Source organism: Salmo trutta, chromosome 4 (genome assembly GCF_901001165.1).
Source record: "Salmo trutta chromosome 4, fSalTru1.1, whole genome shotgun sequence".
Taxonomy (NCBI): Eukaryota; Metazoa; Chordata; class Actinopteri; order Salmoniformes; family Salmonidae; genus Salmo; species Salmo trutta.
The window spans coordinates 23,564,911-23,636,999 of NC_042960.1; the positions used below are offsets into that span (position 1 = coordinate 23,564,911).

At 41.0% G+C, this 72,089-nt stretch overlaps 3 protein-coding genes across 7 annotated transcripts; 2 read left to right on the forward strand and 1 right to left on the reverse strand.

Moving 5' to 3' along the window:
* Window positions 1-390: 390 nt before the first annotated feature.
* LOC115192096 (26S proteasome non-ATPase regulatory subunit 11) lies at window positions 391-19,478 on the forward strand. Of its 5 annotated transcripts, none has more exons than XM_029750221.1 (12): window positions 392-511; window positions 8,401-8,502; window positions 14,202-14,464; window positions 14,775-14,832; window positions 15,087-15,281; window positions 15,712-15,856; window positions 16,044-16,167; window positions 16,423-16,548; window positions 17,446-17,481; window positions 17,623-17,674; window positions 17,999-18,141; window positions 18,383-19,478. In XM_029750221.1, the coding sequence occupies exons 1-11, from the start codon at window positions 421-423 to the stop codon at window positions 18,139-18,141; spliced, it is 1,335 nt and encodes a 444-aa protein (XP_029606081.1). In that variant the 5' UTR covers window positions 392-420; the 3' UTR covers window positions 18,383-19,478. The 5 variants fall into 5 exon arrangements, 4 of the variants coding, with proteins under 4 accessions (XP_029606081.1, XP_029606082.1, XP_029606084.1 ...); XM_029750222.1 differs by having other exon boundaries at window positions 393-511; window positions 14,202-14,398; XM_029750224.1 differs by lacking the exon at window positions 392-511 and adding an exon at window positions 8,898-9,018.
* Window positions 19,479-25,474: 5,996 nt separating this feature from the next.
* Window positions 25,475-33,768, forward strand: LOC115192097 (homeobox protein Dlx3b-like). Its single transcript, XM_029750226.1, has 3 exons — window positions 25,475-26,075; window positions 30,439-30,623; window positions 32,388-33,768. The coding sequence occupies exons 1-3, from the start codon at window positions 25,733-25,735 to the stop codon at window positions 32,706-32,708; spliced, it is 849 nt and encodes a 282-aa protein (XP_029606086.1). The 5' UTR covers window positions 25,475-25,732; the 3' UTR covers window positions 32,709-33,768.
* Window positions 33,769-50,003: 16,235 nt separating this feature from the next.
* LOC115192098 (homeobox protein Dlx4a-like) lies at window positions 50,004-70,493 on the reverse strand. Its single transcript, XM_029750227.1, has 3 exons — window positions 69,897-70,493; window positions 65,614-65,810; window positions 50,004-52,183 (listed from the first exon to the last, which is right to left on the reverse strand). The coding sequence occupies exons 1-3, from the start codon at window positions 70,231-70,233 to the stop codon at window positions 51,932-51,934; spliced, it is 786 nt and encodes a 261-aa protein (XP_029606087.1). The 5' UTR covers window positions 70,234-70,493; the 3' UTR covers window positions 50,004-51,931.
* Between the last annotated feature and the right edge of the window lie 1,596 nt (window positions 70,494-72,089).

The following is a 72,089-nucleotide window of genomic DNA, read 5'->3' on the forward strand; positions in this document are numbered from 1 at the left end:
CTTACAACTCAAATGCACAGTAAAATACAATAACAAATATAACATTTAAACCTCCTAACCACTCAACCAAAATTCTCAATAAAAGAAACCTCACTAAGGGTACACTGGGAAACAGGGGTGGTTCCTATCCTTTACACATACATGGAGTTGTCCATAGCCCAGATCAAGGATAACCTGTGTTGAAAGGTTAGGAGGTTACATTTGTATTTTATTTTAGGGAGATAACTAGCCTCGTGAAACCAGTCTGCTACCCTAGGAGACAACATTAGTGGACACTAGGCAAGGTTCCTTCTCTGTCTGTGAAACATAGGGTTCATACTCCAGTCCAATAGGTGTCGGCAACCGCCATTTAACTTCAAGCAAAAAGAAGAGGAACGTTGATTGACAGACCGGAAACAAGCCGTCTTGAGAGGAGGCAAGATGGCAGCCCCGGCAGTGGCTGAGTTTCAAAGAGCCCAGTCTCTTCTCAGCTCAGACCGGAACGCATCTATCGATATTTTACATTCGATAGGTAAGTATATAGCTACAACATAACCTGTAGTATCCGAGTGTCTTGGACGTGTAGATTATCGCTAAAAGAGGCCCTGTTCATGGGTTAGAGAAGTTAGCTAGCTAAACTTAGTAGCTAGCTACCGTACTTTAGCTCAATGGCCGTACCGGGCTTCCCCCATTGGTCACAGTGAGTCAGCAGCAGTGACACCGGTAGCTAGCATGCTTTGCAATTAGCTAGGTAACGTTAGCTAACTACTATTTTGCTTGCGCATAGAATTAATAGCTAGCTAAATGGTAGAAGATTCCGACACAGACAGAAGTGATTCCAACCGTATACCCATCGACGCAACATTGCGGGACTTTCGGGAACGACAGACCAGACCGGGATTTGGGGTGTGAGAATATGGACGCCTGCTACACAGACCCAGTGGACTAGTGGTCACCATCTTTTCTGAGTCATAATTCAAGCCGAGATTTACCGCTCAGATTTTTTTAACATTACTTCTTAAAAATACGTGAGTGAGTCTATGCAAAATTAACCTATTAAAACAGTACTGTAGTAATACGTTGAATATGTACCTACCCAATTAGGAATCATTATTTCTACCATGGTTTTTGCTTTTAACTATGTGCAGTAGGCTATAGGACCTATACATTATCACCGCATATTGGCTTTACTTGAATTGCCCTGCCAATACACTGTTCTTCTCAGAACAGTTAAAAAAAATACATTTAAAAAAAAATAATCGAGGTAGGCTATATGATCACACTGGCAATGGATATTACTCCTGAAGCACAGCTGAGTGAGCATACATTTAACCTGTTGGGGATAGGGGGCAGTATTTGCACGGTCGGATAAAAAACGTACCCAATTTAATCTGGTTATTACTACTGCCCAGAAACTAGAATATGCATATAATTATTGGCTTTGGATAGAAAACACCCTAAAGTTTCTAAAACTGTTTGAATGGTGTCTGTGAGTATAACATAACTCATATGGCAGGCAAAAACCTGAGAAGATTCCTTACAGGAAGTGCCGTCTCTGACCATTTCTTGGGCTTCTACACTCTCTTTATTGAAAACTGAGGATCTCTGCTGTAATGTGACACTTCCTACGGCTCCCATAGGCTCTCAGAAGGCGGCAAACCGGTGAATGATGTCTTTGCAGGCCCTGGCTGAAAAACAGTAGCGCATTTGGATAATGGTCGATCAGAGAACAATGAGACTGGGGCGCGTGCACGAGGCGACACCATGTTTTAATTTTTTCGTCTTTGAACGGAAACAGGGTTTCCCGGTCGGAATATTATCGCTTTTTTACGAGAAAAATCGCATAAAAATTGATTTTAATCACCGGTTGACATGCTTTGAAGTACAGTAATGGAATATTTAGAATTTTTTTGTCACGAAACGCGTTGGGCGCGTCACCCTTCGTCACCCTTCGGATAGTGTCTTGAATGCACGAACAAAACAGAGGATATTTGAACATAACTATGGATTATTTTGAACCAAGCCAACATTTGTTATTGAAGTAGAAGTCCTGGGAGTGCATTCTGACGAAGAACAGCAAAGGTAATCAAATTTTTCTAATAGTAAATCGGAGTTTGGTGAGGGCCAAACTTGGTGGGGTTCAAAATAGCTAGCCATGATGGCTGGCCTATCTACTCAGAATATTGCAAAATGTGCTTTTGCCGAAAAGCTATTTTAAAATCGGACATAGCGATTGCATAAAGGAGTTCTGTATCTATAATTCTTAAAATAATTGTTATGTTTTTTGTGAACGTTTATCGTGAGTAATTTAGTAAATTCACCGGAAGTGTTCGGTGGGAATGCTAGTTCTGAACGTCACATGCTAATGTAAAAAGCTGGTTTTTGATATAAATATGAACTTGATTGAACAAAACATGCATGTATTGTATAACATAATGTCCTAGGGGTGTCATCTGATGAAGATCATCAAAGGATAGTGCTGCATTTAGCTGTGGTTTGGGTTTATGTGACATTATATGCTAGCTTGAAAAATGGGTGTGTGATTATTTGGGTCTATGTACTCTCCTAACATAATCTAATGCTCAGGACCTCAGACTGGGGCGAAGGTTCACATTCCAACAGCACAATGACTCTAACCACAAAGCCAAGACAACGCTGGAGTGGCTTCTGGACAAGTCTCAATGTCCTTGAGTGGCCCAGCCCGAGCCTGGACTTTGAACCTGATTGAACATCTCTGTAGAGACCTAAAAATAGCTGTGCAGTGATGCTCCCCATCCAACCTGACAGAACTTGAGAGGATCTGCAAATCATTTTTTTATTTACAGTTGAAGTCTGAAGTTTACATACACTTAGGTTGGAGTCATTAAAACTTGTTTTTCAACTACTCCACACATTTCTTGTTAACAAACTAGTTTTGGCAAGTCGGTTAGGACATCTACTTTGTGCATAACACAAGTAATTTTTACAATTGTTTATAGACAGATTATTTCACTTATAATTCACTGTATCACAATTCCAGTGGGTCAGAAGTTTACATGCAGTAAATTGACGGTGCCTTTAAACAGCGTGGAAAATTCCAGAAAATGTCATGGCTTTAGAAGCTTCTGATAGGCTAATTGACATAATTTGAGTCAATTGGAGGTGTACCTGTGGATGTATTTCAAGGCCTACCTTCAAACTCAATGCCTCTTTGCTTGACATCATGGGAAGACTCGAAGCTGTAATCACAGCCAAAGGTGCTTCAACTGAGTAAAGGGTTCTGAATACTTATGGAATTGTGATATTTCAGTTTTAGTTTTTTTCAAACATTTATCAAAACCTGTTTTTGCTTTGTCATTATGGAGTGTCGATTTGAGGGGGGAATAAACAATTGAATCCATTTGAGAATAAGCCTGTAACGTAGCAAAATATGGATAAAGTCATGGCCTCTCCAATCTCTTAGTTATCAAAATTCTCAACTTAATTGAACGCACCAGCGGAGAACTTTGGCCATATCCTTGTCAGTGCCACTTGTGTTTGTTTTTGGACAGTAATTTCCTCCAAGTTAGAATGTCATATTACACATTTTTCCAGTTAAGTGTTGTAGAATTGCATGAAATGTGTTTTATAAAGGGCCAACGTTTTCCTGTGTGAAGAAATGTGGGCTCAGATATATTCTATAGTCTAGGCCTACTCTAAGCCACTACACGCTCCATTAAACAGTATGTTCCATAATGCAATTAGTGGAAAATTACCATTGTGTGCGGTTTCATTTGACAGAGATGCAGATATTCGTTAGAAATTTAGAAAGAGGGGAGATCTAAATAGGCCTATGCAACAACTAGCATTGGTGACCAATATGACTAGGAGTGTGTCTTTGCCAGTGGTGGAAAAAGTATGCAATTGTCATACTTGAGTAAAAGTATAGATGTTTTTATTTAACTAGGCAAGTTAGTTAAGAACAAGTTCTTATTTACAATGACGGCCTACCCCAGCCAAACCCTTAATAGAAGTTACTCAAGTAAAAGTCAACCAGTAAATACTACTTGAGTAAAAGTCAAAGTATTTGGTTCTAAATATACTTAAGTACCAAAAGTAAAAGTATGAATCATTTTAAATTCCTTTAAATTAAGCAAAGCAAATGGCACCATTTTCTTGTTTTTAAAATGTACAGATAGCCAGGAGTACACTCCAACACTCAGACATAATTTACAAATGATGCATTTGTTTTTAGTGAGTCTGCCAGATCAGAGGTAATAGGGATGACCATGTGTTCTCTTGATAAGTGTGTAATTTGGACCATTTTCATGTCCTGCTAAGCACTCAACATGTAACTAGTACTTTTGGGTGTCAGTGAAAATGTACATTTTCTTTAGGAGTGTAGTGAAGTAAAAGTAGTCAAATATAAATAGTTAAGATACTTTAAAGTACTACTTAAGTAGTTTTTTGGGGTATTTTATACCACTGGCCTTTGCTACTGGACAATGAAAGTAAATTGATTTGAAAACCAATTGAACATGAGAGAAAAAGGCTACTGGTTTCAATTAGAGGTCGGCCGATTATAATTTTTCAACGCCGGTACCGATTTATTGGAGGACCAAAAAAGCCGCTAACGATTTTAATCGGCCGTTAAAAAAAAATGCTTTTAATATTTTTATTTATTTGTAATAATGACAATTACAACAATACTGAATGAACACTTATTTTAACTTAATATAATACAAATAAAATCAGTTTAGCCTCAAATAAATAATGAAACATGTTTAAATAATGCAAAAACAAAGTGTTGGAGAAGAAAGTAAAAGTGCAATATGTGCCATGTAAGAAAGCTAATGTTTAAGTGCCTTGCTCAGAACATGGGAACATATGAAGGCTGGTGGTTCCTTTTAACATGAGTCTTCAATATTCCCAGGTAAGAAGTTTTAGGTTGTAGTTATTATAGGAATTATAGGACTATTTCTCTCTATACGATTTGTATTTCATATACCTTTTGACTATTGGCTGTTCTTATAGGTACTTTAGTATTGCCAGTGTAACAGTATAGCTTCTGTCCCTCTCCTCGCTCCTACCTGGGCTCGAACCAGGAACACATCGACAACAGCCACCCTCGAAGCAGCGTTACCCATGTAGAGCAAGGGGAACAACTACTCCAAGTCTCAGAGCGAGTGACGTTTGAAACGCTATTAGCGCGCACCCGCTAACTAGCTAGCCATTTCACATTGGTTACACCAGCCTAATCTTGGGAGTTGGCAGGCTTGAAGTCATAAACAGCGCAATGCATTACGAAGAGCTGCTGGCAAAACGCACGAAAGTGCTGTTTGAATGAATGCTTACGAGCCTGCTGGTGCCTACCACCGCTCAGACTGCTCTATCAAATCATAGACTTAATTATAATAAACCAAACAGAAATACGAGCCTTAGGTCATTAATATGGTCGAATCCGGAAACTATCATCTCTCAAACAAAACGTTTTTTCTTTCAGTGAAATACGGAACCGGTCCGTATTTTAGCTAACGGGTGGCATCCCTAAGTCTAAATATTCCTGTTACATTGCACAACCTTCAATTGTATGTCATAATTACGTAACATTCTGGCAAATTAGTTCGCAACGAGCCAGGCAATGAGCGCAAGAGCAGTGACACAATTTCATGTTAGCAGGCAATATTAACTAAATATGCAGGTTTAAAGATATGTACTTGTGTATTGATTTTAAAGAAAGGCATTGATGTTTATGGTTAGGTACATTGGTGCAACGACAGTGCTTTTTTCGCAAATGCGCTTGTTAAATCATCACCCGTTTGTCGAAGTAGGCTGTGATTCGATGAGAAATTAACAGGCACCGCATCGATTATATGCAACGCAGGACACGTTAGATAAACTAGTAATATCATCAACCATGTGTAGTTAACTAGTGATTATGTTAAGATTGTGATGTGATGTTTTTTATAAGATAAGTTTAATGCTAGCTTGCAACTTACCTTGGCTTCTTGCTGCCCTCATGTAACAGGTAGTCAGCCTGCCATGCAGGCTCCTCGTGGAGTGCAATGTAAGGCATGTGGTTAGAGCGTTGGACTAGTAACCAGAAGGTTGCAAAAACGAATCCCCGAATCCCCCCCTGAACAAGGCAGTTAACCCCTGTTCCTAGGCCGTCATTGAAAATAAGAATGTGTTCTTAATCTGACTTGCCTAGCTAAATAAAGGTGTAAAAATATATGGCAAAAATACCGATTTACCGATTGTTATGAAAACTTGAAATCAGCCCGAATTAATCGGCCATTCCGATTAATCGGTCGACCTCTAGTTTCAATGGCATATGGAAGTCTTCATAAAATTATTGCCTGCACATTTGGTTGGATTTTGGCTAGGCAAGGTAAGACATGCCTCATATGTAATGAAACGTTCTGGTTTCAAACAATTAAGCATGATTTTGAAATGCGTACTGCCTCCAGCTTATTGCAAAGTGGTGTGTGACGCACTGAAGCCTGCCTAGTTGCCATGCACTTGAATGGTGACAGGGAAGCGTACTTCAATTATCAGTTGAGAGAGAAAATGTGCTATTTGTAATCATGGCCATTTAAAAAAAATTTTTTTACACAAATTGCCTTTACAATTGTTGCAAAATAATTGGGCTTATCAAAGCTGTTTGAGCTGTATCAGAAGCTTTTGCGCTACATCGACCGGTATTTAAATCAAAGAATAGGCTAAAATGCACTTTTTTGTGGCTACTGTTAGCTAGCATGAGGACAAAAACTTCAGTTTACTTAACTAGCAGTCGTTCCTACTTCTCATGTAGTAGGTGGGATAATGGGACAATTCGGAGTACAGAGTACAATTCCATATATATCCCTTGATTGAGGTAAGTTTTCCAAGCCATATCTTGCACCAGCTCAGCTGTGTTAATCTAAACAAAAGGCATTTCCAACCTTCTACTGTAGCAGAACGTATACGTTAAGATTCTAATCATCTAGCCAGCTAAATGTTTTTATTTTATTTACAAATCTAGCTAAATGTGATGGCTATCTGACTAATGCCTTTTTCTAACTCTTACGCCCACAACAGCAGTTAGGGACCGTCAACATGGTGACAAATCACATTTTTCAAATTTCAATAGCTCTTTAACCATTACTCCTAAAACTTTCAAAACTGGTTATAGCTAACCCGATGGCATAGACGCACAGCACACTTTTTTTTGTCGGTTTACATCTCACACTATTTTAAATTATTTACCATTTTTCAATAGCGCCTTGGTGATGTGATCTGCACACCTCAAACAAGGTTCATAATGTACACTCAGTGGGCCCACACGTTGCACACCCTTGTTTGTCCATTTGCATCTCATGAGATTTTACCAGAATTGTAAAATATTAAATTTTCAATAGCTCCTTAGTCTTATGACCTACAACCCTCAAACGACTTTCAGAATATCCACTGTGTAGCCTGATATGTAGCACAACCTTTTGTTTGTCCATTTTCATCTCACATGATTTTACATTCATTTTCAATGTTTCTAATTTCAACAGCTCATTGGTCATGTGACCTACTGGACTCAAACAAGGTTCAGAATGTATTACGTGATTTTACATGAATTTTGTAAGCTTTAGAATTTCAATAGCTTCAATAGCACCTGACCTCAAACAAGGTTCAGAATGTACACTCAGTGGGCCTACACATTGCATACCCTTTAGTTTGTCCTTCTGCTGTGGGCTGCTGTGGGCTGGGTAGGGCAGGGGGAAAGGACTAACTAAAGGGTGTGCAATGGGTAGGCCCACTGAGTGTACATTCTGAACCTTGTTTGAAATCAGTAGGTCACATGACCAAGGAGCTATTGAAATTTGAATGTAAAAAAAAGTTTGTACTTTGTTTACTAATTAATTCAACTTGGAATACAAAATCCTGTTCACATTTCCACATGTTTATTAGCATTGGAAAGCAAATTAATATCCAAATCGTGAAAATAAGATCTGTGCAATGTTGTGCGCATTTTTTCCAACATCATGACACTTATTTGGAGTCTGTGGCTGAAGTGGTTTGAAAGCTTTTGAGGTTTGAAAGCGTGACTATCTGTTGAATATCCAACCTGCAACTGTCTTTACCTCGGTGTAATTTCAGTAATGTTAGCTAACTAGCTACACATTTTTGTTGGTAAGTAGAGCCAGCTAAATCAGATTTATTGACAGCAGAAGATAGTGGCTCAGCCTTTGTTACATTGACTGCTAGTGAACTATGTCCAATGTTGGACCCAGGGATGATTTCCCCCAGCTAGCTGACAACTGAAAGCAGTGAGCATCCCCACTGATTATGGCAGTAACTGATTATGGCAGTAATTATAGTTTGCACATTTTTTTGTCACATAGCCTAGATGTTGCCATCTATTACGCTAGGTCTACGTGTAAAAGGTTGTGCTGCCAATGTCAACAAGTATCCTTCTATTGTTTGTTCCAGTAAAGCGGGACATCCAGGAGAGCGATGAGGAGGCGGTGCGTGTCAAAGAGCAGAGCATCCTGGAGCTGGGTGGTCTGCTGGCTAAGACGGGCCAGGCTGCAGGTAACATATCCACCCTTCCTCATCCCCTCCGATTTCAGGTGGATAAGTGCAGACTCAGAGTAGACACATCACCTCTACTAGAGAATGATGCTGACTAGGCTTGTCACGATACCAACATTTTGCAAACAATACGATACCAGGCCAAGTATCACTGTACCGAGTGGTATCGCGATACCATGGTGGAAGAAAATCTGTGGCCTAGCATCCTGTTCGCCCTGTCCCCAAACGCTTGTTTACGTTTTCGAAACGTTCTCCAAAAACCTGTCACTGATATTCAGACTTCTACTCAATACAACACATTGAATTTAACTTCACACAGTTAAGTGTATAATATAATACTGCATAGAATGGCTGATTTTGCTAATATTTGCAACGGCCTACCTGTGATTTGGCAGGAACAATGGGAGGAAGGAATATACATCGGTGGAGGCTGCTGAAGGGAGGATGGCTCATAATAATGGCTGGAACGGTGCAAATGGAATGGCCATTTTCACGAGCCCGTCCTCCCCAATTAAGGTGCCACCAACATCATGGGATATACATGCATAATGATCTGCATGTCATTGTGTCAGTAAGGGGAAAACACTGCACAAAACCTTCTTTACTCTTCAGTTAAGACACACAATCCCTCCCTTCCTCACACTTTGTCTCCCTCACTCTCAAACACACATACAGACACTACTCCCAACTTTTAAAACGTTAGGCACCAAACATAATTTAAGGGGCACCAAAAATAGATGTTTTATATAGTTTAAGCTTACACTAGGCCTATATGAGTAGCAGCAGACCCTTTTCCTTCCTGTGCCAATCCAATTTGCCTAAACCTACTGTCATTACCAGGTTGTTTGCTATCTAGGTAATATGACTGAACGTTGTTTGTTATTAAACCAGTAATTAGCGACTCGGGATTAGTTTAGAACAGCCCGCGACATGTTTTGTGAAATTATATAAAATCCACACAAATTTTGATTTAGAAAGAAAAAACCTCCGGTAATATGGGTCATATTTCTTGAACTGATTAGGCTAGAGAGATGCCGTTTTCCATGCCTGTCGCGCAGCGGTGCTCCATTTCCCCTCTGACTCTGAGACTGCATCACGGTGAACTTGCAAAGTCTACTCAGACTGGTCTGTGCTCTTGGTTTTAACAGGCGATGAAATGATACAATGTATCAACATTGCTCGCTTTGCATGCTGCTCCAATGTAATAAATGTGCAAATGTAACAGAAGACTCATCTGGGTCTGCATCTCTGCTCGCTATCACAGCAAAATTATATTTAAAAAAACTGATGGAGGAATAGACGTGAGTGAAAAGCGGGCGGAGAGAAGCAGGTGAGTGAGGGCTTGGGATGGTCTAGGGGATGGTGCTGGCTGATTACAGCTGCCACACGTGATATGCGCATGAAATTGAAGTGGATATTATTAGACCTGCCCATACAAGAGACTAGTGGCTGTTGCTTCAATTCAACTGAATTTATTAACAAAGCTGACTTTTATAAACATTTGATAACAGATGCCAGCAGGTTCTTTAGATCGGTAGGGATGAAGTCAGTAGTATCAAATGAAACAGTACTATGGTATTCTTAAATAGTATCATGATGTTTTGGTACCGTGGTACCGGTATACCCATAGGCGGCAATCCCAGGGGGGATCTGGGAAAAATATGATTTGTCCCACCCAATAAATTACTGTAAACAACTATTTCAATAATATGCAATGAAAACACTTGTGCTGATTATAGACACTTAATAGCGACTTTTAAAATTTCAAAAGATTGCGAACTTCTATCTCCTACTGTAAATAACCTGCACAGTGTATGTGTCGCCAGCAAGGTAGAAAAGATGGAAATCAGAGCATTTTTCAGTACACCAAAACGCAAAGTAAGAGCCCTAGTAGCCTAATATCTCAAAGACTAGTTGATAAAATGTTCATAAGAAAGACGTGAAATGCTAATGGAAATGTTTCTTAATGATGTCATTAGGCAGAGCGGGCAACAGATGGCACATAGACAGCAGAGCTGGGTACAGATAGGCAGGGACAGACTGGCAAAGACAGGGAGTCTCAGGTAAGTTTGAGTCTTTGTCAACATTATGAAAGGTTCTCTTTTTTAGACTTGTAAAATAGGGACATAATTGGACGATGCCATGGATACCCCCACTCTCAACTTAAACTGGTGACTGAACCAAGATTTGTTTAAGGCAATGGTATTGCTGTTGTGATTAATTGTGTAGTTTTGGGTACCGGTAGTTAGGAGTATGGCAAACACCTTATTTCTTTTCTAGGAGACAGACTGAGTCAGTGAGGGTGGTGAAAGAGCCAGGGAGAGAGACTTCAGAGGACAGTGTCACAGCCACGGCAGGACCAGGTGTCAACCTTTTTGCCAGCAGCACCAGTATAGGGGACAGTGGCACATTATTGTCCAGTTACCTCAGTGATGGCACACAACCATATCAGCCACACCCACAATTTATAGAACCGCAAACTCTTGCCAAGTGAGTGTTGACGTTTCAAGAGAAATGGTTTTGCGATTTCCCCTGGCTACATTATAAACCATCAATAAAAGGAGTGTTTGCACTGTAGCCAAGGGTTTCAAGCCAGCCATATTTTGGCCAAAAAGCAGATGCTGCCTTCATTAGTGCAGGTTTTAGGAACTGGAGAAAATCCACTGTAAAATTCACAGCACATCAAAACTGCCTAACCCACCGCAACTTTAACTGTAGCGGCACACCAGCTGTTATCCAGTGCGTGGGGTAAACGGCAGGAGGACGCAAGGCATGAACTGCTTGATGAAAATTGTTAGTTCGGTGCAGCATGTGTCAAGACCGGGACAAGCCTTTCGAGACAGTGGGAATTTATACCAGCTTTTGAAACTTAGGACAGAAGAGGAGGATCCCATTTTACTGAAGTGGTTAACAGAGCGTACCACAATGTGCACAGAATGAAATTCTGAACATCATGGCCAATAGTCATTCGAGGCATTACAGCTGAGATTAGGTCTCTTCCGATTGTACAATTTTCAGTAATTGTTGACGGTACTCAAGATGTACTGTACTGGTGCTGCAGCACCAGCACCATGTACTGGTGCTGAACAGGAGAGTGTCTGCCTGCATTATGTTGACTATGACCGTAGCCCAATAAACTCCTATTGACGGACATCTAGGGTGTCGGAGACAACAGGCGAGGGCATTGCGAAAGTAGCAACTGATGTGTTGAGGCTCAATTTGCCCATGTCTGGCTTACGTGGGCAGAGTTACGATGGTGCCTCAAACATGGCAGGAAAATACACAGGTGCACTAGCAATTGTGAGGAGGCAGCAGCCATTAGCTCTCTATGTGCATTGTGGAGCACACTGTGTAAATCTGATTACACTGGCTGGCTGCTCAGCCTCCCCACTGATCCGGGATTCCCTTTATTGGGTCAATCAGTTAGGTGTCCTCTATGTCCAGTCAGGAAAGTTTAAGAGCATGTTTGAATCAATTTCCACGTCCGACGATGCACATCTGACCACCCTAAAACCCCTATGTCCAACAAGGTGGGCTGTGCGGAATACTGCTATTAGAGCTGTGCTAGGGCAGTATGAGCGGGTACTAAGCAGCCTAGAGGAGATGGCAAAAATTACATCCAAGACAGCTTTAACTGCCAGTGGCTTATTTGAGCACTTCAGCATAGGCAAGACTGTGTTGGGCCTCACACTTGCCTCTGCTGTTTTTGGAGAGCTTGAATGCCTAAACATTTCACTGCAGAAGAAAACTCAGACTGTCTCCGGTAAGCAGGCTGCAGTTGAGTGTGTGTGTGTGTGTGTGTGTGTGCGGTCATCTCTTAGGGGCAAGAGAAATGACGAAAGCTACCGTGCACTGTATGAGAAAGCAACAACATTGATTGAATCCATTGAGACACACTCAAGGCGATTTGCTGGCAAAGCAGTGGATCACTATAGGGCAGAATTTTTTTTAAAGTGTTGGATGGTGTGGAGGTTCAGTTTGACCATTTTGACCAGGACAGTCTAAACGTCCTGCAAAAGTTGGAAAGAGCGCTTCTCACGGGGGAGTTGGATGAGTACCCTGAGCTGAACATAGATTCTCTTTCAGGGCAGTTGTGCCTCTTTTGCAACAAATACACCTGTAGCAGCAGTGGAGAGGCAGCAGAGGTCCTCAAGGAGGCTTCCAGTGGAGGTGCGGGGGGTTGTTTCACCAAGTTGAGGTGCTGATCAGAATTTTGTTTGTGGTGCCAGTGTCTTCATGTGAGGCTGAGAGGAGTTTCAGTGCACTCCGCAGGATGAAGGCTTGGATACGGGCTAGCTTGGGCCAAGAGGGACTGAATGGCATAGTTGTCTGTAATGTAAGGGCTGGACAGTCTCGAGGGAAAGTATCTGCCAGCAATTTGTTGGATCCATTGAAACCCGCAAATATATGTTCGGTTCAGTAGTGTGTATAGCAGTGGTTCTCAACCTTTTTTGGGTACTGGAACCCCTGCATATTTTGAGGCAAGGCAGGCAGTCCTCAGGGACCCCCACCCCCTCTATTATATGTAAAGTATGTTCATTATACTTATTTTATTTCACGGACCCCTTGCAGTTACACCAGGGACACCTAGGGGTCTACAGACCCCTGTTTGAGAACCCCTGGTGTGTAGTAAATCTGTTCTTTTGTTTAGTAGTTTTTAGTACATGACAGTACACTTACTATTTATTTTGTTATTTTATTTAAAATTGCTTACTGTGTGACATACTTGTCCATAGCTTTTGTTTGAAGAGTTGAGACACTGACTGAACAATAAATATTTTTGAAGGATATTTTGGTCGATTTATTTGGGTTATTCATTGAAGTAGTTCTTTCGTTTTTAGAACTGTACTTATTTTGAGCTTTTTGTTCTTGTAAAGCTATTGTAGTAGATTCAGGTCAGTGGCACATATTTAATGACTATATAAATGTATCAGAAAAAGTAAAATGAAAAAGTAAATTCAATACTGAGACCAACTTTGGTTCTCAATGGAGATTATTTTAGATCAGATTGTATTTACGAAAACTGCACCCATAAAGTGTACAGTACCATTGCCACCTACTGGCCTTTCTTGGTATTGCTGGTTGTAAATACAAACACCTGCAAACATACTGGACTGATAAGGAACACTGCTATAACTATTATTTGTAGTAGTAGTATTATAATGATTTAAGCATTTGAACAATTTGGGACAACGCTTCAGTTAACTACCTATCAATTATCCAGTAGTAGAAATGATGGTTCCTCAATATGCGTTTAACATATTACAATGTAGGCTATGTGTTACAGCACTATTTTTGGTGTCCCTCTCAGGCTCTTGAGAATTTAATGTAATTGTCCTCTCGAAAGTTGATATCAGATTTTTGCCCCTGGGTATACCGTGCAACACTAATACTGACTAGTTTTGTCATGATCTTCAGTATGGCTAGGAAACAAAACACGAAGCGTACTAAATTGCTGACAAATGCTGTGGAAATTAACTTTTTCTATGATGTTGGTGAGGGTGACGGTGACAAGTTTCTCCTTGACTGTGCGCAAGTTTGAGATTTGATTACATTGCATGCAGACTGCCCAGAATTACTGATCTACAAATCACCTTGCATCCCAAATACCTAGTCATTGTGATCAATATTAGTGTTTCTGTTCCTCACCTTGGCTTGCTTTAACTGATCCCCTCCAACCTGCTGTCTGGGTCCCTCAGAGCTGGGCGGTCTCCTGAAGTATGTGCGGCCGTTTCTGAATTCCATCAGCAAGGCCAAGGCAGCGCGGCTGGTGCGCTCGCTGCTGGACCTGTTTCTGGACATGGAGGCAGCTACAGGCCAGGAGGTGGAGCTGTGTCTGGAGTGCATTGAGTGGGCCAAGGCTGAGAAGAGAACATTCCTCAGACAGGCCCTGGAGGTGAGGAGTGGAAGAGGGGACCCCACTGGAAGAGAGCTGAGCGGGAGCACTGACATGATGGGTTTGGTTCGCCTCACTAAATGGTTTACAGTGGATGGAGATTAAGCCCGTCTTAGGGTTCTTGAGTCTATTTCGCTCTATGTAGCGCTGCAGTTCTTGCTGCAAGGGCCATTGGTGGATCTTGATGACACATTTCAATTCTGTCAATTTTGGAATTGAGTTGAAATTCCAATTGAACCATTTTAGAATTTTCTTTCTTAAAATGGACCTCTGGTGGTGATGATTATGTTAGATGATTCCAGAGGTGGTGGTATCCTTGACTTTGTCTCTCTCTCTCTGTCTCTCTGTCTCTCTGTCTCTCTCTGTCTCTCTCCAGGCTCGTCTCATCTCTCTGTATTTTGACACAAAGCGGTATCAGGAGGCGCTTCATCTAGGTGCATTTTTTTGTTTGTACAGAAACAAAAAAATATTAATCACAACAAAAAGAGCAGAATATGATTACAGTTGGTATTCCTAATAAGTGCACATCAGATACATGTTAACTCTGTTTTATACACTTCAGTTGACCAGTCCCAATTAAAGTACTTTAAAAAATGCCCTTCATATCTGCTAACTCTGGCTTGGTGTACTCATTCATGTCTCTCCCTCTCTCTCCATCCCTCCCTCCTTCCATCCCTTTCTCCCACAGGCACCCAGCTACTCCAGGAGCTGAAGAAGATGGATGACAAGGCCCTGCTGGTGGAGGTACAGCTGCTGGAGAGTAAGACGTACCACGGCCTCAGCAACCTGCCCAAGGCCCGAGCTGCCCTCACCTCTGCACGCACCACCGCCAACGGCATTTACTGCCCGCCCAAGCTACAGGCCGCCCTGGACATGCAGTCAGGTCCGCTACTCTCCATTCGCCTCCCTTACAACACCCACCAATAGTTAATTCTTATGTCCACTGTGTAGGAGTGTCCTCTACAGTTTTTTTTATATATATTATTATTTTTTTAAACATTTTATAATTTATTTTTAAATCATTTTAAAGTGGTGGGGCATCAGCCAGCTCTTCCACATCCACCAAGCATAAAGGCCTGGATCCTAACTAGACACAGCTGTAGGTTGACTTTTTCTGGTTGTACAGAGGTGGCCATGCAGTGTTGAGATATTGAGTCCAGTTGTACCTCTGATTTCCATGTTTACCTCATTGCGCTCAGCTGGTGTCCTGGGTCTAAATCAATCCCTGATTAGAGAACAAGCATGACAATCAGCATTGCAACAGGACTTGAGGTCCAGATTTGAGTAGGTTGATAGCCTCCTCACCCCTACAGGGATCATCCATGCAGCAGAGGAGAAGGACTGGAAGACTGCCTACTCTTACTTCTACGAGGCCTTCGAAGGCTACGACTCCATCGACCACCCCAGAGCGATCACCGCTCTCAAATACATGCTGCTCTGCAAAATCATGCTCAACCTGTAAGCAGCTGAACACTCAACTCTATATGTTGTGTGTAATGATGATCAATGTGTAATCACTATACTGATGCATGATATAACTTTGGAATTTGAGTAAATATGCAGTGCAACAGTTAGTTAGTTGTGTGGATAAGAGCTTAAGAGGAAAGTTGATGTCTTGGATGAGTAACCTGTTGTCTTGTTGTAGTCCTGAGGAGGTCCAGGGTCTCGTTAGTGGAAAGCTAGCCCTGCGGCACGCCGGGAGACAGACGGACTCTCTGAAATGCATGGCGCAGGCCAGCAAGAACCGGTCGCTGGACGATTTTGAAAAGGTAAAAAAGAGCATGTTGAGTGAACTGAATAGCACTGAATAACATTGACGCACAGATGCATTTTTTTCATTTGCTGTTTTTATCCCTTGCATTGTTTATCCCATATTGTAGGTTCCTTAACACCTGTTTTACTCTTCCTCTCTTTCTATCCCCCTCTTTTGCTAAATCTTTACTTTCTCTTTACTTTACTTTCTCCCCTCCTATCTATATCCTTCTATTTTCCCCATTTCTCAACTCTATCCCCCCTCTCTCCAGGCCCTGACAGAGTACAGAGGTGAGTTGAGAGACGACTCCATCATAAGCACACACTTGACCACGCTCTATGACAACCTGCTTGAACAGAACCTCATCCGTGTCATCGAGCCTTTCTCCAGGGTACAGGTGAGCTTACAGCTGAGCATTTTGTGGAGGGTGGGCGCATGCTTTCCAGTCCAGGACTAGGCTTTTGTTCTTGTAAAATTCTTTAAGAATTTGTTAAGTCTGTAAAATCCGAATTTCTTTGTTTTTAAAAGGAGTAGGCTTGAAAGAGAGTGACTCGGTTTGGGCTGATCTGTGACCCGCTAGCACCTCCCCCGGTAAGAGGGGAATGAGGCAACCTTAGTTACACACAAGGGAACTTTATTGCTGTACACACACACAGCAGACAGGGAATAGATGTGGGAAGGATGTGGTTCTGTAATACAGGAGATAAGCAGTAATGAATAGGCTGTACACTATTAGCACAGCAAGAGGACTGGTAAGGACTGTATAAATATAAAGGACTGTATAGATCAAGACTATATAAGCAAACAATTATCATTATCTACTACCAACAGTAAATAGTAAACACACACACACGTTACAACAATAACAACTCAGTTCAGCACGCACTCCATCCCACAAGTCCCCTCAGAGGAGTGAACAGACACTGGCCTGCACAGTCAAAAGAGCTGTCAGTTGTCCTGCCCACTAACAATGTACCCCTTAGCAACCCAGGTCACACATGTTTGAGAGGCCAGTTTATTGTACCCCTAGGGTTATGGGAAGTGGAGTGGGCAGCTTGAAAGGGTTGTGAGATGCTGATAAGTTACTGGCAGGGAATTTGTAGCAAGGCTATTTGTAAAAGGCTAGTATTTGTTTAGCTTTGTTCAGCTTGGATATTTTGTCTTGTAAAGTTCTTTAAGGATTTGTAAATATAAATTGCTGTGTTTTGTAAAAGTAATATTTGTAGAATTTTGTCTAGTATTTGTTTTGCTTTGTTGAGCTTGTGTTCCAGACCGTTGTTCTGTCTCCCCACAGATAGGACACATTTCCACCCTCATAAAACTCTCTAAAGTAAGTCATTAGCTTATTCCACTATTAGGACATTAAATGGTGTCAGCACATCTTTCACTTATTTTTGTTATTCTTTTTACTCCATTCATGGTGAGCGTGTGTGTTTGGCCGTGTTGATTTGGTTTCTTCACCTCTACACAGGGAGATGTCGAGAGGAAGTTGTCACAGATGATTCTTGACACAAAATTTCACGGTAGGTGTCTATGATAGAGAAGTGTGTGTTCAAATTTTTCATTATGTATTTATTTGGACAGTGAAGCTAAAACTTGCCGACCAATCTAAAATCCTGGAGCATAGAGCCAAATTAAAACTTTTAGCTTTACTTTCCAAATCAATACATAGGGGAGTTTAAATCCAGATGTCCTCCTCCCGTCATATTAATCCCATAGTTGTTGGGAAAATGTAATAATTAACTTCAAGTTAAAGGAAGACGATCACATTTATTAGGTCAGAGTTTCTTTTGCCTTTACTCTGTACCTACTTGACACCATCCCTCCACATCCCTCCTTCTCTCTAGGTATTTTGGACCAAGGCGAGGGTGTGCTGATCATCTTCGATGAGCCTGCAGTAGACACAACGTATGAGGCGGCCCTGGAGACCATTCAGAACATGAGCAAAGTGGTGGACTCACTCTACAACAAAGCCAAGAAGCTCACATAGGTCAGTCAGTCCCCTGAGCCGCTAGCAGAATTGGAGTCATATAGAATAAATGTATGTTGAATATGTGTCATTTATGTATGACAACCCTGCTTTGGAAATTTATGGGACGGTTTCCCAAACACAGATTAACCACATTCAATTGAGTATGCTATTTAGTCCATGACTAGGCTTGATCTGTGTCCCTAAATCTGCTGCCCCAGCCTGCTAGTTAATATATTTTCCCTTTTGTCTCTTTCCAAAGAGGAGACCACCTGTACCCCAGCACAGAGCTTATCCGGCAAGTTTGTGAAGCACTCCGGGAAGGGGAGAGGGTGGGGGGGTTGGTGTTCGGACTCAAACAACCCAGCAAGCAAATAAACCAACCGACCAACCCACAAACTGACAGGGCTAGGCTGCCCACCCCTCTTTAATTCAGACTGGGTAAAAAAAAAAGTAAACTGTTTTTTCCCCCAACGGACATTACAACAACTGGCATCTCCATCACAGGTTTCTATGTTCCTCGGCATCCCCCTCCTTGCCGACCCATCAGGGAATCTTGTAAAAAATGAACAATAAAGAAACAAACATATACATTACATGTATGAAAGATCTCTGAAAGAGTGTAATTGGTGGGCATACATTGCCTAAAGGTTCAGTTCTGTTGCCAAACAACCCCTGGCCAACCCATATGTTTTCTTGCCTTCATCCCCCCAACAACACACAGACGGCAATCTGGGTCTGCTGGCTTTGGGCCAGAGTGGACAGAGAAAACGGACCACTGTCCCTGCGAACACGCCACAGGAAAAGGACAGCGTTTTATAGTTCCCAGACCTGGGTTAATATATTGTTTGAAAATCGTTCCAAGTACTGAGCGTTTGTTTTATCCTGCCTGGGGTGCCAGGAGGGTGTGGTTTTCCTTTTTGGGACTTTTCTATTTGTTCCATTTTAACAGGTTAGCTCAATCGAGAACATAAAGTATCTGATATGATCTCTAATAGTATTTTAATCCAGGTGTAATTGTTTTCCCTCCCTGCCTCCAATTCCAGTTTGTACATAATGTTGCCAGGTGTCTCTGTCAGGCCTGTCATGCCCATCCCCTTTTTTTTTATTACACTAAATGAGACTAAAATAAGCCCTTTGTGTGCTTTTGTTAGTGGTGGTGATTGACCTGGTTGTATGTGTTGTGACTGGCTGACAGGGAGAGTGAGTTGGTTGTTTATTCCTGATGTATTAAAAAAACGTGGCTTACAGCTAAAAGCTGTAAAGTTTGGGGATTACTTTTTGCAAGGACTACTAGTCGACCATTTCCCATATGACAGATAAGACAAGTGCTAATAAATATATTGAATGTCACAGCTTAATTTTCTGTTTGAAGGAACTAAACTAGATGGACTTTGCCTCGTTTTTGCCCATTGCCTATTACAATAATCAAGAAATACCTAGATTTTTATTTTTCTCTGTATATAGATTTTTCTCTCACATATGTTATCAGGTTCAGCATATGTGCTGCATTTATCAGGGTAAATGAATTGTTACATTTTATTCAATTTTAGACAACTCAAACATAGGCAAAAGGTGATTGAACAGTCAGAGCTGCAACGAGTCTGGGGTCTGTTCACCAAACCATTTTACACAGCTAGGGCATCTTAACATAGCCCAGTGATGTGTCCCACATGACACCCTGTTCCCTATATGGTTTACTACTTTAGGTAAGGCCCTAAAGTAGTAAAGGGTGTCATTTGGGACAGACTAAAAAGGTGCACAGGTATGTAGCTACACTTATCAGACACCAGGGAGCGCTATTGGATTAGGACTTTCACAAGTGAAATTGTTTTCTAGTTGGGTCACAGATGAAAAGGGAAAATAATATCTTTAGGTTGACTAATATGTGTGTGTGTGTGTGTATGTGTGTGTGCGTGCGTGCATACATACATACATGTGTGTGTATATATATATATATATATGTGTGTATATGTATATATATATACATGTCTTAAAAATCCTTCACGCTCTGCTTGAGCAATGTTCACATTGTAATTGGTATGCCTACTGTCTGGCAAAAGTACTATTAAATAACAGGCTACATGCTTATTCAAGGAACATTTTACTACAAAATCAACGTTTTTCAGATGTTTTCAAACTTCAAAAATGGTCTAACCTAATCATGAATAAGACTGCATTTTATATCTCACCTAATTAACCTCCACTTAGGGGTCATGGTGGAGAAAAATAAACAGCCAGGCTAATCCATTTACATTACATTAATCCATGCCCTCTTTTTTTTAAATTATTATTTCCCTCTTTTTTATTAGTTCCCTCTCTTTATTCACTTCCAAGGTTTATCCATTACCTCATGTTTTATTAGTTCCCTATTCTCTTTAGGCTACCATGATGGTCCCACTTGGCCGATATCATATTGCAGCCAAAATGTCATATTTAATTACGTGTTTCAAATGGTGATGACCACTGACCATTCAATAGCTTATTTCCATATGCCATAGAGCTTTTATATGCCTCTGAATCATAAGGGAAAATAATAGTAACGGGCATGCAAAATCACTCAGGGTGCAAATATGGTGTAATGATGCACTCTCATCCCTAGGCAGGAATTCTGCTTCATGACTTTAAATCTGTACTTCGGAGGAGTTCTTTAGTTAATCTATACCCTAGCCTGGCAAATTTCCAATTGAACATATTGTAATTGCAACAAAGCAAATAGCTATCAGTAGCTTGCGTTAAATATACAATGTGTCTACTCTGGTCTTGGCACGTGCGCTCTAGCCAACTGCTGACAGATACAGTGCCAGTGCGGGTAGGCTAGTCGACATGATGAGAGTATTATGGATAATAGCGAGAATATTTGTATTTGTCAAACGGCAGTCAAGCATCGATCCTCATGTCACCCGAGATATTTTTTGGAAAGCGGCATAAAACGCATCACCGTGCCCCACTCTGAAGTTAATCAATTTATTTCATCTGTAGCCTAACAAACTGCATGTTTTCACGAGTCATAGTGGGAGGACAACACACATTATCGACGCGTGACTCCTAGTTTACTTAGATGTGACGGTTATAGGCTATATCAATATCTGCGCATAAAGGCTTTCCACCCCCATTTCGCGCATAATACGTTTTACCGACACAAAAATATCCCACCATGTCAGACGAACAAATTAGCTGTTGGCATTTATAAAATTGTACTGAAACTTCCTGTTTCCAACACAGCTATTTAGAAAAAATATATATAGGCTACAGTATGACTTTACTCACATAAAAACGGTGGATGTAAACGTGGTTACTAGCTAGGTTGGCCCAGATTTTAATGCCAATTTTCTAAAATCCGCATAAAAACAATACGACCTATGCGCATTTTACCACCAGAGATGTTTTCATCAAATTGTCTTTTTGCGGATAAAGGGATGTGGTGCGTGATGTCATGAGCACATACAAAGAACTTTTGCGGTTAAATTCCCATTTACCTGTATGAATTATGAGGCTTTTATGCGATTTATGTTTTTTATTATTGGCTTACATAAATTCTTCAAAATTCACAAAAAGTGATGTTAGCTCTCATAGACATTGAGCAAAACGTAGCCTTTAAGGGCAGCAGGTAGCCTAGCAATGATGCCAATTTAGCAATTTTATTGCTAGATTTAGCAACTTTTCAGACTACCCTGGCAACTTTTTTTTTTCAAACAGCACCTAGCAACAAATTTAGCTACGTTTAAAAATGTATTTGGAACTTTTAGCAACTTTTGAAAAGTGACTCAAACGCTAAAATGCACGCATTTTCCCTCTAAATGACAAAAACGATTTTCTCTGTCACACACGCAGTCACAAAACACGTGCCTGGCTGCAAAAGTGCATTGTGAGTGACGTCAGCAGCAGGCGCTCTGCTCGTGCACAGGCAGCAGCAGCCCAGCAAATTGCAAATCATGGTTGGCTGACTGCAGCAGCAGTAGTACGGGTTTGACGAGCCAAACCCAATGAATATAGTTGGTCACGAATGTTTAATCTTGAACAGAACTTACAACATTAATCAACATGTCTCAATCAAAATTGTACAGCCAGAAGTACAGAAAAGAGTGGGGGTCTGTACCTGAATAAACGTCAAATCATATTTTTTGTAGAGATGGCCAGTCAATTTGAGTAACGTTATTGCGTATTCTACGTATTGACGCAGTTTTACGTTATCACGCAATGACATCACAACGTCATTTAGCAACTTCTAGCAACAAATCAACCTGTCTCCAGCAACTTACCCTGAAAATTAGTTGACAATACTGTAGCCTAGTGGTTAGAGCGTTGGGCCAGTTAACGAAAGGTTGCTGGCTCGAAACAACAAACACATTTGGCTGCACCATGGTCCTAACTTTATGCACTGCATGGTGTCGCGGAGATGAGGCTCACAAAATTGCCAAATGTTCATGTTGTAAAAGTTACATCAATTCGAGTCTTCACAAAGTGTAGCCTATTTGGTTTGCATCATAAACATGCATGCATCATTCAGTTATGACTGCTAGTGAGGCTCCTGACTTTTTGGCTATTGAAATTACTTCGCCTAATTGAGGGGTTTTTACACGCCCATGACCTATTATTTGCCCTTTATAATTCGGCGACCTATGAAAACCCTGAAACTGGAAATAAGATTTTGAATGGTCAGTTATCATCACCATTTGCATCATGTAATTAACTAAATAGAATTACATTTAGACTGCAATATGTTTTCAGCCAAGTGGGACGGTCATGGTAGCATACATAATTACCTTTTTAGGCCTAGAAATAAATCCTGGTCTCAGAGCACTTCGTATTATTCTGTACTTAAATCCGAGATTCAGTACAAAATGTTTCATATGCTATGCATTAATTTGTGGATGTCCATCACCCATTTCATATATGTTACGAATTTGCAAAATGTACAATATGTTACGAATTTACTAAACGTATGATATGTTACAAATTCTGTCTAGGTGGCTAACATTAGCTAGCTGGCTAGCGTCAGCTAGGCTAGGGTTTGGTTAGGGGACTGAACACTTGTCATCTGTAGATGTCAAGCTAGCACAGGCACAGGTCATTGTACATATAACCATCCCTTCAAAATGAAAAAAAAATACTCACACAAAGAACAAAAGAAAAGAAAAATAAGAATGAAAGGGGGAAGGGGGGTGTATTTTGCCATAAGAAAATAAGGGAGTATATTCAAAATAATTTGGAGACAAATGTCAATTAAACTTATCATGTGGAAAAAGGGACTGGATCTCTCTAGGGGTTAGGACATGAGAACCAAGGATATTTAGGGTTAGGACTCAGGCCTTAGGAATAGTTGGGGTTAGGTATGGGGGCCAGAGAGGTTAAGGTTAGGAATCAGGTCTCTGGAGTGGTTATGGTTGGGTTTTAAGGGCCAGAAAGGTTAGGGTTGGGACTCGGGTCTCTGGGGTGGTTAGGGTTCGGCACAGGGGCCAGAGAGGTTAGGGCTCAGGCCTCGGAGGTGGTTAGGCTTAGAATAGTTACAGACAACAGTCCTTCAAAAGGAAAAGTCTATATACTAGGTGGATGATAGCTACAAGACCTATACATGCATATTTATATTTAGAGATCCAAGCTGGTTTCAGGGCATTTTGTATTATTCTGTATGCAAATCCAAGATTTAGTATGGTATGTATGGTATGTATACATTTTTGGATTCCATCACCCATTTAGTATGATATGTTATGAATTACAATTCGTATTATATGTTACAAACTCTAGCTAGGTGGCTATGGTTAGGAGTTACGTTAGCTAACCTTTCCCTAAGTATTTGCAAAGTAGCTAAAAAGTACATTTACATTTTAGTAGAGGCTCTTGTCCAGAGCAACTTACAGTAGTGAATGCATACATTTCATACATTTTTTTCTCCGTACTGGACCCCTGTGGGAATCGAACCCACGACCCTGGCGTTGCAAACATCATGCTCTACCAACTGAGCCACACGGGATCTTCAAGTAGTAAGTAGTTGAAGTTGCTCATTAGCTAAAATTGTCTGTGATGAGATTCAAACTCCATACCAAATGTCACATATCACACTAATTTGAATGTACCAGATTTAAAGTTACTTTGTTACGTCTAGTCTATGAGACCAGGCTGAGAGAGAGGCTACATAAATCCACAAGGAGTTCAGGAGTAATTTATATGAACAAAAACGAACGATTTAAGGAATAAAAAAACTGAAGGAATGAACAATAAAATAGAGAGAACAAATAAAAAAAACTGAAGGAATGGATAAAACCCGAGGGAACTGATTAGCCTGGCTGTTTTAACCCCCTATCATGATCCCCAAGGGGCTCTGTAGAACCTGGTTCACTGCTAATAGACAAAGGTTAAAAACGTTCAACCATGGAAGTTAAAAGAGGAAAGCGATAGTTGATGTATCTTTTTTTTACACACCTTCATGAGAGTTTCACTTGGTTTCACTTGACATTATCTAAAGGGTATATGAGTTAATTGCGTTTTGATAGGCTGGTAGGCCATCATTTGCTGCATATCTGATAATCAACGAAGTCGAATTACACACACGTTACCTTGATTTATCCAAACCTTGGTGTCATTGACCCACTTTTTGGGTTGTTTTGGAGGATGTGCATGGGATGGCCACGTCTAGGGTTTCCACTAGTTACCACAGTCACAAAGTCAACATTGCTATAGGCTATCGTAAATATTCATGAAAACAAAAAGCGTTAGGCATAAGGTTAGCAGTATGGTTAGGGTTGGGGTTACGGGTAGGTTTAAAATCAGATTTTAAGAAGATAAATGGTAGAAATAGGCGGGGTTTATTACTTTTTCATTGTGGTAACTAGTGATGACACAATTCTAGGGCTGCCACGCCTAGGGAAAAGTCATTGAATAAATAGCCTATGCCCAAACCTATGCATATAGGGGCGGCAGGTAGTCTAGTGGTTAGAGCGTTGGACTTGTAATCGAAAAGTTACAAGCTAGAATCCCTGAGCTGACAATGTGAAAATATGTCGTTCTGCCCCTGAGAAAGGCAGTTAACCCACTGTTCCTAGGCCGTCATTGAAAATAACAATTTGTTCTTAACTGACTTGCCTAGTTAAATAAAGGTACAAAAATATAGGCTATGTTTTTTTGTTTTTTTTATGCGCAACTCCACTGAAGAATGGTGCAAATCCTTGTTTCAGATAGACAGATGTTGACTAAACATGTATTAGTTAGGCCTAATAAACACATCCAACAGAAAATGTATCTTCTACTTTCAGAAAGGTTATGGGACTGTGGTTCGGGCCGGGGGATGTTCTGGAAATTTTCGAGTTTAGCCCTCAGGGTAAACGAAGCAGAGACTGTTTGGAACCAATGGGAATGAAGCATCCACCCCCCTCGCTCTGTAATTTTGAGTTCAGTTGGGTTGGGTGCCGCAACAGTGCAGTGCAGTCTCGCCGAGGGACGTTGGATAGGCTCTGAGGAGTTCGATGCTCCACAATAGGCCTATTGTTTTGGTTTTATTTTGTGGAGTTTATGTTTTCTTTTCAAACTTGTATTTCAACTTACTACGCCTTTCTTACAAGTCTCCACTATTTCTGGAGGTTTTTATTAGGAGAGTGAAGGAGGGCGGTGCAGGATGAATGGAACTACTTCTGAGAAGGCGGCATCGAGCCTGTCGTCTGATCTCCACGCCACAGTGAGCTGTCACCCGGGCTCCAATGATTTCCCGACGCTGCCAAAGTCCTCTCCCATGGACATGGGGTTCTACAGCGGCCAGACGACGCACAGCCACCACGGCTACTACCCCAGCCACTGCCAGTCCTGCTCGCAACCAATGAAGCCATACTCGTATGATCACCATTACAATCTCCATGGGATTGGGGTATCGAGGGCCTACATTGCAAAATCGGAATACCCTTATCCCCAGAAGCAATACGCTCATTACACCGGGGACATACAGTCTCATCTCCAAGATATCGGTAAGATTTACGCATGAGACGCGTTGCCATTTTTGGTGAATAAAGAGTTGTCTCGAAGTTATGTTTATTAATAGTGTCAATGTGGCCCATGTTAAATTAACCATCCCAAATGCGTAGGCTATCGCTTATCGACAACGAGGACCAACCTTTATGCCACATAATTTAAATGGGCCTATTTAAAATGATATGAATCGAATTTACATTTGGTCAGCTTAATATTGGTGTTGGGCATTAATTTGGGGGGAGTTCAACGGTTTTGAAAATAGTGTAAGTTGGCGTAGCCTACTTTTGATTTTGAATAATTTATCAACTAAATTAGGCCTACCTACAGTATTTTACATACACGATTACATTGTGCATGTTTATTTATACAGTAATTATTATTCAACATGTCCTCATGTGGGATATGAACTCAAGACCTCTTGGTTCATGGCATTCAGAACTTAGTACTATGCCACCATGTCTGTGTAAATGTCTGATTTCACCTGAATTCCTACACTGGACTTAAAAGTAAACCTCAGCTTTGTATAATACACTCAAGAAAAATGATTATATTTATCATAATGATTCAGGAGTAATATTAAAACAGAATAGTAGGCCCCACCAACATTAGACAACTATACAGAAAACCCTCAAAATGTTGAGATAAGTACATGAAATCAGTGATGAAAGAATAGTCAGATTAAATGATAGCAGTGCAGATGGCAGTCTTTTGCTAAATGCAGAGATGTATTGTGGTAATTAATCGGGTGGGTATAATTTGTGGAACGTTCCAACAGGAATCTGTTCCAAAAACTTCATAGATAACAAGGTTGCCAAAAAACAACGCGTACAAAGTTGTATAGTGGCAAAATAAGATACAGGGTAGGGAGTGATTGACTATTTAATTCAGTTTTACACTCATCACGTTCATTCCGAAAAATATCTGTCCTCACTCTGGTAGCCTATGGACAAACATTAAGAATAAGCTACGTGTTGAGTTGATGCCTATTCGTCAACTAGTTGAATTGATCATGCTACTTTGTATGCGTTGTTTGTTGGCAACCTTGTACTTTACGAAGCTTTTGGAACAGATTCCTGTTGGAACGTTCCACAAATGATACCCACCCTAATTAATCTGTAGGCGACTGTGGCACAGCAGAAAGAACAGCACAACCCAGGGTGTGTAGTTCAAATCCCAGGTGGGGCCATGTTGATAAGTCAGTAGTAAGTGTACAAATGTTGAGAGATTGGCCTGGAGAAGTGTAACCACTCTCAAATTCATAGACAGAGCTATTGATCCATGATATCCCAATTATAGTTTTAACCATATTTTCAGGCCATACAGTTGTTTTTACCTTTACATTGTTTACAAACATTGGAGTAAAACAAGCTTCTATTTTGGGTTCTGATGGGGTACGACAGTTGATCTAAGCTCATGAGGCCTTTATAAGTTGTATTATACAAGAATCAATGGGTATATATCATTAATTGGTCATTAAAGTTCAAACATATATGTAGTAAATAAGGATTCCAGATTTAAAATCCCCATACCATTGCATTACTTCCCATACAAAAAAAACATCTGACATTTGTAGTTTCACATGTGAAATAACTGTTTTCACATGTTGCTCTGAAATTTTCACATGTGAAAACAAAAGAGACACTTGAGGTCAGATGTTCAAATGTGAAAAATGTTCACATGTATTCAATATAGAGTTCACATTTTAACACCACCTTTTTACATGTGAGGAGAATGTTTTCACTTCACATGTGAATTGCAGATTCACATGTGAAAAACTTTCAAATGTTGTCACGTGTAGTTTCATGGTATTGCATGTTGAAATTTTGCCTCCCCGTATTGTCAGATTTATTTAATATAATATGATGTTTTCATATGTGCTGAAATGTTTTCACATGTGTACTTTCATGTTATCATGTGTTGCTTTTACTCGTTTCACATGTTATCACATTTACTTCACGTGATAAAAAAAATCTTTAAGGATATGCTATGCAAAAATATATTTTTTTGCTATTCTGCTTTGTAGGCTGCAAAGCTAACAACATGTGATATGTGACAACTTGTAATTAAAAGAAAATTAGCTAAATCCTACCCCATTTGTATTTTTGTAAAACAATTCTTAAAGGTACCAAAGTCATTCTGATTCCCATGTAAAATAGCCTTTTGACTGACTAAAATATCATCCATAATATTCGTTTTGGATAGAAATTCTCAAAATATGAGAGAAATTACTTTTTTCGCTCATAGCTAACCACTAGGAAGTTTGAAAAGACAGGCGAGTAGGCGGGGAACATATATTCATGAGTTCTCAAGCAACTTGGTTGCACTGAGCAGTGTTGCAGTAAAATCATCTCAAGCAAATTTGGTGATATACAAAGCAACTCAAACAACATTGAAATTGCATCAATGATGTCAAAAATGTTTTATACATTTCCCGTTTGGCATGTCTCTTGTGATGCGGTTCCCAGCAGCACTAACGAATGTCTTGACTTGACAACTGCGTCAGAGTTTTGAACGACCCTTCCCTCCCTTTTGTTCCATAATGGCTGAAGACCTAGCTAACCAGTAGTTAGCTAACGCCAGACACAGATGAAAGTGTAAACATGAAAGTATCTTTGCCATATTCATCAATGGCAAACTTTTAATTATATTTGCTGATACCCTACCACCAAATGTTGGCACAGTAAAGTAGCTATCTAGCTATATAAACCATGTGTAACCGATGTGAAATGACTAGCTAGTTAGCGGGGTGCGCGCTAATAGCGTTTCAATCAGTGACGTCTCTCGCTCTGAGACCTTGAAGTAGTTGTTCCCCTTGCTCTGCAAGGGCCGCGGCTTTTGTGGAGCGATGGGTAACGATGCTTCGAGGGTGGCTGTTGTTGATTTGTGCAGAGGGTCCCTGGTTTGAGCCCAGGTAGGGGCGAGGAGAGGGACGGAAGCAAAACTGTTACATTGATGCTGTTGACCCGGATCACTGGTTGCTGTGGAAAAGGAGGAGGTCAAAAGGGGGCTGAGTGTAACCAATGTGAAATGGTTAGTGGGGTGCACGCTAATAGCGTTTCAATCAGTGACTTCACTCGCTCTGAGACCTTGAAGTAGTTGTTCCCCTTGCTCTGCAAGGGCTGTGTCTTTTGTGGAGCGATGGGTAACGATGCTTCAAGGGTGGCTGTTGTTTATGTGTGCAGAGGGTCCCTGGTTCGAGGCGAGGAGAGGGACGGAAGCTATACTGTTACACATGCCCATTTGCAACCACGCCTTCTCTGATGTTGGTTACAAGGCGGTACTTATTTAAATTAGATAAGAGAAAATTAAGGTGATGATACCCTATCCCCTTAATAATCCCGCCTCCTGAATCCAAGTGTTTGACATGGGGGAGGGGACCAGTAACTTTATGAACCAACTTGATCAATGTAGAAGCAACAGTCATACTTTTCATACATTGGTCATCATACTTTGATCTGGTTTCATCCAAATATCATCCAATTTCATGAAATACATGATTTTGACTGTTCATGACCTTTAAGATGAGCTCCCAGGGAATAGTGTATTATATCATTTTTATCCTACAATTCAAATGACCCATTGGGCCTAGTCTACTTTAATTGTTTTGCAATAACACACTATGCTATTAAGCTCTTAAATAATATACATTGTTCAAATGGCCTAGAATGCAAATGAAAATATAGCCTACTCTATAAACGCAAAAGGTTTCCTTATTTTTCCCAAAATTGGTTTTGAAAAGCAGCTGAAACCTTCACATTTGAGAGAGAACTGCTATTGTGTTTGTGTTGTCATTGGTAATTTTTGTGTTGTTAACAATGTTTAGGTATCCAGCCCTATAAAATACCGTTTAGCTGGTAGCATTGACATTCCAGGAACAATCTTTCTCTTCGAAATTGGCCCAGGGCTAAGCCCAAAGCCACATGCATCAACATCAGTTTTCACAACATGTCAGTCTGGCACACATTGCTTTTTGGCTCAATAGCCTGTCTTACACCACAAACAATACATGAAGGCTCAATAGCCTATATACTCGATGCACCAATCATCTTCTCTCATTAGTGACATATCCCATAATAGTGTGAGAGCATTGTAATATCTTGGACAGAGACATTTTGTGCACCAAACCCTGTTTAGGCTATTGAGTAAAAGCCTATTTCAGAACTGGTAAAAAAATTTAAGGCATAATCATATTTTCTTTAATTGATGTTGACTTAATGAAATATCATTAATTAATTAATCTGTTATCATAATACTTTTTTTCTGTAGGCATAGGCTGTTGAAGCCCTCTGTAGGTCTAGTGTAAATGTATGAGCCCCTCAAGTCCTTTTAGCCTACTAATGCTCTGTTGTCATTTTTTAGTGAAAGAGGAACCAGATCCTGAGGTGAGAATGGTCAACGGAAAGCCTAGAAAAATCAGAAAACCTCGCACAATATATTCGAGTTACCAGCTCGCTGCGTTGCAACATCGCTTCCAGGGAGCTCAGTATTTGTCTCTTCCTGAGAGAGCCGAACTAGCGGCTCATCTCGGCGTGACACAAACACAGGTGAGGAAGCCACATACCACTGTTATGACACGCTGTTGAGAGATTTATATCTCTATGATTTATGTTTTTTTGTCTAATAAAACCATGAACTATACTGGCATCTTTTTGCACACTGTAATTCTACACTTAGTGAATAATTTGAGATGTTATATGTTTTTATCGCTTTTAATTTTCAAAAGTATGTGGTACATTTTCATAACTCTTAGTACAAAACGCAAAACAGATAATTAAAAAGGCAGTTGTTTTAAACTCTTAGCACATGTTCAATTGACTTAGTACAACATACAAAATCATAGTCACTTTTTCACCAAACTGAATTATAATTTTTTTAACTTTTATTTAAGTAGGCAAGTCAGTTAAGAACACATTTTTTATTTACATTGACGGCCCACCCCAGCCAAACCCAAACGATGCTGGGCCAATTGTGCACCGCTCTATGGGACTTCCAATCACAGACGGATGTGATACAGCCTGGATTCAAACCAGGGACTGTAGTGACACCTCTTGCACTGAGATGCAGTGCCTTAGACCGCTGCGCCACTCGGGAGCCCAACTTAAACAGTGTTTCATCTAGAAATACATGTTTCACATTGCAATACATGTTCATATAAAGTAATTTCCATTCACAATGCAATACTCACATTACTTTTGATATGATTCTCTTTTCTTTTGTTAAAAGACATGTTACTATTACTTAATCTGACTGTTCTTAATTGATGATCATTTAAACGTTTGGTTAACCTATAGATTGTACACGTAAACTGGTTTGTCTACTACAGATTTTGAGAATTACATATTAAAAAGTATGTCTGTAACATAAAACATTTGATATATATACTCGAATGTACTACTATGATTTTACTTCACAGTAAGTAAAAAAAAAAATCTGATCAGAGATGTACTCTATGTAACAATTCAAAGTTTATTGGTCACGTGCACAGATTAGCTAATCTTACAGCAGTTGCATGAAATGCTTGTGTTTCTAGCTCCTACGGTGCAGTAATACAATATCAATACAATACCAATGCACAAATAATCCAGAAAGTCCAAAACAAGAAAGAAATGCATCCCCTATTCAATAAACATGTATCCAAAATGAAGTTTGCCATGACAAAAGGTTTTCCCCAGGTACATGAACAATGAGGATAATTACTGCAAATTTGATGAGAACCTATCGCCAAATGCTCAAGACAGGCTTAATGCAAACTAGTGTCTGCTAAAACGTATGTTTCTTTAATTTCTTTAATTTCATTACATTGTGAAAGATGTCTTCAATCATCATACCTTTGATCACACCTGGGATAGAAATGATGGAAATTATATTATATTATGGTAGTGCAAGTGTATAGCTTAATGTCAAAACAGTGTCATGTACTGTTATTTATAGTACTGGAGCATACTACATTCAAAGGACAAATTTGAAACATTTATCTTACAATTCACCACATACTTGTAAAAATTGTACCAAAGCGATTAAAAAAAGCAGTATTGTTTATATTATGTCAAACCACTGGGTTTATTAACCTCTTCCTGTTTGTTTTCATATCTGATCATTGATAGCTTCATTTATGGATCTAAGTTTGCATCTGGATTCCAAATTTCAATGCAACATAATTAGTTATGTTCTATTCTAATAAGGCTTAGTGTGTCAATATGAAATTACAACACTTTGCTAGATAATACATTTTTAACTCATTCATACCTTCACATTTTCTGGTACAAACATCCCAAACAACCTGTAGCTCAAATATTTTTTTTTTCCAGGTCAAGATCTGGTTCCAGAATCGGCGTTCCAAATTCAAGAAGCTGTACACAAACGGGGAAGTTCCACTGGACCACAGCCCAGGAGCCAGTGACTCTATGTCCTGCAATTCACCCCCGTCCCTGGCCATTTGGGACAGTAGTGTACCCACAGACCCTGCCACTAGAGAGCAGGCTCCCCAGCCCTCCCTCAGCTCCTCTCTATGTTATGTGGAGGACTACACTCATCACTGGTATCAACAGACCTCACAGTCACGCTCACAGCACTCAGGACTGGTTCTTCAGCACACAACACCACCAAAGAATATGGGGGCGGTGTACTAATACAAAACGTATCGGTACAAACTGTGGTCCAACAAGATGGCCGCTCATTGGAATAAAGCCTAGAGGGCTGTGATGGGATTTGTGTGCCAATACAGAGGGCTGAAGTTCACGGACAAGTGGGAAACATGCACAAGGACTTGTTGTCTCTGTTGTTCCTTTTGGATTCAAAACAGAGGAACTGTATACAAAAATAATGGACAAATCCATGTTCTGTTTAGATGGATGTTTAGAGTGATAAGTTGCTAATATTATCAGTTGCTCATTTCACTCTGTTGGAGAGATTTGATATGAGAATGGATGGAATAGCAGCCTAATTGGTGGCACTTTCCTTTATAGTGGCCCACTGTGGGACCACTGTGGGACCATTAACTGAACATATTCTTTGATCTACAGCTATTCAAATATATACTGTCAGTGCATTCAACACCCTTTGTTTCTTCACAATATGAAACACCCACAGATACATGGAAGTAGTGTGTACCATTTTCATACATTCATAAATTATACTTGCCATTTCTTGCATTTATATAGATGTAATTAAGGCTCAATTCACATATTGAGCCATACAACATTTTATTACACAATGGTTCAAAACGAAACATATCTTGGAAGTTGCAGAGAACTATAGGAAATAAAAACGTGTATTTGGTACTTTGCATTTGCAATAGATTTTTGGTAAAAGCCATAAACTCAGGTTGTTATTTATAATGTAGCCTATTTTATACTCTATTGATATATTAATAGAACTTCAATGTGAACTTAAAAAATTGAATTGTGACACTGGTGCCTGAGAAACACATATTTTATAGTTAGTCTTTTGACTGAATAATAGTTTTTGTTTTTATTAATTCTATTTACACCAATTGCAATTATGTAATATTTACACACATAAACACACAGAGATGTAATGACCAATGACAATGACCCCTTGAGATAACATTCAAATCTTGTTTCCATAGACTTCTTTATACAAATGATCCAATGAAACAGTTGTAAGGACAAAATGGAATAGAAGAAATTATACACTGCTCAAAAAAATAAAGGGAACATTTAAACAACACATCCTAGATCTGAATGAAATAAATAATCTTGTTAAATACTTTTTTCTTTACATAGTTGAATGTGCTGACAACAAAATCACACAAAAATAATCAATGGAAATCCAATTTATCAACCCATGGAGGTCTGGATTTGGAGTCACACTCAAAATTAAAGTGGAAAACCACACTACAGGCTGATCCAACTTTGATGTAATGTCCTTAAAACAAGTCAAAATGAGGCTCAGTAGTGTGTGTGGCCTCCACGTGCCTGTATGACCTCCCTACAATGCCTGGGCATGCTCCTGATGAGGTGGCGGATGGTCTCCTGAGGGATCTCCTCCCAGACCTGGACTAAAGCATCCGCCAACTCCTGGACAGTCTGTGGTGCAACGTGGCGTTGGTGGATGGAGCGAGACATGATGTCCCAGATGTGCTCAATTGGATTCAGGTCTGGGGAACGTGTGGGCCAGTCCATAGCATCAATGCCTTCTTCTTGCAGGAACTGCTGACACACTCCAGCCACATGAGGTCTAGCATTGTCTTGCATTAGGAGGAACCCAGGGCCAACCGCACCAGCATATGGTCTCACAAGGGGTCTGAGGATCTCTTCTCGGTACCTAATGGCAGTCAGGCTACCTCTGGCGAGCACATGGAGGGCTGTGCGGCCCCCCAAAGAAATGCCACCCCACAGCATGACTGACCCACCGCCAAACCGGTCATGCTGGAGGATGTTGCAGGCAGCAGAACGTTCTCCACGGCGTCTCCAGACTCTGTCACGTGCTCAGTGGGAACCTGCTTTCATCTGTGAAGAGCACAGGGCGTCAGTGGCGAATTTGCCAATCTTGGTGTTCTCTGGCAAATGCCAAACGTCCTGCACGGTGTTGGGCTGTAAACACAACCCCCACCTGTGAACGTCGGGCCCTCATACCACCCTCATGGAGTCTGTTTCTGACCGTTTGAGCAGACACATGCACATTTGTGGCCTGCTGGAGGTCATTTTGCAGGGCTCTGTCAGTCCTCCTCCTGCTCCTCCTTGCACAAAGGCGGAGGTAGCAGTCCTGCTGCTGGGTTGTTGCCCTCCTACGGCCTCCTCCACGTCTCCTGATGTACTGGCCTGTCTCCTGGTAGCGCCTCCATGCTCTGGACACTACGCTGACAGACACAGCAAACCTTCTTGCCACAGCTCGCATTGATGTGCCATCCTGGATGAGCTGCACTACCTGAGCCACTTGTGTGGGTTGTAGACTCCGTCTCATGCTACCACTAGAGTGAAAGCACCACCAGCATTCAAAAGTGACCAAAACATCAGCCAGGAAGCATAGGAACTGAGAAGTGGTCTGTGGTCTCCACCTGCAGAACCACTCCTTTATTGGGGGTGTCTTGCTTATTGCCTATAATTTCCACCTGTTGTCTATTCCATTTGCACAACAGCATGTGAAATGTATTGTCAAACTGTGTTGCTTCCTAAGTGGACAGTTTGATTTCACAGAAGTGTGATTGACTTGGAGTTACATTGTGTTGTTTAAGTGTTCCCTTTATTTTTTTTAGCAGTATATATTAACAGTCCAGACCAATAAATATATAGGCGCTTAGAGCTTGATCTCTATTGAGATGGAATCACATGTTATATATTTTTTTTAATTATTGCGTTTGTGGTGAATTTTTTAAACTTTAGTACAAAACTCCAAACTGGTAACACTTGCAACACACTCAGTCTTACATTCAAAACCTTTCATAGTACGTTCATTTTGTTTGTAAAAATCTTTCACCACACAACCATTGATCCAAAATATAAGTTTACTGTGAAATATAATTAGTACATTGGTTTAATCACAAAAACACAACATAATGATATATTCTCAATTTAGTTATTTTAACAACCAGTTAATCCAATACCAAAACATGTAAGATACATGTTTCAAAATTGTTCTTTGAATGTAGTATGCTACAGTACTGTAAATTACAGTACTCTACACTGTTTTACATTAGGCTATACACTTGCACTACCCATTAAAATTGACTGAACATCAAATTTCCATAATTTCTATCCCTTGTGTGATCAAAAGTGTGATCATTGAAGACATCTTTCACAATGTAATAAAATTAAAGAAATTAAAGAAACAATCTTTAGCAGGCACTAGTTTGCATCAAGCCTGTCTTGAGCATTTGGCCATAGGTTTTGATCGAAACGGCAGTAAATATCCTCATTATTCATGTACCTTCGGAAAAACCTTTCGGTCTAAATTGGTCTGGATTGGAATCATTGCATGCCTCCTCTATGGCCTGAAGGAGGGTGGTACGCTCATGGGGATGGCAATCATACATCTTCCATCTGTATTGTAATCATGTATTGTAATTTGCAGTGGTCCTGTATGTGGCTCAGTTCATTAAAGCATGGCACTAGCAACACCAGAATTGTGTGTTCGAGTCTCACAGGGGTCACGTACCAAAATGTGTGGACTGTGTCTGCTGCTTAAATGGCATATATTACAGTACTCGCTTACAGAAAAATCACATGATTTCAAGTTTTGCACATGCAACATTTTATTTTTCATCTGAAATTTGACATGTGAAATAATGTGAAACCGTGTGGTTTTGGAACACTTCACGTGATGATATTTTATATGAAGTTTCACATGTGGATATTTTTCACGAGATTTCACAGTTGATGCCCTGCAAGCAAAAATTTGTGATTAGGATGTCTCCGGAACGTCACGCAGTCGCAGTGTTTTCAACTGACATATTAGACACACTTTGGCTGTCACACCCTGATCTGTTTCACCTGTCTTTGTGATTGTCTCCACCCCTCTCCAGGTGTCACCCATCTTCCCCATTATCCCCTGTGTATTTATATCTGTGTTCTCTGTCTGTTGCCAGGTCGTATTGTTCGTCAAGCCTACTAGCGTTGTTTCCCTTGCGCCTGTCTGCTATAGTTCCTGTTTTCTTGTTTCTCAGTTTTGACCATTCATGCCTGCCCTGAGCTTGCCTGCCGCCCTGTACCTTTCCCCCACCTATCTGGATTACTGACCTCTGCCTGACCTGAGCCTGCCTGCCGTCCTTTACCTTTGCCCCACCTATCTGGATTACTGACCTCTGCCTGCCCTTGACCTGTCATTTTGCCTGCCCCTGACCTGTCATTTTGCCTGCCCCTGTTCAAATAATAAACTTTTATTATTTCGACACTGGGTCTTACCTTAAACGTGATATTGACATACATAATTACATTGTGAATGTTTATTTATACAATAATTATTATTCAACATGTCCTCACCTGGGATTTAAACTCACAACCTCTAGGTTCATGGCATTCCGATCTTCCTGCTATGCCACCATGTGTGTCAATAACTGATTTCACCTGTATTCCCACACTCTGGACTTCAAAGTAAATCTCAGTTTTGTTACAAATACACACAAAAAAACGATTATATGTATCATAGTTATTCAGGAGTAACATTAAAACAGAATAATATACCCCACCAACATTAGACAACTATACAGAAAACCCTGAAATTGCTGAAAGAAGTAAATTATATCAATGATGAGAGAATAGTCAGATTAACTGATAACTAAAATAGCAGTGCAGATGACACTTCTGCTAAGTGAAGAAATGTATTATAGGTAATGGATATGTATGGGACTTCTGAGAATTCTACAGACTTTCTGGCACAGCAGAAAGATCAGTGTACCCCATATCCAGAGGTTGTGAGCTTAAAATCCAGGTGGGGTTTGTCAGTACTAAGGGATCATGTCAAATGTAATCATATTGAGTAAAGATGTTTACACTATTTTAGCTGAACAGTTACCTGAACACTTACCTTAAAACCCCCATACCATTTCATTACTTCCCTTACAAACAAACACTTGTGAAATAGCTGTTTTCACATTGAGCTGAAATTTTCACGTGAAAACAAAAAGACACACGACGTCAGTTGTTCACATGTATTTAATGTAGAGTTCACATATTAACACCACCTTTTCACATGTGAAGAGAATAATAGTTGTTAAAATGTACCACATGCTTGTGAAAATTGCACCAAAGCGATAAAAACAACTGTAGTTATGTTAGATGTATCATGATATTTTTCATACAAAGGTTCCTTTTGAAAAGTTAAGGATCAACTGTATTTGGCGTCTCATGGGTTAAGTGTGTAAGGCAAATAGATAAACTATCTGGCTGAGTGAGTGAGGAGCACATGCCCTGGTTTTAGGAAGAGCTGCCTGTGTGTGAAGAGACTGTGGGAGGTGACAGGCAAGCAGACACACTGGAGTCTCTGGATTTTAATAGCACACTGCTGAGAGAAAGAGAGAGAGAGAGAGAGAGAGAGAGACTCAGTTAAGGAGTGGGAGAAAGACAGTTGGAAAGAAAAAGAGATGAGGAGACTGTGACGAAATAACTGTCCATCTCCCAGAATCCTTGCTTGCTTCAGATGCTCGCATACCGACCAAGAGTACCAACAGTTTACCTAATGACGGGAAAAGAAGAAAGGAAAAGGAGAAAATAGAGATAGACCGACATCCAAGACTCAGAGAAAAGGGTGATATTGAGTTTATATTTCCTTTACCTGATACGTTATTCAATGTGTGCTTACTTTAAAGTCATGTATTATACTTTATGTTGTAGGAGGTTCAAGCCTGGGGTTGAGTATAGCTATAAAGTATGGTTTATGAGAGGTGCATCCCAATGCATTGCTGCACCAAAAAATAATTTAGAACAGCACTGACTGCACTGCTGTGATGGGGAGAAGAAAATAATTCAGTCTGGAAAATTAAAGGGATAACAAATACATTACTATCTAAAAAAATAAGAAAACATATTAGAGGTATATTGTGAAAATCTACATTTGCATAGTGGAATTCAATATTTAAAATGGCTGTATATTGTTAACCTTACAATAGCAGTTCAAAGGCCAAGTTGTCAGCTGTGCCCAGCTAGTGGGAATGCACAGATCCAGTCTTCAACATCAACTAAAATTGATAGGGATTACCTTTCTTTTAAGTGACTTACTACAGGCAGATTCATGATTCTCTGCCATCTTCCTTTGATCCAAGCCAGCTGAATTTCTTTGATGTTGATAGCCAATCATTGGGGTAAGAGTCATTGAAGGATGGATCCTGACAATCACTCCTGCTTTCATTTTCCTTTTATTATCCAAGAGCTGGAATTACTTTTCAGTTTGAAGTGTATAAAATTCGCTATAGAAGTTACTTTACCTTTATGCTGGAAATCTGTGCCGATCTAGCCCTACTTGGACTGGATTGGTTTTCACTTGAATGGCACAATATGGTGTCACAGGCTTTGATGAATGTAAATACCTTTTAGGTCCTTCAATTCAAGGTAATGTTTTCCATGATGTCACTGTGCTCTTTGACAAACATCAACAACAACAAAACTAAATGAAATAGTTAAAGATAATATGTATGTCACCCTGATCCAGTACTGTCCTATCATATATGTTCATTCATGCTTTTTCTTCTGTTATGAATGATTGACACATTTATATAATGGCGTGAAATTAGGAAGTAGGCCTATGTCTTTTTGGGCTGTGCTGAATTTTTGGTTTCTGTTTATAAAAGCCTTTGCACTTATCTTATTGTTAAAGACCTTTCAAGTGACAAAGAAAAATGCCTCTCGGCAGCCGCCGGTAACTCTGAAGATGCAGAAAGACAAGGTGATGACATCACCTGCCGTAAGCACAACGGGAAAACTCAAAAGCGGAAGGAAAGTTTGTAGCTGTGTCGTGGAAGATTGGGCTGCTGTTTCCTTCCCTGCCTCAGGTCATAGTCCCCCATCTCTCAGCTCACTCACCTAAACCAGTCAAGCAACGACACCAATGTGATGTGCTTTACCTCCATTCATCTATGTGAGGAAATACTTATTTTCATCTCACATTACACAAACAACATTCTTTTTTTAATCCTTTATTTAACTAGGCAAGTCAGTTAGGAACAAATTCTTATTTACGATGACAGGTTAACTGCCTCTCTCAGGGGCAGAATGACAGATTTTTTACCTTGTCAGCTCGGGGATTCGATCTAGCAACCTTTACTGTTACTGGCCCAACGCTCTAACCACTAGGCTACCTGCCACCCCTCTACTAATGACTCTAGGGGAAGAATATTATGAATGTTGTAGTTAGTAGGAGGAGCACTCCCTGGCTCTGTGTGTGGGCCTCTGGTCTCTCATGCCTCACTCAGCAGGCTGACTGGAAGCCTTAAGCCTTAGGAGATATGAGTTGATTATATGTCTGGTGTGTGGGCCGAAGGGGTAGCATTGGGGTTTTATCCCACCAAGCAACTTAGCACATTCAACATTGTCATGGTAACTGAATTGTAAACGAAGTCGGACATGATCGATCAGAATCCACCACATTTGAAAAACAAACAAAGTAAGTACACTAAGTTTACCAAACATTAGGAACACCTTCCTAATATCGAGTTGCACCCCCTTTTGCTCTCAGAACTGCCTCAATTCGTCGGGGAATGGACTCTACAAGGTGTCAAAAGCATTCCACAGGGATGCTGGCCCATGTTGACTCCAATGCTTCCCACAGTTGTGCCAAGTTGGTTGGTCCACCTGATTCACACGGGAAACTGTTGAGCGTAAAAAGCCCAGCAGCGTTGCAGTTCTTGACACAAACGGGTGTGCCTGGCACCTACTACTATACCCTGTTCAAAGGTTCTTAAATATTTTGTCTTGCCCATTCACCCTCTGAATGGCACACATACACAATCCATGTCTCAATTGTTTCAAGGTTTAAAAATCATTCTCCTCCCCTTCATCTACACTGATTTAACTGGATTTAAGTGACATCAATGATGGATCATAGCTTTCACCTGGATTCACTTGGTCAGTCTGTGTCTTGGACTCTACAAGAGCAGGTGTCCTTAATGTTTTGTATTCTCGGTGTTGTAGGTGCAGCCACGGTCCACGTCTACGGCATTATTGGGAACCAGTGTGGGCAATGCTAATTGTCACTCACACGAGATAGATGCTAAAATCCATATTCCCACTCTTATTCTCACAAGCAAACCTATGGGGGGAGGGGGGGGGGGGGGTCTGGAGGTAGATTGGGTGGTTGGGTGAGAACTGAGAAGCACAGCTGAGGACAACATCCCAGCTTACAGATGTCAGGGAAGGAATATTTATTTATTTATTTATTTTATTTATTTCACCTTTATTTAACCAGGTAGGCAAGTTGAGAACAAGTTCTCATTTACAATTGCGACCTGGCCAAGATAAAGCAAAGCAGTTCGACAACATACAAAAACACAGAGTTACACATGGAGTAAAACAACATACAATCAATGATACAGTAGACAAAAATAAGACTATATACAATGTGAGCAAGTGATGTGAGATAAGGGAGGTAAAGGCAAAAAAAGGCCATGGTGGCAAAGTAAATAAAGTATAGCAAGTAAAACACTGCAATGGTAGAATTATAATTTGAAGAAAGTTCAAAGTTCAAATATAAATAATATGGTGCAAAGGAGCAAAATAATAAATAAAATAAATAAATACAGTAGGGGAAGAGGTAGTAGTTTGGGCTAAATTATAGATGGGCTATGTACAGGTGCAGTGATCTGGGAGCTGCTCTGATAGCTGGTGCTTAAAGCTAGTGAGGGAGATAAGTGTTTCCAGTTTCAGAGATTTTTGTAGTTCGTTCCAGTCATTGGCAGCAGAGAACTGGAAGGAGAGGCGACCAAAGGAGGAGTTGGCTTTAGGGGTGACCAGAGGGATATACCTGCTGGAGCGCGTGCTACAGGTGGGTGCTGCTATGGTGACCAGTGAGCGGAGATAAGGGGGGACTTTACCTAGCAGGGTCTTGTAGATGACCTGGAGCCAATGTGTTTGGCGACGATTATGAAGCGAAGGCCAGCCAACGAGAGCGTACAGGTCGCAGTGGTGGGTAGTATATGGGGCTTTGGTGACAAAACGGATGGCACTGTGATAGACTGCATCCAGCTTGTTGAGTAGGGTATTGGAGGCTATTTTGTAAATGATATCGCCAAAGTCGAGGATTGGTAGGATGGTCAGTTTTACGAGGGTATGTTTGGCAGCATGAGTGAAGGATGCTTTGTTGCGAAATAGGAAGCCAATTCTAGATTTAACTTTGGATTGGAGATGATTGATGTGAGTCTGGAAGGAGAGTTTACAGTCTAACCAGACACCTAGGTATTTGTAGTTATCCACAAATTCTAAGTCAGAACCGTCCAGAGAAGTGATGCTGGACAGGCGGGCAGGTGCAGGCAGCGATCGGTTGAAGAGCATGCATTTAGTTTTACTTGTATTTAGGAGCAGTTGGAGAACACGGAAGGAGAGTTGTATGGCATTGAAGCTCGTCTGGAGGGTTGTTAACACAGTGTCCAAAGAAGGGCCAGAAGTATACAGAATGGTGTCGTCTGCGTAGAGGTGGATCAGAGATTCACCAGCAGCAAGAGCGACATCATTGATGTATACAGAGAAAAGAGTTGGCCCAAGAATTGAACCCTGTGGTACCCCCTAGAGACTGCCAGAGGTCCGGACAGCAGGCCCTCCGATTTGACACACTGAACTCTATCAGAGAAGTAGTTGGTGAACCAGGCGACGCAATCGTTTGAGAAACCAAGGCTACTGAGTCTGCCGATGAGGATGTGGTGATTAATAACAGAGTCAAAAGCTTTGGCCAGGTCAATGAATACGGCAGCACAGTATTGTTTCTTATCGATGGCGGTTACGATGTCGTTTAGGACCTTGAGCGTGGCTGAGGTGCACCCATGACCAGCTCTGAAACCAGATTGCATAGCGGAGAGGGTGCGGTGGGATTCGAAATGGTCGGTAATCTGTTTGTTGACTTGGCTTTCGAAGACCTTAGAAAGGCAGGGTAGGATGGATATAGGTCTGTAGCAATTTGGGTCAAGAGTGTCACCTCCTTTGAAGAGGGGGATGACAGCAGCTGCTTTCCAATCTATGGGAATCTCAGACGACACGAAAGAGAGGTTGAACAGGCTAGTAATAGGGGTTGCAATAATTTCGGCAGATCATTTTAGAAAGAAAGGGTCCAGATTGTCAAGCCCAGCTGATTTGTAGGGGTCCAGATTTTGCAGCTCTTTCAGAACATCAGCTGAATGGATTTGGGAGAAGGAGAAATAGGGGAGGCTTGGGCGAGTAGCTGTGGGGGGTGCAGTGCTGTTGAATGCAGTAGGGGTAGTTAGGTGGAAAGCATGGCCAGCCGTAGAAAAATGGTATTGAAATTCTCAATTATAGTGGGCTTATCGGTGGTGACAGAGTTTCCTATCCTCAGTGCAGTGGGCAGTTGGGAGGAGGTGTTCTTATTCTCCATGGACTTTACAGTGTCCCAGAACTTTTTAGAGTTTGAGTTGCAGGAAGCAAATTTCTGTTTGAAAAAGCTAGCCTTGGCGTTTCTAACTGCCTATGTGTATTGGTTTCTAACTTCTCTGAAAAGTTGCATATTGCGGGGGCAGTTCGATGCTAATGCAGAACGCCACAGGATATTTTTGTGTTGGTTAAGGGCAGTCAGGTCTGGGGAGAACCAAGGGCTATATCTGTTCCTGGTTCTAAATTTCTTGAAAGGGGCATGCTTATTTAAGATGGTGAGGAAGGCATTTAAAAAAAATAACCAGGCATCCTCTACTGACGGGATGAGGTCAATATCTTTCCAGGATACCAGGGCCAGGTCGATTAGAAAGGCTTGCTCGTTGAAATGTTTCAGGGAGCGTTTGACAGTGATGAGTGGAGGGCGTTTGACCTCTGAACCATTACGGGTGCAGGCAATGAGGCAGTGATCGCTGAGATCTTGGTTGAAAACAGCAGAGGTGTATTTAGAGGGCACGTTGGTTAGGATGATATCTATGAGGGTGCCAGTGTTTGCGGCTTTGGGGTTGTACCTGGTGGGTTCATTAATAATTTGTGTGAGATTGAGGGCATCAAGCTTGGATTGTAGGATGGCTGGGGTGTTAAGCATGTCCCGGTTTAGGTCACCTAGTAGCACGAGCGCTGAAGATAGATGGGGGGCAATCAGTTCACATATGGTGTCCAGAGCACAGCTAGGGGCCGAGGGGGGTCTATAGCAGGCAGCGACGGTGAGAGAGTTGTTTTTGGAGAGGTGGATTTGTAAAAGTAGAAGTTCAAATTGTTTGGGTACAGACCTGGATAGCAGGACAGAGCTCTGCAGGCTATCTCTGCAGTAGATTGCAACACCGCCCCCTTTGGTCGTTCTATCTTGTCTGAAAACGTTGTCGTTAGGGATGAAGATTTCAGAGTTTTTGGTGGACTTCCTAAGCCAAGATTCAGACACAGCTAGGACATCCGGGTTGGCAGAGTGTGCTAAAGCAGTGAATAAAACAAACTTAGGGAGGAGGCTTCTAATGTTAACATGCATGAAACCAAGGCTATTACGGTTACAGAAGTCGTCAAAAGAGAGCGCCTGGGGAGTAGGAGTGGAGCCAGGCACTGCAGGGCCTGGATTCACCTCTACATCCCCAGAGGAGCAGAGAAGAATGAGTATAAGGGTACGGCTAAAAGCTATAAGAATTGGTCGTCTGTGATGTCCAGAATAGAGAGAAAAAGGAGCAGGTTTCTGGGGGCGATAAAATAGCTTCAAGGTATAATGTACAGACAAAGGTATGGTGGGATGTGAATACAGAGGAGGTAAACCTAGGCATTTAGTGATGATGAGAGAGATATTGTCTCTAGAAACATCATTGAAACCAGAAGATGTCATAGCATGTGTGGGTGGAGGAACTGAGAGTTTGGATAAGGTATAATGAGCAGGGCTAGAGGCTCTACAGTGAAATAAGCCAATAAACACTAACCAGAACAGCAATGGACATTGCATATTGACATTGAGGAGAGGCATGCTTAGCCGAGTGATCAAAGGGTCCAGTGAGATTCAGACAGCTAGCCGGGCAAGCTGGTGGAAGATGGAGGGAGGTCTGTTTTTAGCCACCTCGTGCGTTTCCGTCTGTGGGTTAGTGGGGTTCCGTGTGGAAGGGGGGACCAGTCCAAGTTGGTAAAATAGTTAGTGATAGTGGCCCAAGAAAAGTGTCCGATAGACCTATTCAGATCGCAGCCGATAAGACAGCTAACGATTAACGATTAGTGGGCCACAGATGGGCGATCAGGTTACGTCGCGATGGAGGGGCCGGTTGGATAACTCCCTCGGGCAGATAACGTCGGTGGTCCAGTCGTGAGGGCCCGATGGGGCTCCGCATCGGCAGTAAAGCGGGTCAGGATAGGTGATTGTAGCCCAGGGGACACTTCAGCTGGCTACCTCCGGAATAATGTGTGTTAATTCCGGGACCGACGTTGCCAATAATCACTCAGGTAGCAGCTAGCTAGCTGCAAGATCCAGGTGCAAATGTCCAGAGCCTGCGGTAGAAATCGGGGAAAGGAGAGAGAATAGGTCCGGTGTGCTCTGGTCTGAGTCGCGCTGTACAAAAACTGGCGATAGCTTTTCGAGCTAATGGATAGCTGAGGACAGCTAACCGTGGCTAGCTGAACTCCAACCTTAGCCAGTGAAAATGGCTAACCTCTGGCTAGCTTCTGTTGTGGATTTCGGATTTGAGGTAAATAATACTTTCTTTTTTAAATTGGTGAGGCGGGTTGCAGGAGAGTGCTTTGAGGTTGAGTTTTAGAAGAAAAAAATGTAAAAAGATAATGCGAAGAAAAATATGTAAATATATATATACACGGGACACGACAAGAGGAGGGTAAAGGACGTCTGAACTGCTACGCCATCTTGGATAGAATATGTTTTCACTCCAACCACAATTTCATATGGGGAAAGAAACACACAAACAAAGATGGGATGGAAGATGGAGAGACAGCTGTGGACTTTTTGCTGGCCCACTGGCCCCTGGCCCCTGGAATATTTCTTCTCAGTGTTGATGTTTGCAGCAGGGACACTTTTCTGCCACTTGCTTGGGGTGTTACTAATTGTAGATGGGGATGCATTACACCTAAGGTTGGGTTGGTTCCATGTCATTTGCATATTTATTCTGTCACCTTGCTCTGACCCCTACCTCTCCTTCCACAAACCCTAAACGTAGACCTCTTATTCATTATTTAATTATAGATGTGGTCGAGATATGTCGTGCTGAAATAACTGTACCTGTGATGTTGGCCTATCTGTTTAGGACACTTTTCCCAGGTTGGAAGTTATAGGTCTATCCATATTCGTAGACATTTCCAAAATAATTAGGACAGAATTTTCTTGCTTTGCGTGCACACTTGTCTGTGGTTCACACACCTGTTAAGAGCATTGGGCCAGTAACTGAAAGGTTGCTGGTTTGAATCCAGAGGTGGAAAAGTCTGCTGTTCTGCCTTTGAGCAAGGCAGTTAACCCCCAACAACAACTACTCCCCGGGTGCTGATAACATGGACGTCGATTCAGAGGGGTTGGGTTAAATGCAAAAGACGCATTTCGGTTTAATGCATTCGGTTGTGCAACTGACTAGGTATCCCCCCATTAGCTAATGAGCCCGGCTAAACTTGCGTGTCATGCTGCCACCTATGATTGGCTGTAACAGACAGGAAGTAGTGGAAGCATGTGCATGCAAAACGAGGAGACAACATTAGCACCCATGTTTGATTTGGGAAGGGGGGTCAATTCTTAAAAACTGTTTTGAATAGGTTTGTTTCTTGCGCACTGCTTTGTAAATGATGCAGAATTAATAGAGGCCTAAACCATCTACCGATTATGGATAAAGGATTGCTTCGTGTGCTCGTGGGAAATGGGAAACTGGGAAGTGGTAGCTAAGTCTACATGAGTGTGTTCACGTGTCTTTGAAGTCGGAACAATTCTTCAACTAATAAGATTTTAGCTTGATAAGCTAAAAATATTGATAGTTTGTCCATTATGTAAAAGTTAAGCAAGCTAGCTAACTTAGTTATTAGCAATGTTAGCTAGCTTGCTTAACTTTGACATAATGGACAAACTATCTATATTTTCCTTATTGATAACGTTGTAATTGTCAAAACACGTATTTGTCATCTTTTGGTTGAAAAGGTCAGTGGTGAAACGTCACAACTCGTCAACTTGGGTAAAAACATTTTCTCTAAGTTTCCCACTTGTAATTCCAACTTGGAGTGTCGTTCAAGCAGTGGTGTGTTCATGGATGGCAAAGGAAGCCAGGCTTCCCCAAAACATTTACCAAGAAAAAATAGGAAAAACATCTTTCGTCTCTGTGTTTCATAATTTTACTTCAATTCGCAAGAGGCTGAATGTATCTCACTGGAGAATGCATCCGAGCATGCAAAACAGCACCCCTCTGTCTCTGCATATGTCGGCCATCTATCTGATGCTGTCTGGTCCACAAGATTATGACACTGTTGTTGCCCGCAGCATTGAATGCAAGGGAAGCCAGCAAGCATTTGGCCTCCCCTTGATAAAAAAGTATAAAATAATAGCCAATCAGCGTTAAGCTAAACTGAGTGAGCTCAACTGTGAATGATCCAGGAACACCAAAAAAAAGTGTCAAGGGAAGCCAGTTTGGATTTGGCGTCACTCCCATAATCGCATCGAGAGCATACGTCATTGACAGAAACATCTTGAATTGTTGCATCTCGTTGTGTTGTTGTCCTCCAGTGGCTAGCTAGCAAAAATTGTCCCTTTTCTAAATTAGCCATGGATGGAGAAAGGGATTTGGACTTGTAGTTTTACTTAATTCTCCGTACTGGCCAATGATTATAACGGTGATTCTGATCCAGCCATTAATCTATACATTGTGCCCCTGGCCTGAGAAGATGGAAGTTCAATTTGTAGCTAGATGTACAGTAGAAGGCTAATGTTAACTAGCTAACATTGCCCATGAAAGTAAGTTAGGTTAACGAGCAAGCATTTTAGCCAGGAAACTTAAGATAACAAATATAAAAGAATGTACTGTATGACAGAGTGATAGTCTGTTTCGTCCACATGAAAGAGAGGAGGATGGCATAGGAGTTTCTCTACAAGTAGGGTGAGTCAACATGTTTTTCTACTTGCACACACACACACACACACACACACACACACACACACACACACACACACAATCAGAAACATAGACAGCCACATCATATTTAGCTTACATTGATTGGACTAAATAGTTTTTAGTATCTTTTAGTTGTCACTGTATAACACTAAGCATAGGTGATTTGATGATGTTTAAATGTTGAATTTGAAATGGTGCTGGAATAGTGGAGGCAGTTCTTGTTTTCTTTGTGAATTGCGGTAACTCTCTATGGTTCTATACTGAACAAAAATATAAACGCAACATGGGAAGTGTTGGTCCCATGTTTCATAAGCTGAAATAAAAGATCCCAGATATGTTCCATACACACAAAAAGCTTTTTTCTCTAAAATGTTTTTTGTTTTGTTTACATCCCTGTTAGTATCTGTGACCAACAGATGCATATCTGTATCTATTCCCAGTCATTTGAAATCCATAGATTAGGGCCTAATGAATGTATTTAAATTAACTGATTTCCTTATGAACTGTAACTTTGCCAAGATAATTCATCCACCTGACAGGTGTGGCATATCAAGAAGCTGATTAAACAGCATGATTATTACACAGGGGCACTTTGTGCTGGGGAAAATAAAAGGTCACAAAACTTTTGTCACACAACACAATGCCACAGATGTCTAAAGTTTTGAGGGAGCGTGCAATTGGCATGCTGACTGCAGGAATGTCCACCAGAGCTGTTGCCAGAGAGTTGAATGTCCATTACTCTACCATAAACCGTCTCCAACGTCGTTTTAGAGAATTTGGCAGTATGTCCAACCAGCATCACAACCGCAGACCATGTGTATGGTGTCGTGTGGGTGAGCTTTTTGCTGATGTCAACATTGTAAACAGAGTGCCCCATGGTGGTGGTGGGGTTATGGTGTAGGCAGGTATAAGCTACGGACCACAAACACAATTACATTTTATCAACGGCAATTTGAATGCTCTTGCCATTCATCCGCCGCCATCATCTCATGTTTCAGCATGATAATGCATGGCCCCATATCGCAAGGATATGTACACAATTCCTGGAAGCTGAAAATGTCCCAGTTCTTCCATGACCTTCATACTCACCAGACATGTCACCCATTGAGCATGTTTGGGATGCTCTGGATTTATGTGTACAACAGCGTGTTCCAGTTCCCGTCATTATCCAGCAACTTCACACAGCCATTGAAGAGGAGTGGGACAATATTCCACAGGCCACGATCAACAGCCTGATCAACTCTATGTGAAGGAGATGTGTCACGCTGCACACCAGATACTGACAGGTTCTCTGATCCATGCCCCTACCTTTTTTTAAGGTATCTGTGACCAACAGATGCATATCTGTATCTATTCCCAGTCATTTGAAATCCATAGATTAGGGCCTAATGAATTTATTTAAATTAACTGATTTCCTTATGAACTGTAACTCAGTAAAATCTTTGAAATTGTTGCATGTTGGGTTTAAATGTTTGTTCAGTATAAATCAATAGTTATTTAGTGGTCCGAAAATGTTGGAAACATTAACTTGCTTTACCATTCTGTAGATCATGTAGGTTCGTTACATGCAATATGCTTTATGGACTTGCTCTCCAGTTTTGTGATGAATCAAACGTGTGATTGAATTTATTCTGCCACTGTGTCTTCTTATTGTCTCGGCCCTTTGGCCTATATGTCACGGTCGTAATGCATATGAATTAACTAATTGGTTGTAGAGAAAACAACGCAATTATCATAACACATAGGTTGTAATATGGCTTTTTTCCCTGGCTTCCCCAGTGATTTTACCCACGCACCGCTACTGCGTTCAAGTAAAATTTCCCACTGGGAACTAGGAGCTTCCGATAACTCCGGTAGGACGTGCCAAAGCCTACCTTCAGACCAAGGTAGGTCGTAGTGGTAATATTGTGGTCAACACAATATAACGTTGTAAGCATATTTAGCCCTGAGTAGCCATTTGGGGAAAATAATCCAACCGCACATTGACAACCGCCGGGCTATAAGAAAATAGTTTTACAACACTTTTCAAACACTTTTTTATTTTATTTAACCTTTATCTCACTTTTTAATTTAACGTTTATTTAGTTCAATAAAATATATCGAAGCAAAGTTTTAAAAAGAGGGGCAAAGTGCTGTTATTTAGACCGATTTGGCTTATTTGTCAACTCCCGCACATTTCTGTCGTTTGCATTCGAGTGCTGCTGCGGGTTCTTTGCTTGTCTTGACCAATCAGATTCACGGAAATCGCAGGTAGCGCGGGCTGGACAAAGCTCAAGGCGCGCTCTTCACTTTCCTCTGGTATTTATTTATCAAGCATAATAACACAACACTCCCGACATACACAAGCAAAGACTATTACATAAATGTAGCAGCCTATACACCTAAACATTAGTGATCATATTGCCTGGAAACGATACAAATTTTCAGTCTGATCAACTGTAGGCTACTAACAACAGCAGATGCATAGTCTAGCCTCCCTCTAGCCAATGTTAACGAAGAGGTAACGTTGTGTAGGCTTATTTATAGCCCATTTGCTTGTGAGAAAATGTGAATGGATCAAATGTGGTTTATATTCAAACTTGGGCTGACTAGGCAATTTACGATTTTACAGTCCAAAATGATTAACTGGAATTAATCAATAAACACAATAGCTGACAGACTAGACTGTGAGTAAATGTTTTATTCAGCCTACAGTTGCATAGGGCAGGACTACACGATGCAAATCTGCATAAAGCAAGCTCAGCCCTTTGTGTTTTATTGCCCAATCATGTTGCTTTCTCTGTGTACGTGTATAGGAACCCCCCAGTCCGTTTAAAATACATTTCAGATATGAGCAAGTACAAGGTTGCTGCAGTTTGACAGGGTTTTCATCCTCACCCAAGCCAGTTTTCCCAGGAGTTTTTTAAAACCCACGTGACCAGGGTTTTCATCCTCACCAAAGCCAGTTTTCCCAGGAGGTTTTTTAAACCCACGTGACCTGATTAGAAAAACTCTGGTCCCATCACAGCCCATATTAAACCTTTTTTTTTTTTTTTTTTACAAGAGATGAATCATGTATACCATATAAGGCATTGACTTTTTACGTAGATAGGTTACAAGATCAAGAAAAACTACAGGCCCCAGAATTGTTTTATCGCCACACCACTCTTGGACATGTTTTGCCACCTTTGTGCTCGATAGCTAGTCCTATACTAAAAAAATCACCACAGTTGGTTTGCACTCTCATTATAGCACTCTCACGAGCGCTATCATGTCTTTTGCCTCTTGTTTTCAGCTATTTATGCCGGACTGCTGATAGGCTAGCTTACGCCTGCAAGTAATTTGGGTTAATGACGATTCCGTTGCCTTGTAGACCCGCAACAGCCGATGGATGCTCCTTGTCCTTTTCCTACTAGTTCCTATGAACTTTCAGTTTTGGAGAGGAATATTTTGTTGCCTGCAAATTGCTGGTAATTATACTGTTGGGATGAAAGTTTTATTTAACAAGCTATATCCCAAATTACCTTTAATTGACATGCCCATTTTATAAAATTATTGTCAACGTTAAAATAATACCCTCTATTGCTTGTCCAAATGTTTTAGGGTAAAATACATGACCCTTTCTTATGTGAGATGTTAGTTTTCATTGCGCCATAGAAGTCCGTTTTTTTGCGCTTTTGGTATATTTTGATATTTACTTTAATAATAATAATTGGCTACTACTAATAATACTACTACTACTACTAATAATAGTAATAATTATAAACTCATACCTAATCGAACTTATGTCTTTGCATCAAATTTTTAAATTATATATATATATATGACGGTATTGGGTATTTTCATGCTCAAACTTGTGAAATCTACGGATTGCTCATTTCGTAAAAAGAGATATTATTGCAGTGCATAGTTGACCACTGAGGCTTTATTTTAAACTGAACTGCATTCAAAATCCAGATCCACATAGGCCTCCAAGGCAAAATCCGTGCAGTCATTTCTTCATGTCCACGAAATTGTAGGCAAAACCTCGGATGAAATTCGAGCAAAAGACCTTTAAACGTCCGTTTCAAAAATTAAGTCTCTAATGATAGCTGGGGCTTGGAGCTACATTTAAAAGGGGATAGGCTACGCGGTTCATGTACAAGAGGAGACGAAACACGAATTTAAATGTTGAGATTGAGTAAAGTCAGTTGAGGAGAGCGGATAGAATTCCATCCCATTGTCCACATCCCGTCACATCATTTGAGTTCTCGGCATACATTCCTGGTGGTGGCTTGGGTACCAGTGTCCAAAATTGTTCATGTATCCACCGGATTGCGCAGGCGTCCCCTTATTTGCCATGGAAACGTCCCAAAGTGGCGGCATCCCCGGGGAACACGGAGACCCAGATGACCCAGGGTGCAGGTGTTCTCCCTCCGGTCCGCCCGGGCCATGCTTCATGATCTTCTTGTACTTGGAGCGTTTGTTCTGGAACCATATCTTAACCTGCAACAATAAATACAATTTAGTATATTAAGCCTGCAATTAGGCTATTATTATAATCTTTATCATCATTAATAAGCTACTATTATTATTAGTCTATTCAGTACTCACTATAATAATAATAATAATAATAGTTTATTATAATATCCATGGCCTCATTGTTGGTAATATAATTGTTATTGGATAATATTGTTATGCATGCTGGCAAATAGAGCGTTACATTATTCAAATTATAACTGTATGCTATATGACTGCATTGTTAGCGAAAAGGAATAATACAAATATTTTCCATATGAGAACAATACGTTGTACTAAAAACAGAACATTTACAAGAAAGACAAAATAAATCTGGTGGGTGAGTTCAGGTTGCCAGGATAATTAACTGTAAACCCCACTACAGACCAGGCAAGCAATACGTTCGGCATTCCTTTACGGTTGTTTTCCCCATTCTACGAACAATGCAGAGAATTTACAGAGATATTTTGATATGGATAGAGCCTGGTGAGACGTTTATGTAACCGCAACACCCACAGCGTGGTAAAAGCAGCTCTAGTAAAATCTAATTATGAATTGCAATTGATTGTGGAGATAAGTGGAAAACACGGCTCAGATAGCTCACATTTCGCAAGGGCTCGTAAATGGACCAAAATGAGAGATCTGCCCAAGAGTGTCACGCCAATGACATAAATACTGTTGTGATGTCTTGAATTAAATACATTTACAGTGCATTCGGAAAGTATTCAGAGCCCTTCAAATGTTCCACATTTTGTTACATTACAGCCTAATTCTAAAACGTATTTTTTTCCCTCATCAACCCACACACACACCCCATAATGACAAAGCAAAAACATGTTTTTCTACATTTTTGCAAAAAATATTACATTTACATAAATATATAAGTATTCAGATGCTTTGCTATGAGACTCGAAATTGAGCTCTGGTGTATCCTGTTTCCTTTGATCATCCTTGAGAAGTTTCTACAACTTGATTGGAGTCCACCTGTGGTAAATTCTATTGATTGGACATGATTTGGAAAGCCACACACCTGTCTATATAAGGTCCCACAGGTAACAGTTCATGTCAGAGCAAAAACCAAGTCACAAGGTCGATGGAATTGTCTGTAGAGCTCCGAGACAGGATTGTGTCAAGTCACAGATCTGGGGAATGGGTACCAAAAAATGTCTGCAGCATTGAAGGTCCCCAAGAACACAGTGGCCTCCATCATTCTTAAATGGAATACGTTTGGAACCACCAAGACTCTTCCTAGAGCTGGCCGCACGGCCACACTGAGCAATCTGGGGAGAAGGGCCTTGGTCAGGGAGGTGACAAAAAACCTTGCGGTCACCGGGAGAACCTTACAGAAGGACAACCATCTCTGCAGCACTCCACCAATCAGGCCTTTATGGTAGAGTGGCTAGACGGAAGCAACTCTAAAAGCACCTAAAGGAAAAGGACTCTCAGACCATGAGAAACAACCAAGATTGAACTCTTTGGCCTGAATGCCAAGCATCACGTCTGGAGAAAACCTGGCACCATCCCTACGGTGACGCATGGTGGTGGCAGCATCCTGCTGTGGGGATGTTTTTCAGCAGCAGGGACTGGGAGACTAGTAAGGATTGAAGGAAATATAACCGGAGCAAAGTACAGAGAGATCCCTGATGAAAACCTGCTCGAGAGCGCTCCGGACCTCAGACTGGGGTGAAGGTTCACCCTCACACAGGACATCGACCCTAAGCACACAGCCAAGGCAATGTAGGAGTGGCTTCTGGACAAGTCTCTGAATGTCCTTGAGTGGCCCAGCCAGAGCCCAGACTTGAACCCGATCAAACATTTCTGGAGAGACCTGAAAATAGCCATGCAGCAACGCCCCCCATCCAACCTGACAGAGCTTGAGAGGATCTGCAGAGAAGAATGGCAGAAAGTCCCAAAATACGGGTGTGCCAAGCTTGTAGCGTCATACCCAAGTAGACTCAAGGTTGTAATCGCTGCCAAAGGTGCTTCAACAAAGTACTGAGTAAAGGGTCTGTATACAGTGGCTTGTGAAAGTATTCACCCCCTTGGCATTTTTCCTATTTTGTTACCTTACAACCTGGAATTAAAATATATTTTTTTTGGGGGGGGGGGGGGGTTGTATCATTTGATTTACACAACATGCCTACCACTTTGAAGATTTAAAATATGTTTTATTGTGAAACAAACAAGACAAAAAAAACAGAAAACTTGAGCGTGCATAACTATTCACCCCCCCAAAATCAATACTTGGTAGGGCCACCTTTTGCAGCAATTACAGCTGCAAGTCTCTTGGGGTATGTCTCTATAAGCTTGGCACATCTAGCCACTGGGATTTTTGCCCATTCTACAAGGCAAAACTGCTCCAGCTCCTGCAAATTGGATGGGTTACGCTGGTGTACTGCAATCGTTAAGTCATACAACAGATTCTCAATTGGATTGAGGTCTGGGCTTTGACTAGGCCATTCCAAGACATTTAAATGTTTCCCCTTCCTTTAGCAGTATGCTTAGGGTCATTGCCCTGCTGGAATGTGAACCTCGGTCCCAGTCTCAAATCTCTGGAAGACTGAAACAGGTTTCCCTCAAGAATTTCTCTGTATTTAGTGCCATCCATCATTCCTTCAATTTTGACCAGTTTCCCAGTCCCTGCCGATGAAAAACATCCCCACAGCATGATGCTGCCACCACCATGTTTCACTGTGGGGATGGTGTTCTCAGGTGATGAGAGGTGTTGGGTTTGTGCCAGACATAGCATTTTCCTTGATGGCCAAAAAGCTCAATTTTAGTCTCATCTGACCAGAGTACGTTCTTCCATATGCTTGGGGACTCTCCCACATGCCTTTTGGCGAACACCAAACTTGTTTGTTTATTTTTTTCTTTAACCTCTATGGGCTAGCGTCCCACCTACTCAACAGCCAGTGGAATCCCGTGGCGCGATATTCAAATACCTTAGAAATGCTATTACTTCAATTTCTCAAACATATGACTATTTTACACCATTTTAAAGACAAGACTCTCGTTAATCTAACCACATTGTCCGATTTCAAAAAGGCTTTACAACGAAAGCAAAACATTAGATTATGTCAGCAGAGTACCCAGCCAGAAATAATCAGACACCCATTTTTCAAGCTAGCATATAATGTCACAAAAACCAAAACCACAGCTAAATGCAGCACTAACCTTTGATGATCTTCATCAGATTACACTCCTAGGACATTATGTTATACAATACATGCATGTTTTGTTCAATCAAGTTCATATTTATATCAAAAACCAGCTTTTTACATTAGCATGTGACTAGCATGTGACTAGCATTCCCACCGAACACTTCCGGTGAATTTACTAAATTACTCACGATAAACGTTCACAAAAAACATAACAATTATTTTAAGAATTATAGATACAGAACTCCTTTATGCAAACGCTATGTCCGATTTTAAAATAGCTTTTCGGTGAAAGCACATTTTGCAATATTCTGAGTAGATAGACCGGCCATCACAGGCTAGCTATTTTGACACCCACCAAGTTTGGTACTCACCAAACTCAAATTTACTATAAGAAAAATTGGATTACCTTTGCTGTTCTTCGTCAGAATGCACTCCCAGGACTTCTACTTCAATAACAAATGTTGGTTTCGTTTCAAATAATCCATAGTTATATCCAAATAGCGGCGTTTTGTTCGTGTGTTGAAGACACTATCCGAAGGGTAAAGAAGGGTGACGCGCCCGGCGCGTTTCGTGACAAAAAAATTCAAAATATTCCATTACCGCACTTCAAAGCATGTCAAACGCTGTTTAAAATCAATTTTTATGCAATTTTTCTCATAAAAAAGCGATAATATTCCGACCGGGAAACCCTGTTTTCGTTCAAAGACTGAAAATGTAAACATGGTGGAGTCTCGTGCGCCCCAGTCTCATTGTTCTCAGATCGACCACTTACCAAATGCGCTACTGTTTTTCAGCCATGGCCTGCAAAGTCATCATTCAACGTTCTGGCGCCTTCTGAGAGCTTATGGGAGCGTTAGAAAATGTCACGTTATGCCAGAGATCCCCTGTTTTGGATAGAGATGATCAAGAAGGCCAAGAAATGGTCAGAGAGGGCGCTTCCTGTTTGGAATCTTCTCAGGTTTTGGCCTGCCAAATGAGTTCTGTTATACTCACAGACACCATTCAAACAGTTTTGGAAACTTTAGGGTGTTTTCTATCCAAATCAAACAATTATATGCATATTCTAGTTACTGGGCAGGAGTAGTAACCAGATTAAATCGGGCACGTTTTTTATCCGGCCGTGCAAATACTGCCCCCTATCCCCAACAGGTTTTAAGCATTGGCTTTTTTCTGGCCACTCTTCCGTAAAGCCCAGCTCTGTGGAGTGTACGGCTTAAAGTGGTCCTATGGACCGATACTCCAATCTCCGCTGTGGAGCTTTGGTCTCTTTGTTGCTTCTCTGATTAATGCGCTCTTTGCCTGGTCCGTGAGTTTTGGTTGGCGACCCTCCCTTGGCAGGTTTGTTGTGGTGCCATATCCTTTCCATTTTTTAATAATGGATTTAATGGTACTCCGTGGGATGTTCAACGTTTCTGATATGTTTTTATAACTCAACCTTGATCTGTACTTCTCCACAACTTTGTCCCTGACCTGTTTGGAGAGCTCCTTGGTCTTCATGGTGCCACTTGCTTGGTGGTGCCGCTTGCTTGGTGGTGTTGCAGACTCTGGGGCCTTTCAGAACAGGTGTATGTATACTGAGATCATGTGACACTTAGATTGCACACAGGTGGACTTTATTTAACTAATTATGTGACTTCTGAAGATAATTGGTTGCACCAGATCTTATTTGGGGGCTTCATAGCAATGGGGATGAATACATATGCACGCACCACTTTTCCATTCTTTTTAAATTTATTTATTTCATTTCACTTCACCAATTTGGAATATTTTGTGTATGTCCATTACATGAAATCCAAATAAACATCCATTTAAATTACAGGTTGTAATGCAACAAATTAGGAAAAACACCAAGGGGGATGAATACTTTTGCAAGGCAATGTTCTTATGAAAATGTGATAAATCCGTTTTTTATTTGTTATACACTTGCAAAATTTATAAAAAAAACATTTTTTTCTTTGTCATCATGGGGTATTGTTTAAAAAAAAAAAACTCCTTTTTCTCCCCAATTTTGGTAGTTACAGTCTTGTCTCATCGCTGCAATTTCCGTACGGACTCGGGAGAGGCGAAGGTCGAGAGCCGTGCATCCTCCGAAACACAACCCAACCAAGCTGCACTGCTTCTTTGACACAATGCCCACTTAACCCAGAAGCCAGTCGCACCAATGTGTCGGAGGAAACACCGTACACCTGGTGACCGTGTCAGCATGTACTGCGCCAGGCCCACCACAGGAGTCGCTAGTGCGCGATGGGACAAGGACATCCCTGCCAGCCATAACCTCCCCTAACCTGGATGACGCTGGGCTAATTGTGCGCTGCCCCATGGGTCTCCCTGTCGCGGCCGGCTGCGACAGAGCCTTGACTCAAATCTAGAATCTCTAGTGGCACAGCTAACACTGTAATGCAGTGCTTTAGACCACTGCACCACCGTGCCACTCGGGAGGCCCCATCATGGTGTATTGTGTGTAGATTTATGAGGGGAAAAACTATTTCATCCATTTTACAATAAGGTTGTAACATAACAAAATGTGGAAAAAGTCAAAGTGTCTGAATACTTTCTGAATGCTGCAGGCTTTACTAACTTTCAGATTGGACCAAGTCACTATTAAACGAGTCACACGCAAGTCTCAAGTCATAAGGTTCAAGTCTCAAGTCGAGTCCCAAGTAGAACGTGGTCAAGACTCGAGTCAAGTCCAAAGAAATACATTACCTGTCAACTCATTCCAGGGTTTTTCTTTATTTTGAAAATGTTCTATATTGTAGAATAATAGTGAAGACGTCAAAATTATGAAATGACACATATAGAATCATGTAGTAACCGAAAAAGTGTTAAACAAATCAAAATATATTTTAGATTTTAGATTCTTCAAAGTAGCCACCCTTGATGACAGCTTTGCACACTCTTGGCATTCTCTCAACCAGCTTCACCTGGAATGCTTTTCCAACAGTCTTGAAGGAGTTTCCACATATGCTGAGCACTTGTGGGCTGCTTTTCCTTTACTCTGCGGTCCAATTTATCCCAAACCATCTCAATTGGGTTGAGGTCAGTTGATTGTGGAGGCCAGGTCATCTGATGCAGCACTCCATCACTCTCTTTCTTGGTCAAATAGCCCTGGAGGTGTGTTGGGTCATTGTCCTGTTGAAAAACAAATGATAGTCCCACTAAGCGCAAACCAGATGGGATGGCATATTGCTGCAGAATGCTGTAGTAGCCATGCTGGTTAAGTGTGCCTTGAATTCTCAATAAATCACAGACAGTGTCACCAGAAAATCATCCCCACACCATCACACCTCCTCCTCTATGCTTCACGGTGGGAACGACACATGCGGAAATCATCTGTTCACCTACTCTGTGTTTCACAAAGACACAGCGGTTGTAACCAAAAATCTCAAATTTGGACTCATCAGACCAAAGGACAGATTTGGCCCAAGCAAGTCTCTTCTTATTATTGGTGTCTTTTAGTAGTGGTTTCTTTGCAGCAATTCAACCATGAAGGCTTGATTCACGCAGTCTCCACTGAACAGTTGATGTTGAGATGTGTCTGTTGCTTTGCTTTATCTTGGCCAGGTCGCAGTTGTAAATGAGAACTTGTTCTCAACTAGCTTACCTGGTTAAATAAAGGTGAAATAAACATAAATAAATAAAAAACTTGAACTCTGTGAAGCATTTATTTGGGATGCAATTTCTGAGGCTCGTGATTCTAATGAACTTATGCTCTGCAGCAGAGGTAACTTTGGGTCTTCCTTTCCTGTGGTGTGTTTCATCATTTGCGACTGCACTTTAAGAAACTTTCAAAGTTCTTGAAATTTTCAGAATTGACTGACCTTCAATGATGGACTGTTGTTTCTCTTTGCTTATTTGAGCTGTTCCTTCCATAATATGGACTTGGTCTTTTAACAAATATGGCTATCTTCTGTATACCACCCCTACCTAGTCACAACACAACTGATTGGCTCAAACATATTAAGAATGAAAGAAATTCCACAAATTAACGTTTAACAAGGCACACCTGTTAATTGAAATGCATTCCAGGTGACTACCTCATGAAGCTGGTTGATAGAATGCCAAGAGTGTGCAAAACTGTCATCAAGGCAAAGTCTGGCTACTTTGAAGAATCTCAAATATAAAATATATTTCATTTGTTTAACAATTATTTGGTTACTACATGATTCCATGTGTTATTTCATAGTTTGGATGTCTTCACTATTATTCTACAATGTAGATAATAGTAAAAATAAAGAAAAACACTAGAATGAGTAGGTGTGTCCAAACTTTTGACTGGTACTGTGTGTATATATATATATATGCAACGACTTGCTGAACTACAAATCTTTGTCTATTTATTGAGGCAACCAGACAGCTCTTTTCATTATTTTGTGTACAACATATTTTTATTAGCCTATATAATTGTAAAATATGGACCTTGTAGCTGTGGTAAGGGCATGAAATCAGCTGATGGCAAGGCAGGTTGACGTGCTCAGAGTGTAGATTTATTAGGTTTTGGTGATCCAATGGTGAAAGCACCATATCATACAAAATATACAAGTAGATTTACCAAATATACACGGGCAATAGCCCAAAATGAATAGCCTCTGTATCAGGCTTAACCTGTCCTATCTGAATGGAGGGCAAGACAGTACACCCTCCCCTTGAGAAACCAAATCGAATCTGTCTAACACTGGCTTCTCCAGTGATTTTACCAAGGCACTGCTACTGCCTGCTGGCCTGATTTCAATCCTCTCTTCCTACAATTTGATGCTTGCGCTGCACCCAATCCTATAAATCACCAATCTGTTCGCCTGTGTTGATTGATAGTTTTCTGGTCCAGTCAGAGTGCTGAGTGTGCGTTTCACTAGCCAAAAGGGTGATGCTGTGATGCTGCGATGCTGCTATGCTGCGATGCTGCGGCTATTGTCTCTGGCTGCATGTAGTATAATCCACGTAGACTCTGTGCCACACAATGAGTGACAAAACATTACAAAACCTGGACAGATAATTTCAAGTCTTCAGTCTCAAGTCAAAGTCGAGTCCCGAGTCTTGAGGCTCCAAGTCAAGTCTCAAGTTAATTTATTTTTTATCAAGTCGAGTCTCAAGCCATCAAATTTGTGACTCAAGTCAGACTCGAGTCCAAGTCATGTGACTCGAGTAGTCCAAGTCATGTGACTGGAGTCCACAAGTCTGCCAACTTTTACTTTGTTTTCTCTGACTTTAGCCTACATATCATCAGTTCTGATCAACATGAAAAAAAAGAGTAGGACCATGGTGAATAACCAACATATTTCACTCCCATAAACACATTAGGACACTCCCATTGGCCTAAACGTAATAATGTGGGCACCCCTATAAGTGTTAAAATTATATATATATATACTGCTCAAAAAAATAAAGGGAACACTTAAACAACACATCCTAGATCTGAATGAAATAAATAATCTTATTAAATACTTTTTTCTTTACATAGTTGAATGTGCTGACAACAAAATCACACAAAAATAATCAATGGAAATCCAATTTATCAACCCATGGAGGTCTGGATTTGGAGTCACACTCAGAATTAAAGTGGAAAACCACACTACAGGCTGATCCAACTTTGATGTAATGTCCTTAAAACAAGTAAAAATGAGGCTCAGTAGTGTGTGTGGCCTCCACGTGCCTGTATGACCTCCCTACAACGCCTGGGCATGCTCCTGATGAGGTGGCGGATGGTCTCCTGAGGGATCTCCTCCCAGACCTGGACTAAAGCATCCGCCAACTCCTGGACAGTCTGTGGTGCAACGTGGCGTTGGTGGATGGAGCGAGACATGATGTCCCAGATGTGCTCAATTGGATTCAGGTCTGGGGAACGGGCGGGCCAGTCCATAGCATCAATGCCTTCCTCTTGCAGGAACTGCTGACACACTCCAGCCACATGAGGTCTAGCATTGTCTTGCATTAGGAGGAACCCAGGGCCAACCGCACCAGCATATGGTCTCACAAGGGGTCTGAGGATCTCATCTCGGTACCTAATGGCAGTCAGGCTACCTCTGGCGAGCACATGGAGGGCTGTGCGGCCCCCCAAAGAAATGCCACCCCACACCATGACTGACCCACTGCCAAACCGGTCATGCTGGAGGATGTTGCAGGCAGCAGAACGTTCTCCACGGCGTCTCCAGACTCTGTCACATCTGTCACGTGCTCAGTGTGAACCTGCTTTCATCTGTGAAGAACACAGGGCGCCAGTGGCGAATTTGCCAATCTTGGTGTTCTCTGGCAAATGCCAAACGTCCTGCACGGTGTTGGGCTGTAAGCACAACCCCCACCTGTGGAGGTCGGGCCCTCATACCACCCTCATGGAGTCTGTTTCTGACTGTTTGAGCAGACACATGCACATTTGTGGCCTGCTGGAGGTCATTTTGCAGGGCTCTGGCAGTGCTCCTCCTGCTCCTCCTTGCACAAAGGCGGAGGTAGCGGTCCTGCTGCTGGGTTGTTGCCCTCCTACGGCCTCCTCCACGTCTCCTGATGTACTGGCCTGTCCCTTGGTAGTGCCTCCATGCTCTGGACACTACGCTGACAGACACAGCAAACCTTCTTGCCACAGCTCGCATTGATGTGCCATCCTGGATGAGCTGCACTACCTGAGCCACTTGTGTGGTTTGTAGACTCCGTCTCATGCTACCACTAGAGTGAAAGCACCGCCAGCATTCAAAAGTGACCAAAACATCAGCCAGGAAGTATAGGAACTGAGAAGTGGTCTGTGGTCCCCACCTGCAGAACCACTCCTTTATTTGGGGTGTCTTGCTAATTGCCTATAATTTCCACCTGTTGTCTATTTCATTTGCACAACAGCATGTGAAATGTATTGTCAATCAGTGTTGCTTCCTAAGTGGACAGTTTGATTTCACAGAAGTGTGATTGACTTGGAGTTACATTGTGTTGTTTAAGTGTTCCCTTTATTTTTTTGAGCAGTGTATATATATATATACACATATTTTTTTTAACCCACTCCAGTGTATTTTAACACTGACTAGAACCCATTTGGGTATATTAATAAAAATTGTGTATCACATTCCATGCCAGCAATATAATTAACAGTTCTTGCAGATGTAACAAAAACCAAGTCTCACATAAACCATTGGAGTAAAACAAGCTTATATTTTGGGCTCTTATGGGGTAGGAATGTTTAAGTTCATGAGGTCTTTATGAGATATTCTTCAAGAATCAATGGGTACATATCATTCAATGGGTACATAGTCCAAAAGTGATATAGCGACTGTTGATTACCCCTTTAATGCCGAATTGCATTGAACATATATTTATGAATTAATTTTACCCTAATGTCAATCAACAGCATGCTAATGTAAGTAGCTTTTCCTATAATAATCGAAAATATTGGTTTTAGATTTCAACAGCAACACTCAGCTGACAAGGGCTTTCAGTCTGAAATGTTTGGTAATTGTTTGTAATCACGCCAGAACATCCTGTCCCACATATCCAACTAAATATCAATGTGTGTACCGTACAATTTGGGGAAACCACTCTCCTTAGTTAAATGTGTGGTGACTGGCGGTGTGGTGAGTATTTCTGGTGCAAAAAAGACTATGTATAATCTGCCAGGTGGTTGCTGCTCATGGAAGGCCAGAGGACACGAGTGATTCCAATATATCTAGCTCCCTTATCAATATGACCTTATCAATAATTCCTGCCTCCTCCCAGGTAACATAATATATATATTTTTTTAACTAGGCAAGTCAGTTAAGAACAAATTCTTATTTACAATGACAACCTACCAGGGAACAGTGGATTAACTGCCTTGTTCAGGGGCAGAACAGCAGATTTGTACCTTGTCAGCTCGGGGATTCGATCCAGCAATCTTTTGGTTACTAACCACTAGGCTACACTGAGTTTACCAAACATTAGGAACACCTTGCTAATATTGAGTTGCCTTCCTTTCGCCCTCAGAACAGCCTCAATTCGTCGGGGAATGGACTCTACAAGGTGTCGGAAGCTTTCGACAGGGATGCTGGCCCATGTTGACTCCAATCCTTTCCACAGTTGTGACAAGTTTGCTGTATGTCCTATGGGTGGTGGACCGTTCTTCATACACAGAGCAGGTTTTCTTAATGTTTTGTATACTCAGTGTATATAGGATAATTTTGCAAGGGTGCCAGGTGTTTTTTTTAGCAGAGAGAAAGAGGGTGTTGAATAGATATGAAGAAGGAATGAAAGAGCGAATGTTTGGCAAAATTGTTCTTAGAATAAAAGGAGAAAGGTGGTAAGTACAGTTTTACAGATGAGCGTAGGGAGGGGCAGTGGGGGTAGAGGGATACAACTTTGTGAGAGAAAAGGAGGCCATTGATTCTCTGTTTTGGCAGCCTGGCGCCATGGCCGTGTGTGTGTCCTTTATATACTAGACATATCATGTCTCTAAAGTCCCAATTAATGTAACTTTCAGATGCATGTATACATCTCTAACTAGATTTGAAAAAGTATTGCAAAAAAGTGCTCATCTTGCAAAAAGTCACCTCTTTGACGCTTTCTCAGATATCTATCGTGTGGCACTTACATGGAATTACTAAGGCTCTCCTCTCTTAGCAGCACATCACGGACTCTACAGGTTCAGAATGGTCTCTTACCACAGAGGATAAATTACTGCATTTCATATCTGTCAATACGCCAAAAACTATCTTTATTCCAATTGATGTATAGCAGCATTGAGAGTACATATTCCCTTTGGATTAGCCATTAAGTATTTTTTAAATCCCCAGGCAAACGTAGTAAGGGAGATCTCTAGATTTCAAGAAATATAGAATGATTACCTGGCTGAAAGCAGTAAACTCTGCCAAATTAAAAATAATGTAGTCTTAGCAAAGTCTGTACTTTCTCTGCAGTAATTTTTCTCTCACTTTGGGAACCCAAAAACTTCCTGGGACTCATAATATTTTACAAAATGTGACGCGATAACTTGCTAAGCTCTCTTCCTCTATTCCTACTGACAGACAAAATGGCCACGGTCGTTCTCCCCTTTCCTTTCCTCTTCTCTTGCCAGACAGACAGCGCTTAGTGAGAAGTAAGGAGTTAGTTACAAAAGGAACCCATTGGCTGAGAGATTGAGGGCTTAAAACTGAACCAAGAGCTATATAGGCTAAAGGAGATGACTGAGACTGGAGTGTTACCTCTAAAATCCTCAAGGAATGAGAGCTCAGCGCCCGTATTCATAAAGCGTCTCAGAGTATAGGAGTGCTGATCTATAATCAGGTTCCCCCTGTCCATAATCATATTTATTATGATCTAAAAGGCTAAATGTATCCTAGATCAGCACTCCTACTCTGAGACTCGGGACAGTTTCCCAGACACAGATTAAGCCTAGACCTGGACTGAAAAGCATGCTCAATGGAGAATCACCATTGAAACAGTTTTTTTAGTCCAGGACAACGCTTAATATGTGTCCAGGAAACCAGCCCATAGTGAATACAGGCCCAGATGGGTAAGTAAGTAATAGTAGGAGATAGATAACACAGTAGTAAGACAAGTAGTGGTAATACAGGACAGTGATACACCCTGCACTTCTGCTGCCTCGCTGCCAATGGGGAACTGCCATTCCAGCCATGTTGCATTCAAATATTCATGAAAGTGTGTGCCTCACACTCATGAGGGGAAACAATATCAGTTACAGGCAGAGAGAGTAGGCTAACACCTCCATGAACATGGCAGGACATCAAACTAATGGAGGTTGATACCTAGGAACATAATGTTCCAGTGTTTTCTCCTATATACTAAATAATACAGAATCTGAAGACTTTAACTAGTTAGAGTGGAAATTCTCAAAGCCTTAAATTACATAGCTCCATAACATTAGGCTCCATTCTCATTTTTAATGAGACATTGGGCCTTAACAGTATCTAATCAGGCACTTATTCATATAGTGTTGTAGCCTAGATGCAAAGAGTAGGCGTACCATTGAGAATGGGCATGCACATCATTTTGACTAAACCTCTCACCACCTTGAGAGATGAGATGCTTACAAAGGAGGAACATTTTGCCCGACTCGAGTAAACAACAGGCCATAGGAATTGTTCACTCTGTGAACCGTTTGTGTAATGCTTGCCCATTTATTCCATTCAAACTATTGAGACCTATATAGACCACGTTTAAAAAGAGACTGACACCAAAATTGTTGTGCATTGAAGAGCCTCTTGTAATAAACACCTTACTGAACAGTTAAATCAGTAAAAATATCTGAAATAGACTAATTAAATTGGCCCAAAATACAGAAATATGTACCTGCGTTTGAGTTAGTCCCAATTTTGCTGCCAAATCGGCTCGCTCAGGTAGCGCAAGGTATTGGGTTTGCTGGAATCTCTGGTTGAGTGCCTGCAGTTGTAAGCTTGAGTAGATGGTCCGAGGTTTTCGGATCTTCTTCCCTTTTCCGTTCAGTCTAATTTCTCCGTTCTCGATCACTGTGGTTGGCTTCTCAAGCTCTTCAAAAGGATGAAGAAGAAAAAGTTTTATTTTATTTCACCAGGAAGTCCCATTGAGGTCAGAAATTTGGGAATAATAATAACAATATTAACAACAACAACAACAGCAATAATAATAATAATAATAATAATGATCATCATAATAATCATACATTTAATGAATAATACATGTTTCATTTATGCCATTTAATTTGCCCTCAATGGGCAAGAGCTCAACTTTTCTTTTCTACCTCATGTTGCAAAAGAGCATGAGGAATATAATGACTGCATATTGCTCCCCATTATTCCCATTGTTATGAAGAGTGCACATACCAACTAGTGCTTAGGGAAACAGCTGTGTTAGGCCCCACAAGGCATTCATAGTAACATGACACTGTATGAATCCATCCTTATAATACAACCAGTGAAATAGCGTGAGGAGATTCATCTTTCATCTACTTCATCTACAGATCACTGCACCTGTACATAACTCATCTGTAAATAGACCATCCAATCTACCTCATCCCCATACTGTATTTATTTTATTTTTTATTTTGCTCCTTTGCACCCCAGTATCTCAACTTCATCTTCTGCACATCCTACCATTTCAGTGTTTAATTGCTATATTGTAATTAATTTGCCACCATAGCCTATTTATTGCCTTACCTCTCTTATCCTACCTCATTTGCACATGCTGTATATAGATTTTTCTACTGTATTATTGATTGTATGTTCATTTATTCCATTCCTCTGTGTTGATGTATGTGTCGAACTGCTTTGCTTTATCTTGGCCAGGTCGCAGTTGCAAATGAGAACTTGTTCTCAACTAGCCTACCTGGTTAAATAAAGGTGAAATAAATCCTTCACTTTTTATTTTACAGGGGCGGAAGATTTAGATTTGATTTGCCAAGTTGAACAATAATTGCAGAGAATTTAGGTAGGAGGTAGGTAGCCCAATGGCTAAGGGAGATGGACCTATGGCCGAAAGATGGCCGGTTTGAATCCCGGGCCAGGCGCGGGAAAAAATGTATCTGGCAAAGTGGAGTGCTGCTGGGTTCACATCCTTAAGACATTCCCCTTTTGTTGGGTGGCTTGGGCCCTTGAACAAGGCCCTTAACCCCACAACACACAAGGGTGACCTGGTGCTTGTCCCGGTGCTTGTCTCAACTGTGTGTGATTTGTGCTGTCTGGGGCAGTTGAGAATGAGCAGAAGACACATTTCTGTTGTTTGCTATAACTAATGGAAAATAAAGTTGTATTGTATTGTATTTTTTAGCTAAATAAGCTACATTGGAACTGTTGAATCTTGATTGTCCCTTTTCTATTCTAAGCCTGCCATTCAAATAGCAAATAATCAACATAAACTCATAGGCCTTACATCATAAGGTACTGCACAGCCAATTCTCCCGTGTTGAATCAACACTGACAGTGTTCAATTTAACACTGGTCCAGTGTCTATACAGGCCCACACTTTTCAGTGTTAAATTAACAACTGTATTAGTGACAGAGACATGGTTGTTGTTGCAGTCTTTTTGTTTTTGTTCTGTGGCCTTCACCAAGGAAGATCTTAAGCGAATATGCTATCATTAAAATGTAATTCTTCAACAAAATGCAAGTATTTAATGCTTTATTTTGAGGGCTTAGTTTTACCGTATTACCGTGGCCTGAAACTCATAGTTTGCAGGCCTGCGAGTCACATTATGATGGCTTGCAAAGTGATGTGTAATTCCTATTGGAATCCAACCAGATTAGGGATAGCCAACATTTGGAATTTTAATTCACCCGCAACCTGCATTCAGAATGATGACTGCTATGTCAGGTAGACGAAGATATGAGGCAACCTAAACCATATAAACTGGAACAATCATTTCAGTAACCGGTGCAATAAGTCCAAGTAACAGATTGGATTAGTTTAGAAGCATTTTATTTTTATCTGAGTAGCATAAGATTAATTCATCAAACAAAATCTAAGATATTGAAACAAAGTATTCTAAAAAATCTACCTACAATACAGCATTTTACAATACAGCATTGTACAATACAGCATTTTTTTAGCAAACAGGAAATAACAGAGCGATTAACACAGCCACAGTCAGAACAGCTTTCCTAGTTTGACAACAGACGCCACTCTAAGCGCGAGAAATTAATAGGAGAATATCACAGCCAATCACAACACTGGGGAGTAAGTAATACTTTGAAACACTAATATTCCACTATTAGCGACAGATATGTTATGGACATTTTCTGAAATTACAATGCAAAAATAAATAAATCCCATGTAGCACCTTTAAAATCACTAAAACTAATATTGGCCTGAAATTAGCGTTCCAAAAATAATTGCAACATACAAATGGTAATCGATGTTGATATAACATTTCTTGCTATAGTTTCCTTTATTATTATTAGACCATTATCTTGTTATTGGTAGGAATTAAACTAATCATTACATGGTTATATTATCATCATAAAAATAATTATAATACATTGTTCAGAACAATGACCAGCATTTAATCAGAACTAAGAATAACATAATGAATATGTTAATGCTCAAGAGGACTGCAATGTTTATAATATCTGGGGACTTAAATACTTATTGACTTTCTAACATGACCAACACACGAAATGCCTGTAAGATTGCATTGGGGCGGCAGGTAGCCCAGTGGTCAGATCGTTGAGCCAATAACCGAAAGGTTGCTGAATCGGATCCCCGAGCTGACAAGGTCAAAATCTGCCGTTCTGTCCCTGAACAAGGCAATTAAGCCACTGTTCCCCGGTAGGCCTTCATTGTAAATAAGCATTTGTTCTTAACTGACTTGCCTAAATAAAGGTAAAATAGAAAAATTGCCACACAAACCATTTCCTAATACGTGGGTGAAAATGGTTTACTTTTCAGTGTCTGGAGAGTTGACAAACATGGCAATTGCCAACAGTGCAGTGGAGATGTCACAGTCAGTCGACGATAGATGGATGACATTCCCTGCCGATTACCGCACAAGTGTTTGATGTTGCGTAAATATAAATAGGCTGCTAAACCCCTAAGCGAGCTCACTCATATTTTTGTTGTTGTTGAGAGGTTGATTCCTATCTGAATGTCTTCGAGCTTTTAGTCCCAAACAGCTTCACACTCCAAATAGGACTAGCCATTCTAAACAACTTGATTTTAAGTATAGGTCGAGACAGGGTTATTTTGATCATTGACATTAGACTACGTGGAATTCATGCTGTATGCATTGTTTAACGTTTTGATTAAAAAAACGAGGTAAAATGATGTAACTCTTTCAGTAGTCCTATGCGGGTATCTGTATCTTAACAAACCAATTAAGTAATGTAGGATCACAGAAGCAATAACGTCATCAAAGATAAATGGTTTTCAGATTACATGTTTTGTCTGGGCCCTGTGCTTTGTGGGAGACCACAGGACAAAATGTTTAGTGGCTCGGTTTTTCCCTCCCACGTCGGCTGCATGTGACCTGTATCATCATCCAGAGTAGGCTAGGCTAATTATTGTGCCAATCAACCGACCTGTCTCGCGGCCGAATAATATAAATGCAAACTGACCAGTAGTAGCCTACCCTTAGGTCTAATCACCTGTCCTAATATCAGATTAGACTAATAATTAAAATGGTGAAATTAGGCTACTATATGTAGCCTTATGAAATCTTATGAAAATGGATACTCATTTCAATTTGAGACGAGAACAGTTCCTTGCTTTATCAATGCATGTATCTTGAGGTTCAGTAGCCTGTAAACTATTGACCCTTAAAAATAAAATATTTTCAAAAGTGCTCCGGTGTTATAGACTACATATGTTACATGGGAACAAGGGCGTTTTGCATTACAAATGACCATCCTATTAATTGATAATACCTTTAGGTCAGAGCACTGTTTCTGTAATGCTGCTTGCTATATGTTATGAATTCCCTATATTTCATTAGTGGTTTATTTGTAGACTTCTGATAGCGTTTAGGTAGGCTATATAAGTGCCCAATTCTAATTTTAGAAGTCCATCGCGTCCGTATAGCCTTCGCCACTGTAACTACATCTTGAAAATGGCAACAAACATTGAATAAACTCCACAATGTCAACACGGATGTTTTTAAAACGTACCTGTTTCCTCTATTCTCGTGCGTCCCAGACCGTTGTTGTGGCTACTGTGCTGGTATGGCAGGTAGGCACTTGGGCGGTGTGCGTTTACCGTGCTGTGGTAAGGGTAGGCTAGCGTGCGGCCATAGGATGACGCGCTGGAAGAAAAGGTGCTATCGTGCTGTGAGGGTCCGACGGGATGCAAGCCGTGCACTGGATAGATGTTGTGGGATAAGCCGGGGGAATTCTGCTGGTGGCCGGGATAGCCGTGTCCGAACTCCAGAAAGGCCGATTTTGAGGGATCAGAAGCAACCAGACTGTCCGACAATGAACTCATAGTCATCATTGAGCGGGGGTCCATAAACTCGAGGCGCAGTTAAGGGCATCATAGAGTGCTACAGATGGGACCAATGCATATCCACTGAGTAGGGAAGTTAGGCTACATAACAAAAAGACCAAGAGCACGAAGCTAAGGTGACGAGGTTATTTCCTAAATCCTTCCGTTTGTCTCCAAATTCTAAATTACGCAGTCCCTTTATTTTGTCGTCTCTAAAAAGAGAAGAGGAAAACCTTCACTGTTTCTCTGAACACTTTGTGCATATGGTTTAAACTTGTTGCTACCTCGCTTGGCATACACGAGCGCGCCTGCTCATTGGTTGCGGTGGCTAATCATGTCATCCTGCCCCGAGGCCAAACCATATTTAACTTGATTAATACAAACTACATGAAGTCGGTCTTCCAGTTTGGGTAGCTATGACATTTCAATGCAGCAGAATTTGGAAACAATGTATGCTAAATGAGAAGATAGGCCTACTGTAACAGATATTGACTAGGCTAATCTAATGTCAAGTATGTTTAGATTTTGTTATGTAGCCTTTTAGCGTTTGCAAAGATTGTCGACAAACTTGACAACTTTGCCAGCGGACAAATCTTTGCGCACAAGTTAGGCCATAGGATAATCAATTATTATATATGTATACCTGCCTAATTAATACGCAATACACATAGCTACATGATAAGCCTATACATTTAATTGACACCTGGCTCCAATGCGTGATTAGGCTACGCATAACTAGACTCAAGGGAGGGCACAGAAGCCCAACACAGTGGCTATAATACCGTTGTAATTGTGACTTAATCAAAACGCTCAGATGCATCAAGATAAAACATCAAATACGCACACACACGCACACGCACGCACACACACACACATACACTATTTCCCAGCACATGTATAACACACAACATACACGATTCATGTTTTTTAAACAAAAATGCAACAAATGGAGGTTGTACTTGGTTTCTGAAGAAGGAAGGGAGGCTGCCCCATCTATCAATCTTGTCCGTGATGAAAGAAGACTTTCACCTTCGACTGGAAGCCATTACATAGTCGGTCATGTGTAATCTATGTCTGTAGGTTGCAGACAAACTGATGAAGATAGATATCAACTCGCACGCAGGCCGGAGCCCAGCGCATGACAGATGTAGCGATGCTCTAAATCATTAGGCCTAAATGGCACATTTAGAGTTGTCGCTTTATGCAATTCAGTCACAAGTCTAAATGACGCAGGTTGCTGACAACGTGTAGGAACATAGCCTATGCCAGAGCTCTAGCCTATGCTGCTTTTGGTAACAATTGAGCAAAGCGCGGAAGCTAATGTTGCAGGACAGAGACTCCCTGAATAATTATGATAGCCTAACTATTAGGTCTACACACTAGCCTACACAGTAATACGAAAATGAAAATAATACTGTAGTCGTTATGGTAGACCATTCATCCTCATATTGTAGGCTATGTAATCATGTTTCAATGCCTGTTATTCGGTGGAAATAAATAGGTCTATCCCATAATGATGGCTTATATTTCTTTCAAATAATATTGAAACATTTAGTCTATAACGAATGTTGGCATATCAATTGGTTCGCCATATTCATATTTGTGTAACGCAATCATGTTCACTATTTGCTTATTGCAGGAAATACAAGAAAATGCATGATAACACATCAGGTGCCTACCTGTTTTAGGAGAATGCAAATGCAGAGTAGGCTTAACCCTTATGTTGTCTTAAGGGTCAAAAATTGCCCGCCACTATTTTTAACAGCAGAGAAACCCCCCCCCCCCCCCACAAAAAAAAAGATTTAGATGCACTATTGTAAAGTGGTTTTTCCACTGGATATCTTAAGGTGAATGCACCAATTTGTAAGTCGCTCTGGATA

Bases quoted from the DNA above. Each gene is read 5' to 3' on its own strand.
- LOC115192096 (XM_029750221.1), top strand. From the start codon at position 421: ATGGCAGCCCCGGCAGTGGCTGAGTTTCAAAGAGCCCAGTCTCTTCTC. The intron at 14,833-15,086 runs GTGCATTTTTTT...TTTCTCCCACAG, and splicing joins TCAGGAGGCGCTTCATCTAG to GCACCCAGCTACTCCAGGAG. The intron at 15,282-15,711 runs GTCCGCTACTCT...TCACCCCTACAG, and splicing joins CGCCCTGGACATGCAGTCAG to GGATCATCCATGCAGCAGAG.
- LOC115192097 (XM_029750226.1), top strand. From the start codon at position 25,733: ATGAATGGAACTACTTCTGAGAAGGCGGCATCGAGCCTGTCGTCTGAT. The intron at 26,076-30,438 runs GTAAGATTTACG...GTCATTTTTTAG, and splicing joins GTCTCATCTCCAAGATATCG to TGAAAGAGGAACCAGATCCT. The intron at 30,624-32,387 runs GTGAGGAAGCCA...TTTTTTTTCCAG, and splicing joins TCGGCGTGACACAAACACAG to GTCAAGATCTGGTTCCAGAA.
- LOC115192098 (XM_029750227.1), bottom strand. From the start codon at position 70,233: ATGGACCCCCGCTCAATGATGACTATGAGTTCATTGTCGGACAGTCTG. The intron at 65,811-69,896 runs GTACGTTTTAAA...ATCCTTTTGAAG, and splicing joins CACGAGAATAGAGGAAACAG to AGCTTGAGAAGCCAACCACA. The intron at 52,184-65,613 runs GTACATATTTCT...TTATTGTTGCAG, and splicing joins TGGGACTAACTCAAACGCAG to GTTAAGATATGGTTCCAGAA.